This window comes from Eumetopias jubatus, unplaced genomic scaffold (assembly GCF_037043125.1).
Source record: "Eumetopias jubatus isolate StellerSeaLion01/CBP00866 unplaced genomic scaffold, mEumJub1_p1.0 scaffold_3, whole genome shotgun sequence".
NCBI lineage: Eukaryota > Metazoa > Chordata > Mammalia > Carnivora > Otariidae > Eumetopias > Eumetopias jubatus.
This window is the reverse complement of record NW_028274809.1, coordinates 47,370,956-47,431,903: the sequence shown is the minus strand read 5'-3', so window position 1 is coordinate 47,431,903 and position 60,948 is coordinate 47,370,956. Positions and strand designations below refer to the sequence as shown.

At 35.5% G+C, this 60,948-nt stretch overlaps 1 protein-coding gene across 1 annotated transcript; it reads right to left on the bottom strand.

Annotated features, from left to right (window-relative positions):
- Positions 1–992: 992 nt before the first annotated feature.
- Positions 993–34,144, bottom strand: ZSWIM2 (zinc finger SWIM-type containing 2). The gene is made up of 9 exons (XM_028121400.2): positions 33,980–34,144; positions 32,711–32,787; positions 30,719–30,759; positions 24,987–25,197; positions 17,483–17,734; positions 14,806–14,890; positions 14,002–14,114; positions 2,718–2,871; positions 993–1,805 (listed from the first exon to the last, which is right to left on the bottom strand). The coding sequence occupies exons 1-9, from the start codon at positions 34,142–34,144 to the stop codon at positions 993–995; spliced, it is 1,911 nt and encodes a 636-aa protein (XP_027977201.1).
- Positions 34,145–60,948: the final 26,804 nt, after the last annotated feature.

Below are 60,948 nucleotides of genomic sequence, written 5' to 3'. Positions count from 1 at the left end.
TGTTTCCTTGTCCTCACCTGTCATTTTCTCTTCAACCCAATCCAACCTAGACTTGGCTCCCACCACTCCACTAAACTCTCCTAGCTAAGGTCACTAATGTTCTCCTTGTTGCTAAAGCAAAATTGCGTTCTTCAGTCTTGATCTTACCTGACCAACTGCTACTAATTTACTACATTTTCTTTCTTTGGTTTTCTAATACCACATATTTTTTTTGTTTTGCCTCCCTCCCATGTGGCCACTTGTCTTCATAATTCAGTAGTTCAACCAATATTACAGAACACTTTGTCAAGCACTGTATGTTAAGTGTACAACAGTGAATAAGACAACAAGGTCCTTGCCCCCAAATATATTATATTTTAATGGGGTGGATTAAGTAATTTTATATAGTCTTCAAAAATAGTAGAAATAGTAGAAATTTGGTAGTACTTATAAGTTTCTTAAAACCAGTGAAATCATTCTAAATGTGGCATAACTTACAGCATTATAAGTATATTTAATTTTCATTTCATGTATAAGAAATACCTTTAAGGAAATAAAGTGAAAAAGACAACTACCATCTGGATTTTCCTATAGGTTTGTGGTGAATATTAATGCAAGAAAATACAAAAAATATTCAATGTCCTGGAAAGAATCCTTCCATGTTACATGTTATCAAGTGGAATGTTTAAAAACAGTAGCTCAAGACAAGGAAAATCTATTTCCTTAATTTAAGTAAAAATAAATATTTTAGTCAGTATGAAATAAAATTTCTAAATATTATTCATAATTAACAAAATCCTGAACATACTCATCAAAACACCTAATGCTTTAAGTCTTACAGAGAATGGGGTCATTTCTTTTAAGAGTAGTTAGTCATTCACAGACAAGTAGGCAAAATGATGACAAAGAATTCTGTGTACATTTGTCAAGAGTATACAGTGTTATGTTCTACAAATAAAACATTTTTATGTTCAATATTCAAATATTTTCTGATGTTAATAAAAAATACATCTTCATAACTGAACTCCTTCCAATATTAAAGATAGCTCAGGATTTTTTGTATTTGAAGGATGAGATTCAGGCTTTCTTGACAGATTACTACATTTTTGTCTAATTTTTCCCATACAATTATTATATCTTTTAGACAAACTAATTTTAGTTGTACCCCAATTGACAATAAGATTTAAATCTTCTGGAAGTAAAGTATTTGATCTCTTCTTGTCTTCTCTTATTCTAGTACCAAAAGTCTTCTTTGGATTGTGGTTAATATGTTTACAGTCTTTGGCCATCTTCTGACTTTGACCAGTGTGGTATTTTTCACTGATACATGGGCTTTCCATTCCAGTGAGACATATAATATTCTTGTGAGCAATAGAAGGAAGAAATGTTTGAGATGACATTTTTCCAAAGGATCCAGTTGGTAAATCTTGAAGATACCTGGGGAAATGTTGGCTAATTTTATACTCATAGGTTAATTTTCTTGTGTTTGAATCATCTAACTTGATAGAGAATAGATCATCTATTGTTATATTCTGATAGGTATCTGTTGGACTTTCAAGTGTATTCAACTTTTCAGAATTATGTTGAGGTATGCTAGGTAAAATTCCAAGTCTATTTTGTTTTAAGACTAATCCAGTACCAGGAATAAAAAGTTCTGGTTTATCCTGTTTTGACAGATGAGTGATGTTTGTGTTTGAAATGGATTGATGTGTGTGTCCATTTCCTGCCGTATCTTTCCAGATTAAAGGGTTATATATAACTTGTCCATCAATAGGGCATGAATTGCACTTGTGGAATAACCAACTGTCAATACATTTCCTATGAAACTTAAAAAAAAAGGTTATAAATTAATCAGATATAATTATCTTGTTTATAATGTATACATCTATGTAAGTTTTTCCCAGTTTCATTATTGTGTTATTATTAAAACTATTTAGCAAGAATGGAAGATAATTATAATTTATCAAGTTTTATGGAAATATTTTGAAGAGGAAAATGGAATGGGTTATGACTGATCTCCATTTTCAACATTAAAATGGAAAGACTTCTATGGATATCATTTTTGTAATCTTGTTAAATCCCACTACTAATTCAAGCCATGAATTTTACTGTTGCTTTCTAATGAATGAAATTTGTTAAATAATAAAAACAGTCATAACCAACTAGAGTTAGAAACAGATCTGATGATGGTAAGGTATCAAATAACAAATCACATTCTTGAGAAGAAAACAAACTAAGACTTTTTAAGTAAAGGTGACTCTAAAGCTAAATATTTATTTAAAGTAACTTTATTTCAGGAAAAAACTGGTTACTAACTATATGGTGATTGAACATTAGACTTTAATTCCAGTGAATTCATTTGAAATAATAATTAACTACGTCAAATTAAACATTTCTGTTTCATCCAAAGAATCACAAAAACACATTATTCTATAAGCTATTTCTTTATATGGGTAATGAAAGTAGATAAGATAGATAAAATAATCTAACTTGAAGAGCCATTTTATCTTTCCTGGATAGCATATACAGAAATGAGTCCTAATCAATAGAAATCCATCCATAGGGGACAAAGCTGCCTTCTCAATAGTCTCTGCTGCAGCTCTTCTACACATACTGTTCAATATGAACATCTCTGCACATAATACAACTAAAAAGTGAAAGTAGAGACTTAAATTGTCAATTCATTTGTAAACACTGGCCCTATAAAGAAAGTCAAACTAACATGATGTGACTTCTACCTTGTGAGTACATGGTAGCAATCTTGTATGTTGACCCAGACGAAATGCCTTCAAACAAAGTCGACACTGATAGCCTGGAGCAAGCAGCTTACTATTCTTTGTAATCAGTGAAAGAGGCAATGACTTCACCACTTGTTTTGGTGTGTAAACTTGGCTGAATGAGAATGAGCAGAAAGACATTAATGTTTATATGTGATTATAGATCAGGTAGTAATCAGTAGCACAGGTAAATAACCTCCATATAAATAATGTAAATGAATCCAATATTTTTTGAACTGAAGGTAAGAAATCTCATACATTATAAAGTCAAATAAATCAATTATATTGATGCTGAACAAGATGAACCCAATTTCAACATCAACTTCATAAATAACAAAATTTAGTGATTTCAAATAAAAACACTAAACTAAAATTTTTTGATTTGCACTTTTTAATGTCTATGAAATAAGAACAAAATTTTAGTGAGAACCATATACTCAAATTATTTCAGTCTAAGCCAACACTTATTCCTTGTGTTTAGAAAAATACAACCTGAATCATGATGCCATCTGGTAGGGAGTAAGGTGCGTGGTAAGCCACATTAAATATTCTAGGCTACTGTGATAAATTGGTAGATGAGAATCTAAGAGGAAACTCATTTTCCCTTGGGGTATATGCTTACTACTTTAGTATTGTTAGACTATGTTAATGTAATTGTAAAAGTACCAACCCCATTTTTGTACCAGAAGTACCAACCAACAGAACTAAGATTAATGTAAATTAACTGCTATGTGATGCCATTAATAACTGAAGAAACAGATAAAACAAATATTAAAAACAAAACCTGGTAAAAGGTTAGACACATTCCTATTATTCAAAAGTCATTCAGAACAAAGTTCAAATACAGGACTACCTCAGAGATATTGTGGGCTTGGTTCCAGACCACCACAATAAAGTATCACAATAAAGCAAGTCAAGTGAATTTTTGGTTTACTAGTGCAAATAAAAGTTATGTTTACATTATACTGTAGTCTATCAAGTGTGCAAATAACATTATGTCTGAAAAAGCAATGTACATACTTTATTTTTTTTTAAAGATTTTATTTATTTGACAGAGAGAGAATACAAGCAGGGTTAGCAACAGGCAGAGGGAGAGGGAGAAGCAGGCTCCCCATGGAGCAGGGAGCCCAATGTGGGGCTCGATCCCAGGACTCTGGGATCATGACCTGAGCCCAAGGCAGTCACTTAACTGACTGAGCCACCAAGGTGCCCCGCAATGTACATACTTTAACTAAAGATGCCTTACTGTTAAAAAATGCTAACATTATTTGAGCTTTCAGTGAGTTGTAATATTTTGCTGGTCTTGCCTCAATGTTAATGACTGCTGACTGATCAGGGTGCTCGTTGTTGAAGGCTGGGATGGCTGTAGCAATTTCTTAAAATAAGATAACAATGAAGTTTACCTCATCAAGTAACACTTCCTTTCTGTAGCATGTGATGCTGTTTGATTACATTTTACCCACAGAAGAACTTCCTTCAAAATTTGTCAATAGTCTTTTATTTTAAAGATTTATTTACTTATTCCAGAGAGAGAGAGAGAAAGAGAGAGAGTTAGTAAGGTGAGGAGCAGAGGGAGAGAGAGAGAGAGGGAGAGAGAGAATCTCAAGCAGACTCCCTACTGAGCACAGAGTCCCACAACAGGGCTCCATCTCGGGACCCTGAGATCATGATCTGAGCCCAAATCAAGAGTTGAACGCTCCAGCAACTGAGCCACCTGCGCATCCCAAAATTTGTCAATACTCTTAAACCCTACAGCTACTTTATCAACTAAGTTTCTGTAATATTCTAAATCTTTTGTTGTCATTCCAACAATCTTCACAGCATCTTCACCAGGAGTAGATTCTATCTCAAGATTCTATCACCACTTTCTTTGCTCATTCATAAGAAGCAACTCCTCATCCATTAAAGTTTTATCATGAGATTATAGCAATTCAGTCACATCTTCAGGCTCCACTTCTAATTTTATTTCTCTTGTTATTTCCACCACACCTGCCGTTACTTCCTTCATTAAAGTCTTGAACCCCTTAAAGTCATCTGTGAGGATTGGAATCAACTTCCTTACAACTCTAGTTAATGTTAATATTATGACCTCTTCCCATGAGTAATGTTCTTAATGGCATCTAGAATGGTGAATTTTTCCCAGAAGGTTTTCAATTTACTTTGCCCAGATCCATCAGAGGAATCACTGTGACAGCTATAGCCTTACAAAATGTATTTCTTCACTTCTGGGGAAGATGGCAGAGTAGGAGTATCCTAGGCTGATCTTATCCCATGTGTACATTTAGATAACACTCACGTCAGGTTAAATAACCCAAAAAATGACCTAAAGACTGGCAGAACAGACTTCCAACATCTAAATGAGAGAACAGTCTACATCAAAGAGGGTAGGGAGGGAAGAGATACAAGTTGGGAGGCAAATTGACCTGTGAGACTATCTGTAGGAGGAGGGATGCCAACAGTGTGGAGATGGGCGAGGACCAGACCCCAAACCAGGCTCTGCAGGCATGGGGAGTCTGCACTAGGAAGACAAATCCCCATAACATTTGGCTTTGAAAACCAGAGGGACCTAACTATGTGAGTCCTTACAATCAGTAGGGCTTAACAACTGGAACTTTAAAAATCAGTAGGCTTAGTTCTGGAAGAGGCAGAGGGGATAAGAAACTGAGTCTCCACCCTAAGAGGGAGAGCAAAACAAACAGTCGCACTGAGATCAGCATAGAAACAGCAGTTTAAAAAACTGGGATATACAAGAAGAAGATGTATTTACTAATCTCTGAGCATGTGCTAAAGAGGCAGGGATCTTTGGGAGACTACTCCAAGAACCAAATAGCTGGTGGACATCATTTCCCTCCCCTACCTCCCAGCTAAATACATAGACATGTGTTGAAACTGGTACAGCATCAACACTCTTCACCTACCATGCTAACAGCAGCACCCTGCCCCTGTGTTCTCTGGGGATTCACCTCCTCCAACAAGCCCTTGGCAAGAGTTCATCCAAAGAGAGGCCACAAGCCTGGCAGGGTACAAGCAGCCCTGATAGGGGATGGTACCACTCCAAAGTGACTCCTGCCCCAGGGAGAGGAGAAGGTAACCATACACACCAGTTTTACTGGGCCCCAGCAATGGGCTGGGGCAGACCTGTGGTCTGACTGCAGGCCATGCCCAACAACAAAAGCTTCCCAGGAGATAAAATGGGGAAAACACCTTGCAGTTCAGTGCTATGCAATTCTGGCAAAAGCCTGGTCTCAGTCAACTCAAGCCCAAGGCAGCTCCAGACTAGCCCACTAATAACATAGGAACAAACCCTACCCACAACAGACAGACCACTGCAGATGACTGTACTGAAAACAAATGCAACGCAGCCACAACATAGGGTACATGCAATCACATAGGAGATACCCCTGAAGTGCCAGGTTGTGGTGAACATGGGGCATTGCACTACAGGGAACCACAGGACTTCTTTTTCATAAGGCCACTACTTTCAATATAAAAGATGTGCTGACTTTCCTAACACTTAGAAACAGACACATAGAGTTAGACAAAATGAGGAGATAAAGGAATATGCCCCAAATGAAAGAACAGAAAATCATAGCAAGAGAGTTAAATGAAATGGAGATTAGTAATATGCCTGATAGATAATTTAAAGTAATGGTAATAGAGATACCACTGGACTTGAGAAAAGAGTGAGGGACTTCAGTGAGAACTGTCAACAAAGAGATAGAAAGCATAAAAAAGAACCAATAGAGATGAAGAGTTCAAGAACTAAAATTAAAAATACACTAGAGAGGATAAATTGACTAGAGAAAGTAGAAGAATAGGTCAGTGATCCAGAGGACAGAGTAATAGAAAGCAATCAAGCTGAACAGGAGAAAGAAAAAATAATAATAAAAATGAAAATAGACAAAGGGAACTCAGTGACACCATCACTTGTAAGAACATTCACATTATAGGGATCCCAAAAGGAGAAGAGAGAGAAAAAAAGGCAGAAAATTTATTTGAAGAAATAATAGCTGAAAACTTCCTGAATCTGGGGGAGGAAACAGAAAACTAGATCCAGGAGGCACAGAGAATCCCCAACAAAATCAACCAAAGGAGCTCGACATCAAGCACATAGTAAATAAAGTAGCAAAAAGTAGTGATAAAGAGAAATAATTTTAAAAGCAAGAGAAAAGAAAGAATATAAAGGAATCCCCATAAGGCTATGAGCTGATTTTTCAGCAGAAATTCTGCAGGCCAGAAGTAAGTGGCATAATACATTCAAAGTGGTAAAAGAAAAAAACCTGTAGCCAAGAATACTCTATCCAGCAAGGTATCATCCAGAATAGGAGAGATAAAGAGTTTCCCAGATAAACAGAAGTTAAAAGAATTCATCACCACTAAACTAGACCTACATGAAATGTTAAAGGGGACTCCTTGAGTAGAAAGGAAAGGCCATAAGCAGGAGTAAGAAAAGTAGGAAGCACAAAAGCAGTAAATTTAAGTATATCTATAAATATCAGCCAAGGAATTCACAAAATAAAAGGATGCAAATTATGACACCATACCCCTAAAATGTGGAAGGGAGAAGAGTAAAAATTTAGTGCATTGAGAATGGGTTGAAACTTAAGTGACCATCAACTTAATAGAGACTGCTATATGCATGTTATATATAAACCTAATGGTAACCACAAATCAAAAATTGGTAATAGATATGCAAACAATAAAAAGAATCAAATCCAAGTACATCACTAAAGAAAGTCAGCAAACCGTGAGAGGAGAGAGCAAGATTACAAACGAACAGAGAAGAACTACAAAAACAAACATAAAACAAGTTAAAAAATGGCAATACATACCTTCAATAATTACTTTGGACACAATGCTCCAATCAAAAGACATAGGGTGATGGAATGGATAATAAAGCAAGAACTATATGCTGCCTACAAGAGATTCATTTCAGACCTAAAGACACATGCAGATTGAAAGTGAAGGGATGGAAAAGTATTTATCATGCAAATGTAAGTGAAAATAAAGCCAGAATAGCAACACTTATATCAGACAAAATAGACTTTAAAACAAAGACTGTGATAAGGGACAAAGGACACTCTATAATCATAAAGGGAACAATCCAACAAGAATATATAACAATTATAAATATTTATGCACCCAATATGGGGGCAACCAAATACATAGAGCAGCTAATAACAAACATAAAGGAAATAATTGGTAGTAATACAATAATATTAGGGGACTTTAATGCCCCATTTACATCAATGGATAGATTATCCAAACAGAAAATCAACAAGGAAACAGTAGCTTTGAATAACACATTGGGTCAGATGGATCTAACAGATATATTCAGAACATTTCATTCTAAAACAGCAGAACACACATTCTTTCCAAGTGCATATGGAACATTCTTCAGAACAGATCACATATTAGGCCATAAAACAGATCTCAACAAATTCAAAAAGATTGAAGTCTACCATGCATCTTTTCTGACCACAACATTATGAAACTAAAAATCAACCACAGAAAAAATCTGGAAAAAACACAAATACAGGAGGTTAAATAATATGCTATTAAACAAGGAATCAGTTACCCAAGAAGTCAAAGAGGAAATTAAAAAAATACATGGAGAAAAATGAAAACACAATGGTCCAAAATCTTTGGGATGCAGCAAAAGCTGTTCCAAGAGGGAAGGTTGTAGCAATACAGGCCTACCTCAAGAAACAAGAAACATCTCAAATAAACAACCTAACATTATATCTAAAGAAGCTAGAAAAAGAAGAACAGATAAAATCCCAAACCTGGAGAAGGAAGTAAATAATAAAGATCAGAACAGACATGAGCAAAATAGAAGCTAAAGAAACAACAGAACAGATTGATAAACTAGGAGCTCATTCTTTGAAAAGATCAACAAAATCAATAAGCCTAGCCAGACTCATAAAAAAAAAGACTCTAAATCAGAAATGATAGAGGAGAAATAACAACCAACACCACAGAAATACAAAAAATTATATGAAAAAATTATGAAAAATTGTATGCCAACAAATTGGACAACCTAAGAAGTGGATAAATTTGTAGAAACATATAACATCCCATAACTAAATCAGGAAGAAATAGAAAATTTGAACAGACCAATTGCTAGCAATGAAATTGAATTAGTAATAAAAAAAAACTCCCCCAAAACAAAAGTCCAGGACAGCATGGCTTCACAGGTGAATTTTACCAAACATTTAAAGAAGAGTTAATATCTTTTCTTCTCAAACTATTCCAAAAAATAGAAGAGGGAGGAAAGCTCCCAAATTCATTCTACAAGGCCAGCATTACCATGATACCAAAACCGGACAGTGTCACTACAAAAAAACACTACAGGCCAATATCCCTGATGAATATAGATGCAAAAGTTCTCAACAAAATATTAGCAAACCACATGCAACAATACATTGCAAAGATTATTCACCATGCTCAGGTAGGATTTATTCCTGGGATGCAAGAATGGTTTAATATTTGCAAATCAGTCAACATCATATACCACATCAACAAAATGAAGGATAAAAATCATATGATCATTTCAATATATACAGAAAAAGCATTTGACAAAGTATAACATCCATTTATAACAAAAGCTCTCAACAAAGTAGGTTTAGAGGAAACATATCTCAACATAATAAAGGTCATATATGAAAAACTCACACCCAACATCAAACTCACTGGTGAAAAACTGTGAGCTTTTCCCCAGGAACAAGACAAGAATGTTCCCTCTTGGGGCGCCTGGTTGCTCAGATGGTTACGCATCTGCCTTCGGCTCAGGTCATGATCTCTGGGTCCTGGGATAGAGCCATGTCAGGCTCCCTGTTCAGCAGGGGAGTCTGCTTCTCCCTCTCCCTCTGCCTCTCTCCCCACTCATGCTCTCTCTCTCTCAAATGAATAATAATAAAAAAGTATGTTCACTCTCATCACTTTTATTCAACAAAGTACTGACAGTCCTAGCTATAGCAATTAGATAAGAAAAACAAATAAAAGGCATCCAAACAGGTAGGGAAGAAATAAAACTTTTGCTATTTGCAGATGACAAGATACTATAGATAGAAAACCCTAAAGTCTCTACCAAAAAACTATTAGAACCAATAAATGAATTCAGTAAGGTCACAGGATACAAAATCATGTAGAAATCTGTTGCATTTTTATACACTAATAATGAAGCAGTGGAAAGAAAATTTAAGAAAAATCCCATTTAAAATTGCACCAAAAAGAACAAAATACCTAGGAATAAACTTAATCAGGAGGTGAAAACTATAAAACATTGACAAAAGAAATTGAAGATGACACAACAAATGGAAAGACATTCCATGCTCATGGAAGAACAAATATTGTTAAAATGTCCATACTACCCAAAGCAATCTGTAGACTTAATGCATTTTTCTAGATTTTTATAGATACATAAAAATACCAACGTCATTTTTCACAGAATTAGAACAAACAATCCTAAAATTTGAATGGAACCAGAAAAGGCCCTGAATAGCCAAAGCAATCTTGAAAAAGAAGCTAGAGGTATCACAATTCCAGATTTCAAGTTGTATTACAAAGCTGTAGTAATCAACACAGTATGGTACTGGCAGAAAATTAGACAATGGAACAGAATAGAAAGTCTGGAAATAAACCCACAATTATATGGCCAATTAATCTTCAACAAAGAAGGCAAGAATATGCACTGGAAAAAAGTCTCTTTGATAAATGGTGTCTGGATAACTGGACAGCTATATGCAAAAGAATGAAACTGGACCAAACTCTTACACCATACACAAAAGTCAACTCAAAGTGGATTAAAGGCCTAAATGTGAGACCTGAAACCATAAAAATCGCAGAAAAGAGCACAGACAGTAATTTCTCAGACACTGGCTGTAACAACATCTTTCTAGATATGTCTCCTCTCTTTTTTTAAAAAAAATATTTTAGAGAGAGAAAGAGAGAGCGCACAAGTGGGGGGAGGGGGTAGAGGGAGAAAGAGAATCTACAGTGGACTTAGTGCTGAGCATGGAGCCTGATGTGGGGCTCAATTCCATGACTCTGAGATCATGACCTGAGCCAAAATCAAGAGTCCGATGCTTGACCGACTGAGCCACCCAGGTGCCCCTCTAGATATGTCTGTTTGAGGCAAGAGACAAAAAAGCAAAAATAAACTATTAGGATTACATCGAAATAAAAAGCTTCTGCACAGCAAAGTAAACAACCAACAAAACTAAAGAGAACCTACTGAATGGAAGAAGAAATTTGCAAATGACATATCTGATAGTATCCAAAATATGCACAGAACTTTTACAATTCAACATGAATAAAATAATCTAACTAAAAAATGGGCAGGGGGCACCTGGGTGGCTTAGTCGGTTAAGCTTCCAGCTCTTGGTTTTCTGCTCCGGTCATGATCTCAGGGTCGTGAGATCCAACTCCGCATCAGGCTCCATGCTCAGTGTGGAGTCTGCATGGGATTCTCTCCCTCTCCTTTTGCTCCTCCCCCCACTCTCTAAGTAAATAAAATCTTTAAAAAAATAAAATAAAATAAATTAAAAATGGGCAGAAGAAGACATGAACAGACATTTCTCCAAAGAAGACTTACAGATGGCCAACAGCACATGAAAAGATGCTCAACATCACTCATCATCAGAGTAATGCAAATCAAAATCACAATGGGATATCACCTCACACCTGTCAGAATGGCTAAAATGAAAAACACAAGAAACAAGTGTTGGAAAAGATATGGAGTAAAAGGAACTATCTTGTACTGTTTGTGGGACTGCAAACTGGTACAGCTCCATTATGGAAGACAGTATGGAGGTTCGTCAAAAAATTAAAAATAGAAATACCCTATGATCCAGTAATCACACTATTAGATATAGACCCAAAGAATATGAAAGCACTAATTTGAGAGAATATATGCACCCCCATGTCTACTGCAGCATTATTTACAACAGCCAAATTCTGGAAACAACTCAAATGTCCATTGATAGATGAATGGACAAAGAAAAAGTATACAGGCGCCTGGGTGGCTCAGTTGGTTAAGTGACTGCCTTCGGCTCAGGTCATGATCCTGGAGTCCCGGGATCGAGTCCCACATTGGGCTCCCTGCTCAGCAGGGAGTCTGCTTCTCCCTCTGACCCTCTTCCTTCTCGTGCTCTCTGTCTCTCATTCTCTCTCTCTCAAATAAATAAAATCTTAAAAAAAAAGTATACACACACACACACACATGCGCACACACACACACACACACACACACACACACACACACACTGGAATATTACTCAGCCATAAGGAAGAATGAAATCTTTGTCATTTGCAACAACATGGGATGTAGAGGTTATAATGTTAGGTGAAATAAGCCAGGGAAAAACAAATACCATATGATTTCACTGCTATGTGGAATTTAAGAAACAAAACAAAGAAAAGCAAAGAACAAAGAAAAAAAGAGACAAACCAAAAACCTCTTAACTCTAAAGAACAAAATGGTGGTTACCAGAGGGGAGGTAGGTGGTGGGATGGGTGAAATAGGTGAAGGGGATTAAGAGTACACTTATCATAATGAGCACTGAGTAATGTATAGAATTGTTGAATCACTATATTGTATATCTGACACTAACACAACACTGTATTTAACAGTTAAACTGCATTTAACTCTTGGAATTAAAATTTTAAAAATTTATTTCTTAAATAATAAGACTTGAGAGTCAAAATTACTCATTAATTCATGGGTTGCAGAATGGATGTTGTGGTAGCAGGCATGAAGACAACACTACAATAGCAATGTCAAAGATCACAGATCACCATAACAAATATAATAACAATCTGAAAAAGTTTGAAATATTGCAAGAATTACCAAAATATACAGAGACATGAAGTGAGCAAATGCTGTTGGAAAAATGGCACCGAGATACTTGCTTGATACGGGTTATTGCAAACCTCCAGTTTGTAAAAAAATGCAATATCTGCAAAGTATAATAAAGTCAAGTGCAATAAAACAAGGCATGCCTATATTTTGCAGAAAAGTTTATATTTCTTATCACTCTACAGATATACTTCCATACTACAACAATTGCTTTTACCTAGGTCATCTAATCGTCGACTAAAAAAACAACTGTGTATTTTTATTATTTAAGGTGGTAACCATACTTTATCTTGAAATTATCTTTTTATTTATTCCACTTTCTCTACCTAGAATGCCTTTCTACCCTAATGTTCTTTTGCTTCTACCTATAATATCTTCAAAACCTTTAGTTACACAATTTGTCACTCTAATGGGTTGGTGTGATACCTAGCCAGAGCCAGAGGAAATGGAGATGGAGAGCCTTTGCATAGGCTTATTACACACCCGCAAGGTATTTTATGCTCTGCAACAGCTGTGGTCTACAAAGTGTGTGAAGTGTCCATAGGACATGGGTAAACATCCATTGGGTTGGCCAGAAACATGTGTGTGTTTGTGTTAATGAGAACAAGCACAGTTTTTATTTGGATAATTCACTGAAATTATTTTTTTTAAAATGAATTTTATCTCATCCTTTCAAAATGACCTCTTTTGTATATGTTTTATAGTGTGCCTAATATGTTAATAATACACAGCTTATTTAATTTTCTTTAATGAAGAATATGACAAAAAATCTGGAGGTTTACCCACTAATAAACAGCCAATCAGTGTTACGAAATACAACCAATCCGCTCAGCATTCTTCCTCCATGAGGGTGAAATAGTGGGGGAATGAGGAAGAAAAGACTTCCTTCCCCTAGAGGTCAATCACTTCAAAACAAATATCAAATCCCCCTGCATTTTTTTAATAACATATCAGTTTTAATTTTACATTTATTTAGACAATCATTTATTTACTGAGGGAACTACTATATCCCTAATAGCTAGTAGAATCTCTGGTGGGATTAATAATAATAGACAACATTACTTGAATATTTGCTGTGTGTATTAACTCATTTTATATTCACAAAATTCCTATGAGGTTGGCTTTTATAATTATTCTCATTTTAAAGATGAAAAAAACGTGGCAGAGAGAAGTGAAGTAATTAGCCCAAAAGTCACATGGTCAGCCTGTAGTTGTAAAAGGATTGGATTCAGGCAGTCTGACGCTAGGGCCTTCCTCTTTGCTTGCATAATAATGTTAACATATGGTTCATATTTACTGAATAAAGGAACGAATAAAACTTAAACTGAAAAATTATTTAAATGTTCCAAGTCATAAAAGAAATGTAAGCTTCACTGAGAATCTCACCCTTGCTTTCCTTGAAAATGTGGCATCTTCTCTTCTATCTCATTTTTAATGTCTACATATTTTGCAATTTCATCTGATCCTTTTTCTAGTGATCTCCATCTTTGATTTCTCTTCTGTAATAGGTAAAAATAGGTGTTACTTTGCAAATCATGGAAATTTTAATTTTGTGGATTAAAATCAGTTGTGTATCAACATGATGTGAATAACAAAGACATTTAAAAATACACTTTTTTTAACATTAAAAAATTTATAAATTATTAGTGAGTCTAACATACTGTTGCACAGCTACTATAACATTACTTTTTAAGGTAAAAACATTAATCAATAATGGTAATTGTGGATGTTTTATCTTGTGTAATAAGTAGAAGGTAGCATTATTATTCAGCAACAGGAGACACTTCTAAGTGTACAGTTCAAATGATTGCGACATTTTATTATTGTTGATGTAAGAAATTTTAAAACCATAAGTGGTTGTCAATAAGTTAGATCAAATTTGAAACACTGAGTTTTTTTAAGAAATGAATATTCAAGTTTAGTGGCTGTAATTCCTGTACTTAAGATTTATGTATGATATCACCAGATGTTTGTTATTGTGTTAGTTTTGTAAACTACCAATGTGATAACTGGTTGCCTTGTACATTCCTATGAGAGTTCTCATAAAAATTTGGTCTTAGGTTTTTATTAAAAAAACAATCAGCTCTATTACCAAGTGTTATCTATTCTTATTATTCTTAGATTTACTTTACTTAGATTTATAATAGGACAAATACAAACACCATATAAAATTTAAGATGGATATGGTACCTCACGAAATGTAAATGGGTGAGAAAGATGGCAGCAGCTATCAAAACATTCCTGGCATAAGTGGTATTCTATACATTTGGTACACCTAAGAATACAAAAGGCCAAGACATACAAGAAAAAAATTCAATTATTTTGATGGTTTTGGTGAACAATTCCTGCCAAAATTTCCTGGGAACTAGGCAAATAGGACAAAGACCCATATTATCTGATCTGTATTAGCTTCCTACTGCAACTGTAACAAATTATAAATTTAGCAGCTTAAACAACACAACTTTATTATTTTATAGTTTTGTAGGATAGAAGTCTGACATGGGTCTCAAGGGACTAAAATCCAGGGGTCGGCAGGATTGCATTTGTTTCTGGAAGTTCTAGAGGGGATCTGTTTCCATAGTCACATTTCCCCCTGACTCCGTTTTTGTCTCCCCCGTCCACTTTTAAGAACCTTTGTGATTACAATGGGTCCAGACAATCAAGAATAATCTCCTTATTTCAAGGTCAAGCATTTAACAATCTTAATTACATCTGCAACCTTAATTTCTCTATGACATGTAACCTAATATATAGGTTCTGAGCATAAGAATGCAGACATATTTGGGAGGACATTATTTTGTCTACCACATATCCCTTTCATGATTTGTTCCCACAGTATCTTAGCTTTCATTTCTTTCTTTCTCTAAACTCCTATAAGCTTTATAGCCCATTAGATATCTATCATTTGATTATCCAGTGTTTTCCAATTGCTTCATAAAGAATCGTACTTAGGAGAATACTTCTTGAAAACAGGAATTATATACCCTCTCTTTCCTCACAACATAAATTATTCTCAGAGGACAGTGTAGAGCAGTGGGCAGGGAACAAAACAGTGGAGAATGGCTGTATTTGGAACAATTCTCCCCAGTGCCAATTTGGCATGCAGATTATTTTGAGCTGAAGTCAGTCAAGCCTAAAGGACTCAGGAAGAGCTTTTTATCTCCCCCTCAACTGCCTAAAGGAATTTAGATAGAGGCCTGGCCCAGAGAGAGAGCTATCACCAGAGATAACTACAAAGAGTATGGGCTAGGTCTGGTAAGCTGGAGGGAGCTCAGCAGGGCCTGTTCAAATTCTTCTTTGTGTTCCATTGTTTCTGCATGGCAGGACAAACATTTGCTCTTCCCATCTTCCCATAGATTGTCTTCTTTCCCTTTGAAGCTCCAGGCCCCTACCCTCTTCTTCTTAGCTGAGGATGGCTTATAAACCTCAACTGCTAGTCTTTGAACCTCTCATGTCAATGTGAGGCTCCCACATGAACAAATTAAAATTTTTTTTCCTGCTATTAATCTGTCTTATGTCAGTTAACTTAATAGACCAAATAAAAGAACCTAGAAAGGTATAGAAAAAACTTTCCTCCTGTGCAGGAGGTAGTAAGAAGAATCATCCTCAAAGACAGAAAGAGCAGTCAGAAAGCTCAGAGTAATAGAGTGCACTATCATTAACAAAATGCTTAAAAGAAAGATTTGAAATCGTCTACTAAAGCCACACACTAATCATTTGAGGAATAGGCAAGAATGAGGACAGAATTTTACACCATGGCCAATTCAAGTCCTCATCCCCCATAGCTGTTCCTCCCAATCCTCTCTTTTACACACTATCTTCACTCCTTACTGTTTGGATCCATACCTCTTGAAAACAATGGCTGCTAAAACCAAAGATCAAGTTCTTCCTTTTTCTAGAACTCTATTTAACCAACATTCCTGACACTAGCTGAACACCTGCTAAAACTCTACAAAAATTCTCCCCTCTTCAATTTATTGGAGACTTCTCAGGCCAGTTATTTTCCAATAAAGACTTTTACTTATAGTGATCCAGTTGATTTTATTCTATGTGACACATAGAGAAAACAAAGAACTAAAACACTTCAAAGCAGAAAAGTTACCATTTGTTGATGGGAATGATAAAAAAAGTTTTATGGTTTTATAAGAGGGTTCTAAAAATATATTAATTGGGCTCATCATAATATATTTCTAGGAAGACTGAAAAAAAGAATCTATTTTCTTAACATACAGTTAAGCTAAAATTTTAGTTAAAACACAAATTTCTCAAGCACAGCAATTAATTGATGTTTTAGTGTGGCAATTCTGGGAAAGTTGGGGATTATTTACAAAAGTAACAAAAATTGTTTTCTCTAACATTTATTGTTGAGGTATAGGATTAAAGAAAAAAAATATGTACTCATTGCAATTTCGAGTTTGGGAAACTTGATTACATATTCAGTCAATCTAGTCAATATCCCTCTAGCTCAATCCTAGGAGTGTTTGGCAATGATTTCACTGATGGTCCAAAGAAAGTTATAGAAGTTGAGAGGTCTAGAAGTTGAGGGTTCTGAGTTTGGAAACTCATTTAGGCCTGTGTCCTGAGCTTCCAGGACAGGATGCTCCTTCAGACTCTCAATCTAGACTGAGTACAAAGCCAATATCCTTGTGTAAGTGAAGAAAATAAAACAATCAGAATTTTTGAGGTACTGGGCTGACATAAATCACCAGTCTGGAAATCCTAAATAAGCAACTATCACCTAAGGCAAACACACTATATATAGAAGGAAGAAGGCAGTCTAACTGACCAGTACCCCAATGCTCCAGATTTCCTAAAGTTAAAAAAAAAAGTTAGAATACATGTTTATAATTTTACTGATGACACTTACTTATAACATTTCCCCTCAATTGGAAATTGTTTACAGTTATTACAGGGAATTCCAAGGTGTTTGTCCAGTCGCTCTTTTTCAGCTGCAGTCACAAGTTTGTTAGAGTTTTTGAATTCTTCTAAAATAAGTTTTAATGGTGCAAACTCTTTCCTACACAGAGGACATTTCAACATGGAAGTGTTTGAAATCATATCTTGATAATTAGCTAGGATCTTCATGCATTTTATATGAATGCTATTGCCACAACCAAACCTGTTAGAAATAAAATATGAGTTTACCACTTGTATATATCAAAGTTACATATATTTATATAAATAAAACTTCCCGTGCTACCATCTTTATTTCCCATAAAAATAGATTCTGAACTGACTTTCCAGATATAGCTTGATTATACACATAAACAGTATCTTATCTACCTGTCTAATCTATCATCTTTAATTTAATACATTAGAATTCTTAACAAATTCTCCCTCATTCCAATGAAATGGTGGTTTAAACAATTTTGCATCATTAGAATATTTTTCTTTTTTTTAAGATTTTATTTTTAAGTAATCTCTACCCAGTGTGGGACTTGAAACCACAACCCTGAGATCAAGGGTCACATGCTCCATTGACTGAGCCAGCCAGGTGCCCCAATATTTTTCATTTTAAAAGTGAGAATAAATATAATCTTAATAAAAGGAAAATTATAATAATAATTATTGTTTTTTAAATAAAAAGCATCATTGAGAGCAGGGGTATCACCTCATTTTTCTAGAAATCACACAATATGTGGTTGTACCTGACAAATATCTACTGAGAGAAATAATATTTTGGGAGATAGTAAATAATTTAAAAATATGCAATAGAAGCAGCCATATGAAAAACTACATGGATGAAAATTCTGGCCAATAATCAGGAGTAAGAAAATGAAAAATTCAATAACAAATGGTTGCCCAAATATTCAAGTCCAACTTTACAGGGCCTCAAAGAATAGTATGAATATGACACTCTTAACAAATGTTTGTATATAGGTAAACATTTCAATTATTTAGGTTTAAAGATAGAATTTTGAGACACTGAAAAGAATTTTTATAATATTAAAGTACTACTTTTACTCTCAGAAAATTCTTTGTAACTGGTCTAAGCCATGGCATTTATTCATGTGTATAAAAGAGAAATGTGAAAATTATCCTACTTTAATAACTCAAAGTGGAGGGGGGAAATAAAATGGAGTTAAGTTTTAATTTTCACCCTTTAGAATGTAGTCTAGAAATATTTAGAGTAAGAACAGGACCTCTTACAGCAGATATGTTAGGAAAAAAAGATCAATTAAATATAAATTAAGCAATAGGTAAAGCTTTTTGTTGTTTCTCTATCAACATGTCTCATAACAATCAATTACAAACATATTAAATTACAATTTTTTCATAAGCTTTAAATATCCAAAGAAAAAAACATGTAGAAGGCTGGGAAGATGGCAAAACAGGAGAATCCTGAACTCACCTTGTCCTGACACAATACTGACATACACACTGACATAATAGCCACATCAGTGCAATTAACTCAGAAACAACCAGAAGACTGACTGGAAGAACAGACTTTTCACAGTTAATCACAGAGCGAGTGCAACATCGAAAAGGGTGAGAGGAGTAGAGATATGGTCAGGAACTAAACCCATGGGGAGACTAACCGCGAATGGGAGGGACACCACAAGCATGGAGAAGTGGAAGGATCAGACCCCACACCAGGCACCCAAGGCCCAGGGAACTTGCATTGGGAAGACGAGTCTCCATAACATTTGGCTTTGAAAACCAGTAGGGCTTAACATCACCAGTTTTTACAGTCAGTGGGGGTTAGCTCCAGGAGACCCAGAGGGTGAAAGGAAACTGAGTCCCCTCCCCACCCTTAAAGAGCCAGCATAACATATAACTGAGATGAGATACAGCAAAAAAGCAGTAGTTTGAAAAACACCTGGGGTATCATGAAGGAGATTTATTTACTAATTTCAGAACATGCCCCAGAGGGGCAAGGATCATTAGGAAACTTCTCCAAGAACTAAAGAGCTAATGGGCACCATTTCTATCCTTCCCCATCCCATAGGCTAGATAGCTGGATGCTATTATTTGGGCAATATTAATAGTCACACTGGATGCTTGCCCTCATCCTGTCACTCTCCACCTATTTTGCTATCACAGTGCTTCCTGCCTCCACATTTTGCTGTGGGAAGCATGCCAACCAACTTGTCCCACTTAGCAGGTGTCCCTAGAAAGTAGCTGCTGGCCTAACACACTCTGCAAGCAGTCCTGGCAGGGACCAGTACCACTCCAAAGTGACTCCTACCCTGAGGAGAGGGGAAAATAACTACACACATCAGTGCACCCACAGTCCCTACAGCCAAACCTTATAGCTGGCAGCTCAGAGATTGCCCTGCCAATCAGTGCAACTGCAGCATTGGCACACAGACTGGGGGCAGGCATGAGGTCTGACTTCTGGCCCCATCCACCCATGAAAGCCTCTCAGCGGACAAGGCAGGGAGAGTAGGCTACAGATCAGTGTGATGACAAGCCCCAACAGGGATGGGCGGTAGGCATGTGGTCTGGCTTCTGGCTCCATCTACCAATGAAAGCCTTTCAGGTGACAGTACAAGACAGTGCCCTGCAGTTCAGTGTGACTGCAGCTCCAACAGACAGGATGAGGGCAAGCATCCAGTGTGACTATTAATACTGCCCAACTAAAAGCCTAGTGCTTTTAGATGGGTTCAAATGTAAGTGATCAACTTATATGTACTTTTAATAGACTTTTATATGCATAAGATATTATATATGAACCTAGTGGCAACCATACATTAAAAAAAACTATAAATGATATAGAAAAAAATAAAGAGAAAGGAATCTAAGCATGACATAAAAGGAAGGCATCAAACCACAACAGAAGAGAGCGAGAGAAGAAAGGAATAGAGAAGAACTACAAAAACAACCATAAAACAAGTAACAAAATGCCAATAAGTACATACATATCAATAATTACTTTAAATGCAAATGAAATAAATGTTCCAATCAAAAGATGGTGAATAAATGGATTAAAAAAAAGACTCATCTATATGACACCTTCAAGAGACTCACTTCCAGACTTAAAAACATATGCAGACTGAAAATGAAGAGACGGAAAACCACTTACCATGCAAATGAAAGTGAAAAAAAGCCAGGGTATGAATACTTACATTGGACAAAATAGACTTTAAAATAAAGACTGTAGCAAGAGAAAAAGAAGGACATTACATAATGATAAAGGGAACGATCCAACAAGAGGATTTAACAACTGTAAATATTTATGCATTCAACATGGGAACACTAAATACATAAAGGAACTATTAACAGACTTAAAGTAAGAAATTGACAGTGATACAATAATAGTAAGGGACATTAACACCTCACTTACATCAATGGATAAATCAGCCAGATGGAAAAATCAACAAGGAAATAGTGACTTTCAGTGACACAATGGGCCAGATGGACCTAACAGATACTCAGAACATTCCATCCAAAAACAATAGAATATACAGTTTTTTCAAGTGCACATGGAACAATCTCTAGAATAGGTTGCATATTAGGTCACAAACAAGTCTGAATAAATTAAAAAAGATTGAGATTATATCATGCATGTTTTCTGACCATAACAGTATGAAATTAGAAATGAAACAGAAGAAAAAATCTGGAAAGAACAAAAATAAATGGAGGCTAAATAACATGCTACTAAACAATGAGTGGGTTAATCAAAATATAAAAGAGGAAATAAAAAATGCATGGAGACAAACGAAAATGAAAACACAATGGTCCAAAATCTTTGAGATGCAGCAAAAGCTTATCAAAGAGGGAAATTTATAACAATACAGACATACCTCAAGAAGCAAGAAAGATCTCTAACAAACAACCTAACCTTATATCTAAAGGAGCTAGAAAAAGAACAAATTCCAAAGCCAGTAGGAGGAAGGAAATAAGAAAGTTTAAAGCAGAAATAAATGAAATAGAGACCAAAAAACCCCCCACAAAAAACAAAAACAACAACAACAAAAAACCTCCTCAAACAATAGATCAATGAAACAAGGAGCTGGTTCTTTGAAAAGATCAATAAAATTGATAAACTTTTCATCAAACTCATCAAGAAAAAGTGAGAGAGGACTCAAATAAATAACATCAGAAATAAAGGGGGGGTGCCTGGGTGGCTCAGTTGGTTAAGCGACTGCCTTCGGCTCAGGTCATGATCCTGGAGTCCCGGGATTGAGTCCCACATCGGACTCCCTGCTCAGCGGGGAGTCTGCTTCTCCCTCTGACCCTGCTCTCTCTCTCTCTCTCTCTCTCAAGTAAATAAATAAAATCTTTAAAAAAAAAAAAAAAAGAAATAAAGGGGAAAAAGAACACAACCAATGCCACAGAAATATAAGAGAATATTACGAAAAATTGTATGCCAAAAGATTGGGCAATGTAGAAGAAATGGATAAATTCCTAGAAACATAACACCTTCCAAAACTGAATCTAATTCCAATAAGAAATAGAAAATTTAGACCAATTACTAGCAAGGAAATTGAATCAGTAATCAAAAAACTCCCAGTAAACATTTAAAGAAGAGTTAATACCTATTGTTCTCAAACTTTTCCAAAAAATAGAAGAGGAAAGAAAGATTCCAAATTAATTCTACAAGGCCAGCATTACCCTGACACCAAAACCAGATAAAGATACTATAAAAAAAGAGAAGTACAGGCTAATCTCTCTGATAAACATAGATGCAAAAATCCCCATCAAAATATTAGCAAACCAAATCAAACAATACAGTAAAAAATGATTCATCAGGATCAAGTGGGGTTAATTCCAGGGATACAAGTGTGGTTCAATATTCATAAATCAATTAACATCATATATCATATTAACAAGAGTTAGGACAAAAAAAATCATCTCAATAGATGCAGAAAAAGATTTGACAAAGTACAACATCCATTCATGATAAACCTCTCAACAAAATAGGTTTAGAGGGAACATTTTTCAACATAATAAAGTCATATATGAAAAACCCACACTAAAATCATACTCAATAGTGAGAAACTAAGAGCATTCCCTCTAAGAGCAAGAACAAGACAAGGATATCCACTCTCACCATTTTTATTCAGCATGGTACTGAGCGTCCTAGCCATAGCAATCAGGCTAAAAATAAATAAATGACATCTAAATTGGTAAGGAAGAAGTAAAACATTCAGTATTTGCAGATGACATAATACTATATATAGAGAACCTTACAGACTGTACCAAAAAATACTAGAACTAATAAATAAATTCAGTAAGGTCACAGGATACAAAATCAATATATAGAAATCTGTTGCATTTCTCTATACTAATAATGAAGTAGCAGAAAGAGAAATTAAGAAAACAATCCCATTTATAATTGCATCAAAAAGAACAAAATACTTAGGAATAAATTTAACCAAGGAGGTGAAAGACCTGTACTCTGAAAACTATAAAACTTTGATGAAAGATATTGAAGATGACACAACAAATGGAAAGAGTCCACATTCTAGGATTGAAAGAATTAATACTATTAAAATGTCCATACTACACAAAGCAATCTACAGAATCAATGTAATTTCTATCAGAATACAAACATTTTTCACAGAACTGGAACAAATAATCCTAAAATTTGTATGGAACCACAAAAGACCCCAAATTGCCAAAGCAAACTTGAGTGAGTAAAACAAAGCTGGAGGTATTACAATTCCAAATTTGAAGATATAAACAAAGCTGTAGTAATCAAAACAGTATAATACTGGCACATAAAATAGACACACAGATCAACAGAACAGAATAGAGAGCCCCAAAATAAACCCACACATATATGGTTAATTAACCTACAACAAAGGAAGCAAGAATATATAATGAGGAAAAGACAGTTTTTTCAACAAATGGTGCTGGGAAAACGAGACAGCTATAGGCAAAAGAATGAAACTGGACCCCTTTCTACACCATATGCAAAAATCAACTCAAAATGGATTAAAGACCTAGATGTGAAATCTGAAACCATAAAAATCCCCAAAGAAAACATAGACAGTAATTTCTTTGACATCAGCCATAGAATCATTTTTTTAGATATGTCTCCTCAGGCAAGGGAAGCAAAAGCAAAATTAAACTATTGGGACTACATAAAAATTAAATCCTTTTTGCACAGCAAAGGAAACCATCGAAAAACCAAAAGACAACCTATTCAATGGGGGAAGTATTTGCAAGTGGTATATCTGATAAGGGTTAATATCCAAAATATATAAAAAAACTTATACAACTCAACACCAAAAACCCCCAAATAATCTGATTAAAAATGGGTAGAGGATCTGAATAGACATTTTTCCAAAGCAGTAATAGAGATAGTTGACAGACACAGGAAAAGATGCTCAAGATCACAACTCATTAGGGAAGTGCATATCAAAGCCACAATGAGATAGCACCTGATACCTGTCAGAATGGCTGAAACAAAAAACACAAGAGATAACAAGTATTGGTGAGGACATGGAGAAAAAGGAACCTTCATTCACCATTGGAAATGCAAATTTGTGTAGCCACTGTGGAAAGTGGTATGGAGGTTCTTCAAAAAATTAAAAATAGAATTACCATGATTTAGTAATTTCACTAAAGGTAATTTACTGAAGGAAAACAAAAACATGAATTCAAAAAGATAATGTACCTCTATGCTTATTGCAGCATATTTCCAATAGCCAAATTATGAAAGCAACCGAAGTGTCTGTTGATAGATGAGTGGATAAAGAAGGTATGGTACACACACACACACACACACTCACACACACACACACACACAATGGAATATTACTCAACCATAGAAAAGAATGAGACCTTGCCATTTGCAATAACATAGATTAACCTAGAAGGTATATTCTTAAGTGAAATCAATCAGTCAGAGAAAGACAAATACCATATGATTTCATTCATATATGGAATTTAAGAAACAAAACAAATGAACAAAGAAAAAAGACAAGCAAAATACTAGACTCTTTTTTCTTTTTTTTTAAAGAATTTTATTTATTTATTTATTTATTTATTTATTTATTTATTTATTTATTTATTTATTTATATTTGAGGGAGAGAGAGAGGAGAACAAGTGGGTAGGAGGGGCAGAAGGAGAGGGAGAAACAGATTCTCTGCTGAGCAGGGGACCCCCGAGCCCAACATGGGACTCCATCCCAGGACCCTGGGATCATGACCTGAGCCGAAGGCAGATGCTCAACTGACTGAGCCACCCAGGTGCCCAAAATACCAGACTCAAATACAGAGAAGAAACTCGATGTTGTCAGAGGGGAGGTGGGTAGTTGGATGGGTGAAATAGGTGAAGAAGATTAAGAGTGCACTTACCGTGATGAGCACTGAGTAATGTATAGAACTGTTGAATCATTATATTGTACACCTGAAACTAATATAATGCTATATTTTAATTATACTTCAATAAAAAAGAGAAAGAAAAAACATGTCACCTGCAAAACGTGACAGGAAGCTTTTTCTCTAAAAGTACTTCTTGACAAATCGAGCAGATATCATCTGAACCAATTTCCTTCTGTTTAATGTACCCATCTTCTTCTATATGGACAGTTTCATTATTTGTTCCTTGTTGGGGAGTTTGAACTCGATGTATCCCTCGAAGCAAGTCACTGATTTCTCCTTCCACAAGACCTAACTGCAAAGCAGCTAGTGAAAAATCCCAAAGTATTAAAATTCAGTGGCTAAATTGGAGATACAGAAATGTAATAACTTATGCTGAAAGTTATCAGATAAAATACCAGAAAGACAGTTTTGATTGAATTGCTACACCTACATTTACCACTTTTTGTACTTTTTCAGAACCAAAGGTCAGGAAAGAGTCATTTATAAAAAGAATGGAAGTTAACTTTTTTTCTTGTAACTGAAAAGAGTCACTGCAAATATTGCATTTTATAAAGATTTTGTCTTAATTATATGATAGTGCTCATCCTTGGATTGGTGTTATAATCATGTCTTACATATTGATCTGTTCAACTTGTCCACAAATATTTTATCAACATAGAATCAGAAGAAATAGGCAAAACATTAAGGGGAAACAGGGATATTTGAGTAGTTAGTAAAATTAATATTTGTTAAATGAATAATGAATGAATGGACAAGAGGAGAGCAAGACTCATTTAATTGTGCCTATTCTCCTGTCTTGGTTTTATGTTTGTATAAGAGTGTCTTGGTAGCCACATCTTTCACAGATTTGGTTAGTATTCCTCAGGACAATCTATTACAAACTATGTTGTTTATAACCTTGGGATGTGCATTCTTTGAATTATGAATTTTCTACATCCTGCTGTCTTTATAAGAAATTATTTTCTAATACATATAGTTTTGATCAGGACATCCTAGATTCTTTTTTCCCTGGCCCATCCCAAGCTCTTTTCCTTTTCTCTCTCCTTAACATGCCATAATTTAAATGTCATCAGTTATTGGTACCCCTGAATTCTATTCATTTTATACATCCTTTAATACATTTAGTACATCCTTTAATAAATTTTAAAAATATTTGCAAGATAATGAAAAGCTTCATTTATCTGGAAAGTCTCCCAAATAAACACTAAAAATACTGAAAACATCATAGATACATTTCAATACAGAAATCTCTGTCTCTTGTATGAGGTGGGGTGACAGGTGGAATGTAAAAGGGTAACATACTTTAATTAACCATTACTTTGGAGGATGAGGGGTATTTGTCACAGAGACAGAGAAACATCTGCTCTCTAAAAAAATGGGGAGGAAAACGAAGAACAAAAATTGTGCTTTTGGGAATAAAGATTTTCTAGGGCAGCGGAATTACTGAAACATAAAAGTTCGTAAGAGGAACTGGCCATAAACTGTCCTATGTCGTAAAATATGAATTGGAAAATGCAAGGGAGAAACAAACTCTTCTGAGATAATTTGGAAAAATTAATGTATGAGACTATGAAAGAATATTCTTTTATGAAGAAGGCAAGACAGTTAACCTTATCAGAGGCAATGGAAGATGTTCAATTTCATTAACATCAAAGAAAAGTGAGTTGAAATACGATTGAGGCACAGACACACAATAAATACTGCTATTGAATAAGCAGTGATAAATAAATGAAATGTTGTTTCCCTTATGCTATTTCTTTTTGTATTTAGTTAAGTTATATTAAGGCATTTTAGATCTTCTAAAGTTATGTTAGATGTATGGGAGAATGGAAACTATTTTCTTATTTAAGTTTACTAGGAATCAATAGATTATAATGAACCTTGTATCTGGTATTGTTTCATGTTTTGTATGATAGCCTTTTTTTCTAAAACTATAGAAATATTTTTAACATTTCAAAGTATTCCTATGTATTTTTAAATTATTTTCTTTGGGGACTTAAGTATTTTGTTCATGTCTTTCATTATATGGTTAAGTAATAACATGACCTAATATGAATCCCAAAGCAAAACTAGCAGAAAATTGATACAGTGCTGAAATTGCAAATCAGCAAAAGTATTTTAAAGACCAATTTGGTAATACATATGGGTGGTAGACATAAAAATATTAATACTTTTACTCTAAAATCCAATTACTGAGACTTTAGGCTAAAGAAATAATTGAAAGAAGAGAAAGGTTCATGTACAAAGGATGTAACAAGTAGTTTGAGATAAATTAAATGACTAACAATAGAAGAATGTTAACTAAATTATAATATACCATATCAAGTGGAATAATGTTAGCCATCGATGACTTTGATTACAGAGATTACACAGCATTGAAAATGCTTATAAAGTAACAGTGTGTGATAAAAGCAGAAGACAGAATTCCCATGGGCTATTAGGCGTACATAAATATAAACTCAAAAAGGAAGTAAGAATGCATAAAAGTTTATTTTATCTTTGTAGTGGGAATTATAAAAAATTTCCTTAAATGTGGTTCTTACTTTATCTGTAAATATTTAACTAAAAAAGGAACAGACGGCATTAACCAGACAAAAAGAAAAAGAGAAAAGGGAGGAGAAGAGAAGAGCTCAAAAAGTCTAGTTTGTACTTTGCATTCTGTCTGCTGTTAATATTGGACCTTTTAGAATCTCCCTTATAAAAGGAGAGAGGAGAGTTGGATAAACTAAAAGTTTCTCTAATGTCAACATTTATAAAATGAAGAGAGGGATAAGTTTCAACTCTTAGTTATTTGTCCCTCAGCTCTCTATTAAAAAGTAAACTATCAAAAAAAAATAGACATTGTATTTAGAAGGAACTATTAGGTGATAAATGCAGGTTTTGCCGAAAAACATTTGGTGGGTGATAAGAAAAAGGCTGTTCGGTGTTCAAAACTGATATCTTTATTATAAAATTCCTGCATAATCATCTTTGTAAGTCCTCAAAAATAAGTCTCATGTTTTTGATATGCAGCATTAGAGTATAAATATTTGTTTTCTGATGTGTTTTGCAAGAATCTAGGAATGATATTCAAAATACTCTTCCCTCATTACTAGTAACCATCTCCTCCATTACGTACATACTTTACATAATCTTAATGAATAACTGTTTATAGCTTTCTTTAAATTACTTTAATTTTCATTTAAATGATAAATTTTAAGATGTGCAAATAGGATTTTCTCAATGTTGACTAAAACTTCTTTTAAATATAGGAGAGATGCAAGATCTTTTATTTTAGTAGGAAGTATACATTTTTCGAAATTAATGTATAGGATTAAACATTTAGAAATTTCCCTATTGTAGACTGATATTTATAAAAAGAACAAAACATGGTTTCTGTCTTCAAGAGGTACAAATTATAACACAATATTAAGTATTACGTTGGTCCATATGAAATTGCTATTTTTGTAAATGAAGAAGTCCACAAATGTTAGTATTCATATGTTTTGATTTATAAAAAATACCTAGCAGAGGCTCCTGGCTAATGTGCAGTACAATAAATACTTGTTGAGTTCAGTTGTGTAGAGCAGCACTGTCTAATAGAGTAGCCAGCCATTAGCCACATGTGGCTACTGATCACTTGAAATGTAGCTCATGTGACTGAAAACCTAAATTTTTAATTTTTTTCATTTAAATTTAAGTTGAAAACTGATAATCAATAGTTACCGAAAAATTCATGAGTATGTTTGTAACAATTCAGGTATTACATGAATCTTTTTTCCAACTGATTACTTTTTGAAATCTAAATGCAGAAGAAATATTTCCAATGAAAATATAGTATCTGAGATGAGATGCTCTGTAAGTAGAAAATACACACTAGACTTTGAGGACAGTATAAAAAAATTGCATTATTTTTATACTGATAACATATTGATGTGATAATATTTTGATGCACTGGATTAAATTAACATATTAAAATTAATTTTCCCTGTTTGTTTTTACTTTTTGTAATACAGCTACTAGAAAATTACATATGTGGCTTACATTATATTTCTATTGGACAGCACTAGTATAGAAGCTTGCGAAAATGATATGTAGTGGGGAGATCAAATAAGACTTGGAGAGGATGTGAACATTTAACTTCAGGTGGATAAAATGAAGAAATAGAGAAGACAACAATACATATACTATCGTAGAACCTAATCATTGTGTATGAAGGGATTGGGAGAGAAGATGAAGTAGAGAATTAAGTAACATTTCAGAAAGAACCTTTTGTCTACAATGTGAAGGAGGGAGCAACAAAGTGCAGGCACTGAAAAGAAGGAGGCTACAAAGAATACTATTACGGGCTTGTGAAGGCGGACAAAGGTGAGAATGAGGATGGAGAGAGGAGAACACTACTGAGAAGAAGGCAGGATGTAACGTAAACAGGATTTATAGAGTGACTAGAGATATGAGGGAAGAAATTGGAAGAAGACAAATCAGGGTTTCTAGTTTTGGAGACTAAAGAAGAAGGAAAGCCAATATATGAGGTAAGGAATACAAGATGGGAGCACGAATGGGGAGAAATTTGTTATTTTTCTAAAATGCCGTGGGTCCTCCAAAACTGAGCTGCCCTGAAGGCAGCGGGAATACTGCTCTGTTGATAAGATGTTGAAATCACTGGTATAGAGGTAACAGCAGACATAGAAAATGCGAGACACTTCTAAGAGAATGTGTAAAGTGGGAGAAGAGTACAAAAGAAAAATGCCTGTGAAACAGTAATATTAATTTATTACCTAGTACAACTTTTAAATGCTTATTATAATTGTACTTATATGATAGCTGGGGGGACTTGAACTTGGCTGAGTAAAACATACTCTTAGAACTAAAAAAAATGGAAAACTGATTATTACTTTCTTTATGAACATTATAAACATTTACTAATAAATTTTAAAATGCCATTGCAATTCTTAGATGGGTCTATTGCAGGCCAAATAACCACATGACTACAGGAATAATTCCATAATGACAATATCTTTTTTATAAGATCTACAAACCTAAATGACGTATAACAAAATTATTTTTCTTTCTGTTTTAATTTTGAGTACTCCAGAGCTTAAAGTTACACAACTATATGCTTGACTGCAAACACAATTTAAGTACTGAGATAAAAACTATTTTATTCTTTTTTTTTTTAAAGATTTTTATTTATTTATTTGAAAGAGGGAGAGAACGAGAGAGAGCACATGAGAGGGGGAAGGGTCAGAGGGAGAAGCAGACTCCCCGCCGAGCAGGGAGCCCGATGTGGGACTCGATCCCGGGACTCCAGGATCATGACCTGAGCCGAAGGCAGTCGCTTAACGACTGAGCCACCCAGGCGCCCAAAAACTATTTTATTCTTAAAAAAATATATTTATAGATTTTAAAATATATTTATATATATATTTTCATACGAATTTCAGTCAGTAGACGTTTTTGAATGAAATTATGTGCTATGTCAACTGCCTATTGATGGGATCTAAACAATTACATTTCTTATTTTTCCTGTAATTAAAATAATTTTAAATATAGAAATCACTGTGAATCTTTGCTTAGAGCACATGAGGAAAATTTTGCCTTCAGAATAACTGGCCATTGTCTCATCCCTTTTTAAATTAAATGCCATTGAGTTTGAAATGACATATAAAGTTACTTTTTTTTTATTAAGGAAGAAAAATGTTCCAACTGTCTTAAATGAACAAACTGAGCTATAGCTAGTTGTCAGATTGTCTATGAAAATAATTTTTTAAATTTGGAATATGTCCAAACAAAAAATTACTAAAATCGTTAACTTTAAAATAATAAAAGAAAAAATACAACTTACATTCATGATTCCTTGGAAGCTTGAATTTTTTCAACAAGACCCTAATATTCACAGGCAGAAAACCAAAATAAAACATTTATTTTTGACATAACCTAAAAAGATATATTTTGTTTTAATTTTAAGATAGGAAGATCATTATAGAATTTATATTGCTGACAGTGTTATAAATAAGCAACACTCTTACCAGTTTTCTGTTACAATAGTAGTTGTTAACTATACTGAAATTATAATAAAAAACTCATACAAAAAATAGTAGTTAAATATATGTTTTTAAAGTAAACACATGTGAAAAAAGTGTGATAAATGAAAATAAAAGACATTTATAATAAAGAGATTTGCTAGAGAGAGTCCATGAATTTCTTCAGGATATACATTTGTTCACAGACACAGGTTAGTGAGGGAACTGAGGTATTCATAGTACTTCCTTTAAACTTCCCTAGAAGTTTCCTACTCCTGAAAATGGAGTAATTTTCTGGAGAGTACTAAATGATTTTCCTCCATATACCACATTAATGTATGGCAATAAAAATACTTCAAATATAACCAATTAAACTGTAATATGGCTTTTTTAAAAAGTGAGAAATATATACAAAATTCTTACATAAATATATTAAATATACTTTAGTATATTAAATACTTGAATCATATTTCCATTTAGTTTGGTATATATATATTTTAAAATGAGTTATATTATATAAAAATGAGAAGAGAAGGCCCTTGCCCTGAGGAAGCTAGCACTAAAAAAATGAAAAAACCTATTTTAATAAATGTAATTTATTATTTTTAATAATAAAACCAAATGGCAAGTTTTGAAAGGACCATATTTTATATCTTCTATGCTAACTACAGCAAATTTTATTAGCAATGCTGAATAAAAACCGATCAAAACAAAACAACAAAAACTTAGTAAATAAAAGCTTTGGAAATGACAGATATACATTGTTTTTGTTTTTTTAACCTATAAAGAACAGCATTCAAAATGTAAGATACAAACTCTTCTCTCAATTTTTTGTTTGATTTGTTTTACTCTCAAATATCAATCAAACTTTCTATAATAGTATAATTCATGATTTGTTTCTATAAATATAGATGAGTAAAACAAAATGAGTTGAAAGAAGGAAAAAAATAGAAAGAATTGCAGACAATTTCCAAACACTAAATGGAAAGAGTTTTTTTAATTTCAATTTCTGGGATTCCCCTACAAATAGGTTCTGACATTAGAGGTAAAATTTCAGATTTGTCAGAAGTAATCTTCAGTGGAGTCCTACTACTATCTTGAAAAATTCACAGTAAAATGCTTATTGAAAACAAAAATAACACATAGAAGGGAGGGGTGTGGGGGGATGGGTTAGCCTGGTGATGAGTATTAAAGAGAGCACGTATTGAATGGAGCACTGGGTGTTATATGCAAACAATGAATCATGGAACACTACATCAAAAACTAATGATGTAATATATGATGATTAACATAACATAATAAAATTAAAAAGAATATATATCATAATAAAAAATTATAATGATTTATTTTGTTATTAAATAATTTGTTGTACTGCATTTACAAAGAAAACAATGCATCCCTTAGAAAGCATAAAAATAAAAATGTATTTGGAGATTTATTTTTAACTGACAGCAAATAGAAATCCTGTAGTGAGAACATAATTATCATCAGTGATGTGAATCAGGGAGGTTTTTCTTTTTCTTTAGAGTGAGATTTCACATTTGTATATAATGAGACCCTAGGAAGTCATTTTTTTCTTATTAAAAACATTAACATTCAAAACTTGTAGAGGTGGTAGTATGTTTCTCAAGTTAAACCTTACTTAATTTTCAGAATGAAATAAAATATCCTAAAATATACTGAAAAACTACTACAATTTTACTTTTATATTCTCCCAACACCAAATTTCTTTAATCTTGTAGTACTCAAATCATGAAAAAGGCAATATACCAAGATGCTCCTTTGTGGCAGATCTTTATTACAGAGTTACTTACCAGCATATATGCTTACAAAGTTCTCCTCCTTTCAGAAATGTGGAGCAGTTACAAACATGAGGATTTCCTAAAAAAACCTTTAAAAGAAAAATGCATACTTAAAAAACCCTCCAGCTAATTTTTAGAGTTAGAATAAAATTAATTTAATAGATAATAGGATTAAGAGAGATTTCAAGAAGTAATTTAGTTTAGGTGACTCCAAAGGTTGAAGATAGTCTATTGAGACATCTTAACTCTTGACACCAGTCTCCTCATATTCTTTGTGTTGGTCAACAATTTGCATTATGAGTTAAGACTCTTTTTAGATAACCTACACTCAGGCAGCTGAAAAGAAATCTAATTTTAAAAGCTAAAAAGAAATTCTATACATTTCTTACCAAAAATTCATTCTGCCTTACAGTGGAGCTAAAGATCTTTTGTAAACTAGCTTACCTTGGATTTTCGTTTGTTTTGTACACTTAAATTGGCATATAATTTTACTTGAGAAGACTAATTTTATTCACCAAATCTATATTGGATAAAACAATTTATTAACTACAGTAAGTGTTATAAGGGAGAAAGTAAAAAAAAAGAAGAAGAAGAATGTCTTAAATAAGCACAGGCTAGTAGTTTGTATTCAGTACTTAAAATGCAGGACACTAAATTAAAATTTTCCAAATCAACACCTGGGAGGGGGGATGGATGGTGGCTGACTTTTGAGTGGCTAGAGTGGTATATCAAATATAAAGTATCTGTTGTCTTTCAGCAAAATTAGAAAGAATTTTTATTAAGACCTTTCCAAGGCATCATCATCTAAACAGTACTTTAAAAGGATCTTCTTGGAGTTTTAGAGTAACTGAAGAGTAAAGAAAAACCGATTTTATTTATTTAGTAAATATTTACGGTATGTAAGTAGGTCATAGGATTTTCATTTCGTTTGAGTTACAGGGCTACTGACTGCTAACACCGGATCTAAGGATGCACGCAATGTAAACCCTAGGTTTAAATAAAACGTCTCACATTTTCAAGCCTAAAGATCAAACAAGGGCCATTATATTACAAGAGTTGGATGCAATTTGGAGTCCTGACTTTCAAAAATGAAACTTTTCTAACAAATACTATTTCCCTCTGCAATCTGCCCATCTTTAGCGTCTGGAACTCGTGCGGGTGGGGTGGGTGTGGCAGCGAGAATCCGCAGGGATGGCGAGGGTGGCTAGATACCAGGCAGGCCCAGGAGGACCAGGCGGGTGGGCCAGGCAAGAGCAGAGGGGAGCCGGGGGCGGTAATTACTCGGAAATCCCTGTTTTCCGGCTCCTCCTCCCTCAGCAGGAAGCCAGTGGGGCCCATCTCTCGTAGGAGGTAGATGCTGCTGCTCATCGCCTGGTCTTGTTGCCAGCTGAGGTGGTCGCTCAAGTGTCTTCGCCTTTCAGAGGCCTTATAGCCTCGGCGAAGCATCCTGCCTGGGTGCGGGCGAAGGCAGCCCCTCTGCGAGACTCTCCGCGGTGCCCGCCGGTCTCCATGACAACCGCGTGCCGGCGGGTTGCCTTGGTGATGGTGGTTGAGCTCCCTGGTGTCCCAGCGTGCCTTGCGCCAAGCTAGAGCTAGCGATGAAAGTGCGAAGGGAGAAGGGTGTGGATTCCACAGCTCTCAGCCGCCTCCACTCCTTACTGAAGCGACGTTCCTGGCTGAGAAGAGCTAATTTAAAAGCTGGCCGCCAAAGGCATAGCTGTCAAATCTCTCGCGTTCCTTTTGCTGGTTCCTCGCAGGCAGGGCTGGTGAATGAATTCATGTATTAGGACAGTTGCACAACCTGGTTACTGTTTGGGCTCTGCATGCTAAAATTATCCTGTGATGATTCATCATCTTTATCAGAAAGTCCAGAGTGATTGTTTTTGTTCAACAATATTCCACCAACATTTCCCAAGTGCTCACTATGTGCATAATCTGAGCGAGTCGCTGGGGGAAGATCAAAAATGCGGAAGACAGGAATCTAATCCCCAGGAAGTGAGATCCTTAAATCGGGATGTGTGTGTGTGGAGGGGTGTGGTTTTAAAGCAAGAGGAGCATCACTAAATTGCATATTTGGGGCAAAGGGCAGAATCCATTGACTCTGTCCTCTAAATTTACAACCTCTGTTCTAAGGAATAAGATTTTTGAGGTATGCAACATTGATTATAATTCAAATTGTCTTTGAGCTTTGTTACCACATGTTGGTGGGAGAGCTGTAATAAAGTTGAGTCAAGTAAAGAAGCATGTTACTAGAATGTTTCTAAGAAATTGAAATCAGGAAATGGATACTTGGTGGCCCAGTAACATAAGCAAAGATGGAGGATACTTGTCCCATTTTATCATTGGTGGAAGCCACAACTAGATTATGTCAAGAGCAGAAAGGAGAAAATGGCAAAGGCCATGCTATGAGAGAAAATGATGGAAATGGCAGCTTGCACATGTGAGACAGGCAGATAAACATCATTCAATCCTAGGTGTAAGTTTTTTTTTTTTTAAAGATTTTATTTATTTATTTGACAGAGAGAGACACAGAGAGAGAGAGGGAACACAAGCAGGGGGAGTGGGAGAGGGAGAAGCAGGCTTCCCGCAGAGCCTGATGCGGGGCTCGATCCCAGGACGCCGGGATCATGACCTGAGCTGAAGGCAGACGCTTAACGACTGAGCCACCCAGGTGCCCCTAGGTGTAAGGTTTTTAACTTACTAAATTTTATTACTACCTTCCTATTCTGACAAATAACAACTAACATACGTACAACCATAATCCCAACTTTGCTGTCAATTTAATGGTACTAGATGTTAAAGTAAAACATTATACATTAGGGAAAAACTTCATACTGAAACCAAAAGAAATTATAAATTGAATTCACAGTTTATTTGTTAATACTTATAATTAAAAAAATTCAAAATAAATTACTGACAATCTACACTTTCTATATAACAAGATGAGTTGCGTTCAGAGTGAAGGCATTTTATTCAACTGTCATTCACTCTCTCTCTCTCCCTATATATGTATATGTATAATATACACAAAATATATGTGTCTCCATATAATATATAACTCTATATTATGTGAATATGAAGTAATAGTTAAGAATTGTCTTGAAGAGAACTTTAAGAAATGAACAATAGCAAGTAATTATTAAAAATTATGTTTTACTTATTATAATTAGATGATGCTTGCTCCATGTGTAAGTGATAAACATCATTTTCAGAAAGGTTACATGTTTAAGACACAATAGTCTTTATGTAAACTAAATGTAGGTTCATAAATTCCATTTTGGGGAGTGATAAAAGTAGGAATATTCATGCTTTCATGGAAGTTAAAAAGAGAAAGCACAGATTGTTAGAACTTCAGTCTAGGTGTAAGACATTTGTTTTTATATCTGTCAGTTAAGACTTTAAAATGTTTTTATAGGCAGGTGACTATCCCATATGTTTGCTTCATCTCTTAAGAGTGTATGACATGAGTAATATTTGCAAATATTAAATAAAAGAATTAAATTTCTCCCTTAAGTTTGTTGTGTTCCCTTCCAAGTTACATTTTGAAGCATATTGACCCAGAGATGAGGGAAGTGGTTAGTACTAGAAATGAGTCATTGATAAGCTTTGCGTTTCATGAATTAAGTTTTAGTCCCTTTAGCAATTCGATTTAGCCATAAAAGACAGGAATTAATAAATTTTTATCAATCAATCTTAACTATATAGGTTAAGATAGAAAAAGTTGGGCCTGTAGTATTAGACCTTGAGATTGTGGAAGACAATGCCCCTGGGGGGGTAGGAAGAAGACTAACAGAAGTCAGTGGAGGAAGTCCGCTGCTAATCTCAACATGGGTATATTCGTGTTGGGGTGAGAGTGGGAGTATGTGGAGGGATGGATTGAAACATTGAGATGGGTTTGGGAAGACTGAGAACACATCTAGGGTTGGTGTGTGGTACCAGGCTGTTTAGTCCTGGAATAGTGTCAGAAAGGTGCAGGTTGCTGGGAAACTTTAGCTTTTGGCCTAGTGCCCCCTAACACGGAGTGAGCAATACGTGGAGGTGCCAGTTGAAGACAGATCGGTAAATCAACTGCTTGTGATGTCCTGGTTCTGAAGAATTAAAGACATACAATGAATATAGGAGTTTGTGTTTACATCTAAAAGTGGGCACAAAAGGCAGAATACTAGTGTCTAATGTGATGCAGAACTCAACAATTTCAAGACGATAGAAGCAAATAGAACCAAGGACTCCAGTGGGGAGCTTCAAGATGAGACCTCCTTTAAAAAAAAAAAATTAAAGTCAAATAGAGTAAGTCACAACTCAGTGATCACCAACAGGAAATAGTGCAGACTGACCACTGCAGAAGTGACCAGGAAGAATCCAGTGGACATTGTGCAGATTCAAGATCATCTTTTGTCATCAGACATATGGTTATATAAGCTTCGCTTTCCTCATATGCTCATATACCTTTTTGGAGAGAAATAGGGGATGGGTGGAAATCTGAAGTGCTAGGCATTTTATCTTTACTAGTGACTAAGGCAGACTTAACATTCCCCTCAACCTGACTAAACTTTAGATAGGTTTCTTCCTGACTATAGGTCCCTGACCTCCATTTTCTTAGAGCATTCATTCTAGAAAACTTTAAATTGTATTTTTTTCTCTGTCCCTTTGAGATGTAAATCATCTTTCTCCCAGTCTCTTGCTAGTTTTACAAACACAGTAGTGTATTTCTGAAGGACCTGGAAACCAGCTCTTTGAAGTGGAATCATCAAGAAAGACAGTGCCCCTATCTCCCAGTCTTTGTGGCAGTGTGGAACCTAACTTTGGTGAGCACCACCAATAAGCAGTCCCTTTAACAAACCTCCTTCCTAATGTCCTCCAGGACTTTTCCACTAGCTTGCTGCAGGCTTCAAAATGCTCCTTTTGTTTCAATATAGTTGAAGTCAATCCCTCTCTTCCCTACTGCAATCATCCTGAGTAAAGTCTTCCTTGATGGTTTAACCTTGTCCAGGGCAATTTTTCTTTGGCAATAGATAGCATTCATCTAAAAAAATATGATCAAATCAGACTAAACTTACAGTTTACTAAAGTTTTTTTCTTCTTCTTGTTATCAAGGGGAGTAGTAAGTAGCAAAGGTGATTGGACCATTTATAGAGAAAACATACTTCAGGATTTTGTACATCCGAGCGTAATATAAATAAATTTGCAACCTACTGTGAGTGTGATCGGACTTTTAGTTTAAGATGTCAGCCTGAGTAGATAATATCAGTTCTCTTCCATCTGAAGAGTCTATGAAAATAATAAAAAAAAAAGTAAAAAGTTGCAACCTCTGATACTGAAAAGAACTAGAGAGGACAGAGGTAGGTAGACTTCTAAGAATGACCCCAATGACTTTAATTGTATAATTAATTTGTATAATTGTATGCAATTATACAATTCCCTTGTATAATTCCCTCCCTGTGATTATGTCATGTCACATGACAAAGGAGATTCTGCTGATACAATTAAGGTTGCGGTCAGTTGACTCTGAGTTAATTAAATGGGAGATAATTTGGGTCATCCTGATCTAAACATACAACTCCTTTAAAAGCACAGAGTTTTCTCTGGCTGGTGGCAGAAGGAGAGGTCTGAAACGAAGCATAGTTTTCTTGCTGGCATTGAAGATGGAGGAGGCCAGGAATGCTGGGGACCCCTGGAAGAAAAAAGTAGACTCTGGTGGAGAGCCAGAAAGGGAATGGGGGACTTAGATCTATAGCAGTAAGGAGCTGGATGTTGCCAGCGACCTGAATAAAGCTGAAATCAGTTCTTCCTTGGAGCTTTCAGATAAGAGTACATCCTGGCTGACACCAGGACTTCAGTCTTGTAATACTCTGACCAGAAAACGCAGCTGGGTCTGCCTCAATCTGACCTACTGAACTGTGACCTAATAATGGGTGTTGTTTTAAGTCACTGTTTGTGGTAATATTTAAAATATCAATAGAAAATGAGTATATGGGGCCATTGGCAAATGGATATGGGGCCATTGGCAAATTTCAACAAACTGCTAGAGGAACAAATATGAATGGAAAGTGCTGACTGACTGTCTCAGGGGGAATAAGTGAAGGTATGAACATGAAACAGTTTACTCCTCGTTATCTGCCAGCATTGGGTTGGACAAGAGAGTCATCTGGCTTGTTCTAAGTATCGAGTAATTTATTATAGGATATAAGTTAGCTTGCAGAATGTTTACTGAGGCCACAGAAATCAAACTTTGATCAGATACTAAAGTGAGGCACTTAGGAAAATTGTTCATTCATACCCTGAGATTTTTTTGCAACGGAAATACCTCTAAGTCACTCAAGAAGCTAGGGACCAGACATTAGCACCTCTACTACTGTTGCAGAAAACTTCGTAACTATAATTGCTAGTTGGGCTGCATGGTCTCGAAAGAGCTTCACTTCTGCCTTTCAGGTCTTCACTTCTGCCTTTTATGTCTGTTAACACATAACAGTAATGTGTTATAATCTAGAGGCAAAAAGAAAAAAAATCTGGGAAATATGGAAAGGTGGTTTTTAAAAAAAACTGGACAGGTAACAAAACGGCCAAGAGAGGAAAGTAAAAGTGGTTTGGCCAGCCAGAAGGAGCAATCAGGGAATCAGAAAGAGCTTTTTGGTTTTAAAAATGATTGTCCAAAAAAAAAAAAAAAATTCCCACCACTGAGGGAATTTACCTTCAAGTGGAAAAAGCTTATCAAGTGGTAAGTAGGATGAATGAATTATAATTATTACCATACTTAGTTATGTGGTTAATAAATTTCAGAACATTAAAGAATGAGAAAACCCATTTACAGAATAAAAAAAATAGGTACAAAGAGGCAAAAATTAGATAAGCATCAACTTTTTTGTTTGTGTTTATATTTAGCTAAGTAGGACTCAGAAGCTTATCTCCCATGCACGGTTAGTAAGTACAGAACTAGAGGATGTATACTAGAAAAATCAGGGTCATTTTAATTTTATGTTTATTATTATTTTTTGTTTAATTTTATGTTTAAATGGTTCCTATTTATCAACACCTGTCCTTTTATGACATAGCTTCTCTGTTTTCTTTATTTAGTTGATTCATTCCTTGATTGGTTTGAATAATTTCTCGAATACTTTTTGCAGGAAGAGAATATGAGTTATATACTTGATGTAATCTTGAATAACCTAAACTGTCTTAAAACTGCTTTCACAGGTGAATGACAATTTGGCTGGCTATAAAATACTTGGATAAAAATCGTTCTCGTTTAACCCTAAAAATATTGGTATATATTTTGCAGGTGATCCATGATATAGAGGGTATAACTCTGAGACCAGTCTAATTTTTTATTCTTTATGTATTTAAACAAATCTTTATAATTAAGACTTCAACCAGGATTTCATGAGTTTTCCATTTCCATCTGTCCATGAATTTTCCAGTTATCCTCTTCTTATTGATTTCTAGTTTCATGCCATTGTGTTCAGAGAAGGTACTTGTATGATTTCAATCTTCTTGAATTTTCTGAGACTTGTTTTGTGGCCAAACATATCCTAGAAACATGGCTTAATATCATAGAAAACAGGCCTAACATCCTAGAAAATCTTTCATGTGTGCTTGAGAAGAATATGTATTATGCTGTTATTGAATAGAATGGTCTGTATATGTCAGTTAGGTCCACTTGGTCTATGGTGTTGTTCAAATCCACTATTTCCTTATTGAGTCTCTGAATGAGCTATCCATTGTTGAGAGTGGGGTATTAAAGTCCCCAACTATTATTGTATTATTATTTATTTCTCCTTTTAGCTCTGTTAATTTTTGATTTATATATTCAGGTGTTCTGATGTTGGGTGCATATTTACAATTGTTACACCTTTTTGATGTATTCACCCATTTATCATATGATGACTTTTTTTTTACCACTTTTAGATTGAAGTCTATTTTATCTGATATAAACATAGCTACCCCTGCTTTTTTTTTTTTTAATTACCATTTGCCTGAAGTATCTTTTTCCATCCTTCACTCTCAGTCTATATGTCTTTAAGGCTAAAGTGAGTTTATTTTTATTTTTATTTTTAATTAGTAAACATGGGGCTTGATCTCATGACCCTGAGATCAAGACCTGAGCTGAGATCAAGAGTCAGATGCGTAACCCAATGAGCCACCCACCCCTAAAATGAGTTTCGTAAAGGCAGCATATTGTTTGATTTTCTTTTTATCCATTCAGCCATTCTATATCTTCTAATTGGAGAATTTAATTTGCTTTAAAAGTATTTATTGATAGGTAAGAACTTACTATTGCCATTTTGTTAATTGTTTTCTGGTTGTTTTGTAGATCCGTTTTTCCCTGTTTCTTATCCTGCTATCTTTTTGTGTGTGTTTTGATTTCTTTTGTTATTAGTATGTTTGACTTCTTTATCGTGTTCTTTTATGTAATTACTACAGGATTTTTTTTTCTTGTGGTTGATAAGGTTTACAGAACATATCTTAAACTTATAACATCCTATTTTAAAACTGATAACTTCAATAGAATTTGTAAACTTTATACTTTTACTTCTCCTCCCCCTCACATTTTAGGTTATTGCTGTTACAATTTACATGTTTTTATTGTGTAACTAATAACAGATTATTGTAGTTATGGTTTGTTTTCTTTTTAAACTAGAGTTGTAAATGAATAATGCATCACTATTACCATATTGTAGAATCTAACTATGATTATATATTTACTATTAGATTATAGATTAATGCTACCTTTTTGAGCTTTTATGATGTTAATTAGAATTCTTTTACTTACCACTTTATGATGTTAATTAGAGTTCTTTTACTTACCACTCAAAGAACTGTCTTCAGCATTTCTTGTAAGGGAGAACCCTCTTTAGTATTTCTGATAAGGCAGTCTGGTGGTAATGACCTCCCTCAGTATTTGTTTGTTTAGGCAAGTATTTATCTCTCAGTTTCTGAAGGACAGCTTTACTAGGTTTAGAATTCTTGGTTAACTGTTATTGTCTTCCAGTATTTTGAATATCTCATCCCCTTCTCTCCTGCCCTGAAAATTTCCTGTTGAGAAATCCACTAGTCTTATGAGGGTTTTTCTTGTATATAGCTTTTCTCTTTTCTCTTGCTGCTCTTAAAATTCTTTCTTTGACTTTTGACAATTTAATTATAATGTGTCTCAGGTTAGCCCTATCTGATTCAACCTATTTGAGGTTTTTTGGGCCTCGGGGATGTGGACGTCCATTTCTCTCTCTAGGTTCAAAAAGTTTTCAGCCATTATTGCTTTAAATATAGTTGCTTTCCCTTTCCCACTTCTTCTGGAATTCCAATAATGCAAATATTGTTTCTTTTCATGGTGTCCCATAACTTCCACAGAATTTCTTCACTCTTTTTATTCCTTTTTTGCTTCTCTGACTATGTAATTTCCAATGTCCTGTCCTCCAGATAGTTCATTCTTTCTTCTTTCTACTTTTTAAACTCTCTATTGAATTTTTCAGTTCAATTCTTTTTTCAACTATAGGATTTGTTTGATTTTTTTTTTTATGGTTTCTATTTCCTTGTATTTCTCTTTTTGTTCATGCATTGTTTTCCTAAATTCATTTAGTTGTCTGTCTATATTTTTTTGTACACTAAACTTCTTTAGGAGCATTATTCTGAATTTTTCATCTGACAGTTCATAGATCTCCATTTCTTTAGGGTCAGTTGTTGGAGTTTTATTAGTTTCCTTTGGTGGTGCCACATTTACCTGATTTATGTGTGATCCTTGATTCCTTATGTTAGTATCTGCCTTTGAGTAATCAGGCTCTTCTTCCAAACTTTACAGGTTTTGACAGAGATAGTTCTTCACCAGTCAGCTCAGTTTGGGTTTCTGGGTGTGTTTATTGATAACATCCTTGAGCAGGTGGGGCCTGCTCTTATGGTCTGTTTTTGGGTGAGGCAACCGTTTGAGTTCTGAGAAGATGGATGGGATAGGTGTGCCACTGGTTCAAAACAGTTGGAAAGGACTGCTGGCTTGGTTCCCTTCCTAAGTGAGGCTGAGGGATGGGCTCTGTGGTTGCCTGGATTCTCTGGTCAGGATCACTAGGTGATCAGGACTGGGTACTATATTCTAGTGGTAGACTGGGCTATGAATTATCTTCCCTGCCTGGCAGGGCAGCAGGACAGGGCCCAAGGCCTATTTAGATCATTGTCTGTGGGTTTGAATTAGGCCAGAGTATGCACTGAATTCCCCGGTTAGGTGACGCCACTAGTTCTGTTCCGCAGACAGGGGAAACCAGGGCCTGTACATCCTGTTCAAGTGCCACTGTATCCAGTGCTGTTGGATGGACGTCGCAGCTTCCTGTGTGCTAGGTGCTCAGGTCAAACAGGCTGAAGGCTGTGTTCAGTATGAGTGGGGCTAGAAATTAGATTCCCTGCCCAGGTGCTGTGGGAGAAGAGCTGCTTCTCAGAGCCAATGACATGTTTTGTAAACTATTGGCTCTGCCTACATGCCTCTCAGCTCCAGGAGTTGTCTCCAGCCTTTCTAGTCAGATGGGGCCAGAAGACACTTTCCACAGCAGGTAGGGCTATGTCTCAGTTCCCTTGTTTGGGAGGAAGGGGGAGGGCTGCTCCAGGCTACTTAATTTCTCAAACAGGCTCTCCAGGTCGGGGGGCCAAGAACTACCCTCAGCCTAGGCCATGAGTTAATCCCCCCACCCCGCCTATGCATAGGATGGAAATGCTCCACACTCAGTACTGGCTTTACTTGTAGGGGTGATGAGCTCTGCTTGCCTGCCTGCCTCTTGGCTCAAGAATTGCTGGGCTGCACTGCTTCCAGGAATTGTCACCAGCCTTTCTGGGCAGGTGGGGCTGGAAGACACTCTCCACTGAGGGTGGGGCTGTGATTCTGCTTCTTGAGTGGGTATGGGCAAACTGGGTTCTAGGGCTAGCAAAACTGCCTCTGACTCAGGCAGATCAGTGTGCCCCTAGCTTGGTTCTGCAGATGAGCAATACCTCTGGTTGGGATCAGTACTTGGGCAATGCGGATATGAACTCTGTCTGCCAAGATTACAGACTGGTTGTTGCAAGCCTCGCCTCCTTTCTCTGTCACAGTCATATTCCCATTGGTTGAACAGATTCCCCTGCAATCCCCATGGTGTGAAATCAGAGTAGAAGCTCCCACAGTGCAACCCACAATGCTGGGGGTTGCTGGGTTCTCTTTTCCCACCAGGAGAATGGAGGCTTAGTGGAGACCTCTCTGTGTGGTGCTATGCTGGCCTAAGGGAGGAGCAGTGTGATCAATGGGTAGCTGCTTTTCTAATCTCTCTAATGCAATCTGTCTTTGTCTCTGTGGTGCAGGGGCTGCTTCAGCTTCATCCCCATGTTCCAGGATTCTCTCAGTGGTGTCTTGTTCTTGAAGAGTTATGAGCTTTATTTCTTGTGAGAGGAAATGAAGTCAAGAACAACCTGTCTTGTCATCTTGGTCTGTGAGAGCTTTTCATATTTTCCCTCTTCATCCTAATGCATTTAAAAATTACGTCATTGAATGTTTATTTCACAATGCTTTAGAAAATTCTAGTTCATTTGTTATTTCTGCCAATTTTTCATACAGTTTTTCTTTTGTCTCAGCCACTTCTCCTTTGATTGCAGACATCTTATTACCTTTTTTTAAAATTTCTTTTTTTTTATAAAACATGAGAACATGTTTTAGTGAATTTTACCAAGCATTAAAACAGACACTGCTATTTACACTTTCCTTTTTAAAAGCATGTCTTTTGAAAGGTGTGCCTTTTTTTGTTCTTACAGAATCTTTTCTAAGTTGCCCTCTTCTTTTTATTCATCCTTGATAGAGGTAATTTCTTATAGTCTTAGTATTTGCCTCTAGCAGGGGACAAATGGAGTCTTCTTGTTTTGCCTCAATATCCACTCGGATTTGTTAAAATCCTTCTGTTAACATTTTAGGCCAGTGGGGTGGTTCATGGTTCATTGATCCAGGAATAGCTAAGGAAGAAGCTAAGACTGTGGTCAATATCACTTGGGCACTTCTCTCTGTGAGGTTTTTTTTCCCTCATGTTTTGTGAAACAATTTGTAGGGGCTTTACCCATTATGGTCCAAGCTCCTTTCTAAGTTTGTTCCCCATGGCATCAAAGAACCTTGGTATTAAAGAAAGAAACTCCATGTTAATGCAACTAATAATTTATTTTGTGTGCTTTCTTTATTTCTGGTCTCCTGAAACAGCTGTTCTTGAAATCATTTTGTTCTCCTTACTGTCGCTACAGCTCATGTAGTCAGGGTGAGTGCCATTGATTTTTATAGACTAGTTCTTTGGTTAGCAGTGTAGTCTACATGGTGTATCTCCCTGGTTTCTCTGGTATAGTTCTCTGCAAATAGTGCAGATCAGTGTTCCAGATTTTCTTTTATTGTTTTGCATTTATTTAATCTTTATGCTATAAAGGAGTCAAAAGGTGTCAGATGCCTTTGTTTTAGTTACTAACTGCATCTGGAAGTGTTAAGGCACTACATCTAATGAGAGGTTCTTAGAACACTAAGAAGAAATACTTTTTAAAGGCACACATGTGAAAAGGTAGCACTTTGATCTATGTCATTCTAGAGGGCTTGATGTTTTAGAGATGCAGACTGGCTCCTTATAAGAAGGAACATTTGGATAATTTTAGCTGTCCAAAAATGAAATGGATCTTTTATGTTTGAAGATTCCCATCACAGAAAACAATTAAAGGCATACTGAATTGGCATACTCTAGGAATACCGCAGAAGGTTTTCTTGCAGAAGTGAAAGATTATTCTAAGAATCCTCTAGGGGACATTTTTGCTTTCTTAGAGTCTGTAATTATTAGATTAATGTTGTTTTAAAGCTTATTTGAGCTAGTTGCCTCTCACTGCTCACTTGCTTATAGAAACCATATCTAATTTAAGATTTATTATACAGTTTTCAGTAGCATTCATGAATCTTTCCTATAAATATGAGAATGGAAATATTACCTTAGTTATCATACAAAAGAAAATCAACATGAAAATATTTTGAGAATTCTCTAAACATATACACAACTTTGAATATTTGATGTGTAAATATAAATATCTTATTCATTGGCGAATATTTCTTGTGGACCTCATGGGCTGTTTATTACCGGGTTAAATATTTGACATTAAGGTCTACATAAATAAAAAAATTAAATTAACATTTTAAAAGTGTCTTTTTTTGGTCTTAATTGTTTCATTGTTGACTTGGAAAATACATTCAGTCTGTCTCTTCTCTTTACCCTCCAGATGGTAATTTTTCTGATGTCATTTTGGCACTATTCTTAACTGCATAACAGGAACTGAATTCAGCTGATCTATAATTTGAATATATTATTGGAAATTGCCTTTGTAACAAATGACAACACCTGACATTCTCAGAGTAAAGCCATAAGAATATTATAAATGGAAAAATATTACATTTCTTTTTTTTTTAAGATTTTATTTATTTCTTTGACAGAGAGAGACAGGGAGAGCAGGAACACAAGCAGGGGGAGTGGGAGAGGGAGAAGCAGGCTTCCCGCTGAGCGGGGAGCCCGATGTGGGACTCGATCCCAGGACCCTGGGATCATGACCTGAGCCGAAGGCAGACGCTTAACGACTGAGCCACCCAGGAGCCCAAAAATATTACATTTCTAAGCAAAATGAATGAAATGTGGTGTGTGTGTGTGTGTGTGTGTGTGTGTGTGTTTTCATAGTCAGAAAAAAAATGATACTTTGATCTAACCCATGGAAAAATCTTAATGTGAGATGATGCCCTGGAGCAAATAGTCATGTGACTACTATCCCATCTTTCGATTCCCAAAAGTTGTTTCCTGAACTACACTGTGTAGTTCTAGATAACTCTAGGCAATATTAGCATAAATATGGCAAAAAGAAAAAAAAAGGGAAGGCTTTACTGTACATCCATGTCTACCCCCCAGTGATTCTCCTGTCTACAGTATCCAATGAATGGGGGGTAGCATGCATTACTCTACCCCTATTTATAGCTATTTGGACAGGAGTGGACACTGCATTCAACAAGCGTTCATAGACAAGTCTGAATTAGTGGCCTGGTTCATGAAGATGATCTAGGCTTCCCTCTTCGGAAACTGAGCTACTACTCAAAGGGAAGTTTCTGGAGAAGATCATAATAAGCAGATCTGTAAGGTGCTGCATAGTTACACTAATGGCAGAGTACTAGAGTAAAGCTTTGTGGACTCCTGTTGCCAAAGTCTTCAGAGCTATTATGAATTTAAATTACTCTCTAGCCCTAATCTCACCAAGGACCATCCCTGTTATAGTCCCTCCTTCCAGATTATTGTCATTCCCCACTCACTCATGTCAAAGTAGTTAAACAAGGAGGCCATTATACAAACCAAAACCTAAGGCAGAGTCAATCCATTCAAATCTGAGAAAATGAAATTTAAGAACAACCTTTCCCAAATAAAGTAACTACTTAAGCTATAGCCAATCAAATAATTTCCTTGCTTTGCTTTTGTGTCTTCTCTATAAAATCTTTTCTCCTAGCTCCCATAGGCAGAGCACTCCTAAGCACCTTTGGTTTGGTGCTGCCTGATTCAAATCAATGTATGCTCAAATAAACTCTTGAAAATTTTGGTGTGCCTCAGTTTATCTTTTAACACTCACTACAATAAATCCTCTTATTTGAATTAGCTTCAGTGAGTCTCTGCTTTTTTTGTGACCAGATGAGTAACTAAAATCAGGTTCTGCATTAACCTAATGGTTGAGGAGATATAAAAGAAATGATGGGTCTCAGGTATAGAATCAAAAGTCTTAGAAACCAATGGGATTTGGATAATAGAGGGAAGACTTAAAGACGAATCTCAACCCACTGGGATAGGTAACACAGTTGGACTTTTAATAGAGATACATACTAAACAGTTGGATATATCAGTTTGGACATGTTTTAATGCAATGCCCCCCCCCATAGCCTTAATTGCTATTAAATTTCTTTTATATTGAATTATTTATAATTAAGAATTTTGACAATGGTTTAACTGGCAAATTGACATAGTAAGAGTACATCAAACTAATATAGCATCATACCATTAATAATTGTTTAATTCTTTTTTTTAAAAGATTTTTATTTATTTATTTGACAGAGAGAGACACAGCGAGAGAGCAAACACACGCAGAGGAAGTGGGAGAGGGAGAAGCAGGCTTCCCGCAGAGCAGGGAGCCCAATGCAGGGCTCGATCCCAGGACCCTGGGATCATGACCTGAGCTGAAGGCAGATGCTTAATGACTGAGCCACCCAGGCACCCCTAAATGTTTAATTCTTTTAAAATAACCTCATTATTGTTATTTTGGCCTTCTGCCCTTTGATCATAGAATTGCAATTCATAAAATTTGATTTCATTCAATTGATTATATGTTTCTTATTTTAAGTTAATAAATTATGATACTTTTTTATGCAGTAGTCCTTTGTGCATTTTTTTAATTAGTATGAGCTAGTTGCTTGCTATAGGACTGAGAAATTATGAGCTAGCAATAAAATTGTGTTTCTGGAGGCACAAACTTGAGGAATCAATCATGAACTTATAATGTCTCTCAGATAATTTGGTTGTGGAGGTGGACAGTTGGATTCTAGATATCATTTTTTGGTTCTGTGCATTAAAACACTTATAAACCCATATCTGTATTATATTTGGGCTTTTCTTCTTAGTGACCTAAGTGGTAAAAAAAATCTATTAACTGTATAGAGATATAAATTTACTGCTTGGTGAATTAAAGATACAAATCTAATTACCTTCCAAAACTCCACTGGGCTATAGGAAGGGAATATTTTAAAAGACATGAACTCACAACTACAAAGGAGGAAAGTGGAGACAAGAGCAACATAATTTTGGAAAATGAAATGACCAATGAGTGGCAGACATTGTAGCAAACTGGTAAAAGCTGTATACTGAGCTTGTGTTGTAAAAGGTGAGAATTAGTCCAGTTTACTTTGAAGAATTGCAAAAAAGACTAAAGATTTAGGCTCAGCTACCTCTGGCAGTTGGAAGGTGCAGTGGGATGATACTCTAAAATTATTTAAAAAAATTTGATTGAAACCTGCTTAGGAGGGAGTTACAGCCCCAGTTCTACTTCCTCTTTCTGAACACTTAGATAACTGCCTCCATCCAGGTAAATCAGCAGAGATTTAGTCTCTGGAGGAGGTTACATGAAGGGCTCTACATTGGGGAACCCTGAGCATAATCAAGGATGTTTGCATCATACTGAAAACAGGTATTAAGTAAACATATGCATATTAGAGGCTGAATCCCAGTGCCTTACTCTATCCACCACTAGATCACTGGTTGTCAGGCATTTACTTTTGAAGAAGAAAAAAGGATGAATCTTTTCTAGGGAATCTGCCCAGCCCTAGATAAAAGACCTAAATACAATACAATACAATACAATACAAATACAATACAATACGGGCTTCCGAATGACAATGACATGGCCTGGTTAGATCACCTGTAGTGATAGAGTCAACACGCCCCACCTACATACTCAGAGTTTTGAACTAGGGTTTTCTGTCACCCATTCAACAATGAACTGGTAAATATGAACACAAAATAGGAAACCTAAGGGAGGTCTTTAATGTAAAAATAGAAATCAAATAGCCAAAAGCAAAAAAACTGAGGAAGAAACAGAGACTCTGCAGGAGGAAGAAAACATAAAACATTTTGCATAAACTTTTTAGAGAGTTAAGTCTATTGAAATAATAAAAAAGAACAAAAAGCTACAATACAGAAATAGTAAGAGGACAAAAAAGAGCTTTTAGTTATTCAAAATAAGAAGAAAACTCAAGAGGATTGTAAGAGCAGAAGAAATCTCTCCCCCAATAAAACAAACACAGTAAAAAAACAACAAAACCCAAGTCACAACCACTACCACCACCAAGAAACAAAGAGATTGTGTTTAAGTGAGATGATAATACCTTAAGACATAGCACAAGAGGTCTAATATCTAATTAATAGAAGTTCCAGAAATAGATCAAAGAGAGGAGAAGAAAACATTAAAGAAATAATTCCAAAAAATTTTTCTGGAACTGAAAGGCATGAGTTAACCAACTAGAAAGGGCTCATCAAATGGAACCAATCTGCTAAGGTAGGTGTAATGGTTGGGCATTGAACCACTCCAAGGGGGCACCCTGTATACATAGGTGGAGTTGTGTGAAGCACATCTGTATGCTTTTATGTGGTGTCCCTGAGTGCCTAGCACCAAGGCTCAGAAATGTGAAATTTCATCATCATTGGGACAGAAGTTTCTATATTGTATGTTTGGATGGGGGTGGAGAGAGAATAGAGACACTAAAGGATCTAGAATCAGAATTGCTTTTTACTTCTCATCAACACTGAAGCTCTAAGGCATGGAGCAACGTGTTAAAAATTCTAGGAAAAGTGATATCAAACCTAGAGTTCCATCGCTAGCCAAAGTTAGTATGCAGATAGGATAAAAACATTTTCAGACATACAAGCTTTTAAAATACTTTCCATCAAATCTGTCCCTCCTCAGGAAGCTATTAGAGTATGTGCTCTACCAAAATACAGAAGTAAACAAAGGAACACGGGCTCCACTACACAGGAAATCTAACAGAAGATACAGGTGAAAGGAATCTTCAGGATAAAAAGAAGAAAAATAGTCCAGACTGGAGCAGTTAAGACAACTCCAGCAGATCTGTTTCTTCAAGAAAATGAAATTGATAGAATGAATATGTGATGTGCCTTAAAGTTTTAAGATATTTTTGGCATGATATGCAGTTTCTAGGTGAATGAATCCTAAGGGACAGAAAATTAAGAAATAATCTGTCACAGACCTTTAATATAACAATCTCAGGTTATCTTGGTCACAGCTCTTTTTGGTGGCCATTGGGTACTTTTTTCCTAATGTGGGTCCAACCTGCCAGCCCCTCAGCCAAAGCCTTCCATTCCTCAGGCTGATCTGTTGCTGTTAGGTGTGAGTCCTTTGGGTGACAAACCATCCTGGCTCGCCCAGAACTGTGGCAGGATTTCTGGCAGGTGGGATTTTCAATATTAAACCCGGTAAAACCACAGGCAAACCATTACAACTAGGGCTTGGAAATGCTGGGACTTTAACATCCCTGGGAAGACTAATGGGAGGCCAGAACTGGTGGATAAGTTACCTCCCTGCCCCCACTCTAGTCCTTCTGAAATAGACTCTGAAGATGGTCCTGCAAGATGGAGCAATCAGCTGCACCTGATATCAAATGGAGACTGATTCAGTTATTCACTCCCTCATATAGCTTGCACTATTTTCCTGCTCCTATTTTCCTGCCCCTCGCTCCTTTCCTTTATTCCTATGTCTCTAAGGTTTTCACTCCCCAGTAAAAGGCTGGCATACAAGTTTTACCTTAGGTACTGTTTTCTAGGGAACCCAGGCTTAGGGGCAAACAAATACTTCCTCAACAATTATCAGTTCTAGGAATAAAAATATTGTACAGAAATTTGAAATTTAATCATAGCTTTACTCTGATTGGTGTTTACCTACTGATGATATTTTAACACACCGAATAGTGACCTAACTGAAAGCATGATGGAACTGGTTTGGGAAAATGAGAGAATGGGAAGGGTGAACGTGTGTGGTGAGGTAGAGGTGAGAAAAAGTTAAATCCTTAACTTCCATTGTGGGAAGTAAATGAAAAATTAAGAAGTTGTTTGAAGATAAAAAAAAATAGACACAAAAAATCAACCAAAATACTTTAAATTATTTGCTGCTGGGGAAGGAGAATGGGTGTAGAGGGTCCACGGGCCACTTTCGTCTTAACAAGCATCGATTCTTTAAACTATGTTTGTTTATAGCTCTGATAAAGACTTGCAGCCGCTACCATGCAGACCAGACTTCGCTTCCTCTGCAACCATGTCTGATGAACACGATATGGCTGAGACTGAGAAATTCAATAAATCGAAATTGAGGAAGACAGAAACGCCTTCAAAAGAAATGGCTGAACCAGAGAAGCAAGCAGGCGAATCGTAATGAGGCTGCCAATATGTGCTGTACCTTCCACAAACATCGCCTTACTTTACTTCTGTGAGCTGTTTAACTGTGTGAGATAAAGAGTGTAGATCAAGTTAAATGGCTACTGCCCCTTTTCTCATCACAGAATCTGAACTACTGACCATAACCTCGGAGCCTCCTCTCCCGTCTGCCTGTCTGGCTGGCGGGGAAGGAAAAGAATCTGGTGAAGGAAAAAGCTGGGTGGGGATGACCAGTAAAAACTAAATTGGTCCAAGGTGTCAGGCAGGCTCTACAATGTGGTTTAATCAGAGTGCCATTTTTTTTCTTCAAATGATTTTAATTGTTGGAATGCACAGTTTTTAAAATATGCAAATAAAAGTTTAAAATGTGGTTGGTGTGTAAAAAAAGGAGGTCAAAATAAAATAAACTCCATGGCTACTTTTAAATAATTTAATTCTCATAGAATTTAGTGAAGTTTTATTACTTGGGATCTAATAGCATCCGATTGCTTTTAAGTAACTTCTTACCAAATTGGCCCCAAGGCTATATTGTCTTTTGTCATATATTTAGAATATGTGTATCGTGTGTATTTGTATTATTTATTCTATAGGTTAATTTAAGTGTAAAAAGCAGAGTGAAGAGCTCAGCAGCACTTGGATCTTGTTTTCATTCCACTAGATGTCAGCATAACACTGTGAATTTGAAAGTTGTTGGGTGACCAAGGATTGAATCCTTGCTTGTTCAAACCTATTTTTATTTATCTTTCCAAGGATGATGATGTGACATTTAGATTTAATAATGTAATCTCTTGTGTATTATAAGAATTACTGTCTACCCAAATGTTCATTTTTATTATACCTATTCAAATTAATGTCAGCTGATTAAATTAGTTAAGCTTTGGTGCTAATCTATATCAAGAGAATAGAAAAAGGAAACAATCACACACAGGAATGATAGCAATGAGTATGTTTCCTGCATTGTATTTTGGGTTTTCAGTCAGTAAGTTATGAAAGACATTTGGCCAATAGAAAGATCAAAACTATAACATTTCCTCCTTGTGTTATCTAGTTTATAAATATGCTTTAAAGGATATGAGCAATAATTGACTAGCTTAGTACCATGTTGACTGATAAGCTTTCTTATTAAGAGAACGTGTTGGGTAATTCATAAGTTAGATATTTTTAACTTATTTTTCCCTCTCTGACTGCCCAATGTAGCATCAGAGGCTTTGGCTTTGGGTTGGCATGACCTTGATTCGTTAGAACATAAGCTTCATCTTATATTAAATAGTAAAAACATTAATATTCATGAAAGGTATTTCATATGAGTTCTATTTTTCTTAGTATGGAAAAAGTTTTTGCTTAAAAGAATTGTTAACATTTTACATTTTTTTTTTTTTAAGTATGCTCCACGCTGAGATCAAGAGTCTCATGCTCTACTGACTGAGCCAGCCAGGTGTCCCACAACTGTTAACATTTTTTAAAAAAAGATTTATTTATTTTAGAGAGAGAGAGTGAGCACATGTGAGAGAGCACGAGAGAGACTGAGAGAGAGAGAGAGAGAGTGCATGGGGGGCAGGGGCAGCAGGAGAGAGAATCCCAAGCCAATTCCTCACTGAGTGCAGAGCCCAACCCCAATGGGGGGCTCCATCTCATGACCCTGAGATCACTACCTGAGCTGAAACCAAGAGTCCCACACTTAACTGACTGCACCACCCAGGCACCCCACAAAGTTAACATTTTAAAGGAAAAAATGACATGTTGAAGTATTTTTCAAATTACAGTACATAAAAATGTTTTAAGTGTGCCATTTTGGGTAGTTTGTAATGTGGTCAATATTTTAATAAGTTTTTAGCCACAAGCAATAGGGAGATACTCATTGGCAATGTATTCTGACTTTAATGAAGTATTATAAGTCTCTCACTAAGTAATTTTCAGTTATAATCTGAAATTTTTCTTTGAAAATTTTCCTCAAAACTCATAGGAAATTCCACTCGTTCATGCTATTTCTTCATAATGAAAGACTTATTTTCAGTGTCAATTTACTCATGATATTAATTAATCACATAATAAAAAGTCAATACCCAACAATACAAACTATAGAAATTTAGGGATATTAAATTATTCCATACTGTACAGAAAGAGACCAGAGGCATTTTAGGTGAATTGATATCATTAAAGCCCTTCTATTTTTGGCAAAATAATCTCTTTTTTCCAAGCTTTTATTTAAATTCCAGTTAGTGGGTGCCTGGGTGGCTCAGTTGGTTAAGCGACTGCCTTCGGCTCAGGTCATGATCCTGGAGTCCCGGGATCGAGTCCCGCATCGGGCTCCCTGCTCGGCGGGGAGTCTGCTTCTCCCTCTGACCCTCCCCCGTCTCAGGTGCTCCCTCTCTCTCTCTCTCATTCTCTCTCTCAAATAAATAAATAAAATCTTTAAAAAAAATAAATTCCAGTTAGTTACCATACAATGTAACATTGCTTTCAGGTATAGAATTTAGTGATTCATTACTTACATAAAAAACCCAGGCCTCATCACAAGTGCCCTCCTTAATACCTATCACCTGTTTAACCCATCCTCCCACCCACCTCCTCTCCAGCAACCCTCAGTTTTGTTCTCTATAGTTAAGAGTCTGTTTTATGGTTTGCCTCTCTCTTTTTCCCCCCACTATGTTCATCTGTTTCAGTTTTTAAATTCCACATATTAATGAAATCTTATGATATTTATCTTTCTCTGACTTATTTTACTTAGCATAATACTCTCTGGCTCCATCCACATTGTTGCAAATGGCAAGATTTCATTCTTTTGATGGCTGAGTAACATTTCATTATATACCACTTCTTCTTTATCCTTTCCTTAGTTGATGGACATTTGGGCTCTTTCCATAATTTGGCTATTGTTAATAATGCTGCTATAAACATTGGGGTGCCTGTATCCCTTCAAATCAGTAAATACTTAGTAGTACAATTGCTGGATTGCAGAGTAGTTCTATTTTTAACTTTTTGAGGAAACTCCATACTGTTTTCCAGAGTGGCTGCATCATTTTGCATTCAAAAAACAGTGTAAGACAGTTCCCTTTTCTCTGCATCCATGACAACACCTGTTGCTTCCTGTGTTGTTAATTTTAGCCACTCTGACAGGTGTGAGGTGATATCTCGTAGTTTCATTTGCATTTCCCTAATGATGAGTGATGTTGAGCACCTTTTCATATGTTTGTTAGCTATTTGGATGTCTTCTTTGGGAACATGTCAATTCACATCTTCTGCCCATTTTTTAACTGGGTTGCTTTTTTGGTGTTGAGTTGTATAAGTTCTTTATATATTTTGGATACTAATCCTTTATCAGATGTGTCATTTGCAAATATCTTCTCCCATTCCATAGGTTGCCTTTTAGTTTTGTTGATTGTTTCCATCACTGTGCAGAAGCTTTTTATCTTGATGAAATCCCGAGAATTTATTTTTGCTTTTGTTTCCCTGCCTCAGGAGACATATCTAGTAAGAAGTTGCTACAGCTGATGTCAAAGAGGTTACTGCCTGGGTTTTCTTATAGGATTTGGATGTTTTCCTGTCTCACATTTAGGTCTTTCATCCATTTTGTATTTATATTTGTGCATTGTGCAAGAAAGTGGTCTAGTTTCATTCTTTTGCATGTTGCTCTCCAGTTTTCCCAATATCATTTGTTGAAGACACTATCTTTTTCCATTGGTTATTCTTTCCTGCTTTGTCTAAGATTAATTGCTCATATAGTTGTAGGTTCATTTCTGGGCTTTCTATTCTGTTCCATTGATCTATGTGTCTGTTTTTGTGTCAGTACCATACTGTTTTGATCACTATACCTTTGTAATATGGTTTGAAGTCTGGAATCGTGATGCCTCCAGCTTTGCTTTTCTTTTTCAAGATTGTTTTGGCTATTCGGGGTCTTTTGTGGTTCTATACAAATTTTAAGATTGTTCTAGTTCTGTGAAAAATGCTGGTGGTATTTTGATAGGATTACATTCAATGTGTAGATTGTTTTGGGTAATATAGACATTTTAACAATATTTGTTCTTCTAATCTATGAGCATGGAATATCTTTCCATTTCCTTGTGTCCATGTTTTATAGTTTTAAGAGTACAGAACTTTTACCTCTTTGGTTAGTTTTATTCATAGGTACCTTCTGGTTTTGGTGCAATTATAAATGGGATTGATTCCTTGAATTCTCTTTTTACTGCTTCATTATCGGTGCATAGAAATGCAACAGATTTCTGTACATTGATTTTATATCCTGTGATTTTACTAAATTTGTGTATCAGTTCTTTTTTTTTTAAAGATTTTATTTATTTATTTGAGAGAGAGAGAATGAGAGAGAGCACGAGAGGGAAGAGGGTCAGAGGGAGAAGCAGACTCCCTGCTGAGCAGGGAGCCCGATGTGGGACTTGATCCCGGGACACCAGGATCATGACCTGAGGTGAAGGCAGTCGCTTAACCAACTGAGCCACCCAGGCACCCTCGTGTATCAGTTCTAACAACTTTTTGGTGGAGTCTTCCAGGTTTTCAGTATAGAGTATCATGTCATCTGTAAATAGTAAAAGTTTGACTTCTTCCTTGCCAATTTTGATGCCTTTTATTTATTTTTGCTGTCTGATTGTTGTGTACTATGTTGAGTAAAAGTGGTGAGAGTGGACATTCTGTCTTGTTCCTGACTTTGGGGAAAAGATTCTTTTTTCCCAATTGAGGATGATGTTTTCTGTGGGTTTTTCATATATGACCTTTATTTGTTGAGGTATGTTCCCTCTAAACCTACTTTGTTGAGGGTTTTTATCATGAATGGATGTTGTACTTTGTCAAATGCTTTTTCTGCATTTATTGAAAGGATGATATGGTTCTTCTCCTTTCTTTTATTAGTGTGGTGTACACGTTGATTGATTTGCCAATATTGAGCCACCCTTGCCATTTAGGAATAAATCCCACTTGATTGTGTTGAATGATTCTTTTAATGTACTGTTGGATTTGATTTGCTAGTATTTGAGAATTTTTGTATTCATGTTTATCAGGGATATTGGCCTGTAGTTCTCTTTTTAGTGGAGTCTTTGTCTGGTTTTGGTATCACAGTGATGCTGGCTTCATCAAATGAATTTGGAAGTTTTCCTTCCATTTCTATTTTTTTGGAATAGTTTGAGAAGAATAGGTATTAACTCTTCTTTAAATGTTTAGTAGAGGGGCATGTGGGTGGCTCAGTTGTTAAGCGTCTGCCTTTCACTCAGGTCGTGACCCCGGGGTCCTGGGATCAAGCCCCACGTCGGGCTCCCTGTTCGACAGGAAGCCTGCTTCTCCCTCTCCCACTCCCCTTGCTTGTGTTCCTGCTTTTGCTATCTCTCTGTCAAATAAATAAATAAAATCTTTAAAAAAAATACACCATGAATGTTTAGTAGAATTCTCCTATGAAGTCATATGGTCCTGGACTTTTTTTTGTTGGGAGATTTTTGATTACTGATTCAATTTCTTTGCTGGTTGTTAATCTACTTAAGTTTTCTATTTCTTCCTGTTTCAGTTTTGGTAGTTTGTATGGTTCTAGGAATTTATCCATTTCTTCCAAGTTGTACAGTTTGTTGGCATATAATTTTTTGTAATACTCTCTTATAATTTTTTGTATTTCTGTGATGTTGATTGTGATTTCTCCTCTCTCATTTGTGATTTAATTTATTTGGGCTCTTTTTCTTTTCTTTTTGATAAGTCTGGCTAGGGGTTTATCAATTTTATTAATTTTTTTCAAAGAATCAGCTCCTGGTTTCATTGATCTGTTTTATTTTTTAGGCAAAATAATCTTAAAAATTTAGATTAAAGAAATTTTATATGTTACAAATCTAAAGTGGAGGATATGTACCCATATATACACACACACATCTAAAAATACAAGGAACATTCTGTACATTACAGAATGAATGTACATTACATTCTGTTCATTATGTTTAGAATAGTACCTGGAATATAATAGGTGTGTAATAAATGTTTGTTAAAAGGACAAATTAATAGATGTGAATAGAGAAGATACATGTGTAAGAGATTTGATCAATAAGACTTGATCACTCATGGAAATAAAGTGTGAAAAATTGAGAAGAACTCTTGGGGTTTTCTAAGACTTTAGAAGGCTTGGTGGTGGCATTTATTACAATTTGAGACTCCAGGAAGAGGCACAAACTTGGCAGGAAAGATAATGAATTCAGATTTTACCCTTTTGAGGCAGTGTAGCAGACAGCAAAGTGAAGCTGTCTGACAAGAACTGGCTGTAAAACAGATGCATTTGGTGGAAAAGTTTGAGCTGGAGATACAGAAGTTATGATGTAGGAGGGGCCAGAGAGGTAAACTAGATCATCCAGGTGGAGCTGTTCAATGAAAGAAAAAGCAGAAACCTTGCAGAACAATATTTTAGGACCAACAGTATAACAGGGTCTTGGAAAGCAGGCTGGAAAAGCAGGAATAAAACAGCAGGCTCAGAGAGTAGTGAATTTCAAGAAAAACGGAGTGGCCACTAAGGTCAAATACTGCAAATAAGTCCAACCATTTGAGTAATAAAAGAAGTAGATGGATTTGTAAATTAGGAAATTGTCTGTGACTCTTACATGAGCTAGTTCAGTGGAGCTATGTGAATGAATTACTGTCTATACTTACTGTAGGCTGAGAAATAAGTAGGAGGTAAGAAAGTGAAGATAGTGAATACAGACTGTGGACTACATTCTGATGCATTATGGATATTAAAAGAAGGGGAACAAGAGAACATGTTACTCAGTGTTTGCTAAAGCTAGCTGACTTAAACGTGGGACTTATGGGGGCAGTGGACCAGCAATCTTCAAACTGATATATGCACTCTTGAAGTCCACAAAAACTTCACAAAGTTCATGGGCATAGAATTTTAAGAGATTCAATGTCCACATACTCAACTCCCATACTTACTGTTTCCTAATATTAATCGGCCTGAGAACTTCAGTTAAAACATCATGCTTGTCTTTTTTTCCCACTTTCCTTTTGTAACCAAACTTCTCTCATTTTAGAAAACAAAATCATACCTTATATCCAATCTGGTATTCATCATCCCAGGGTATAAAAGTTCCTGGAACACCAAACAGAAAGAAAATTTGTATTGATGATAAGAGAATGTCTCTAATGGCTCAAAAACAAATCCTTTTGAAAGTCAAGGCATTTCTAATTGTTTGCTTTCAAAACAGTTGAAGAAGTTAATAGATCATTAAAATACACTTTTTGATAATAGATCACCATGTGATTTTTGGCATAAACTTGAAAGGAGTGCAAATAGTTGAGTGATATTGCTAATATCAAAACTTCCATTCCCATCTGTCCTATACCACATTGTTATGCGACCAATTTTGCTCAGTAAAACAACAAAGACTTAAATCCATGCTTAACACTGCCTTCTACCATAAATAATATTCATTGTTACATAAACTAAAAAACAAATCAAAACAATAAAAAAGAATTCCAGAGTGTATAAAGGAAAGCGTTGGGAAAGACAAAAGCATTGGCAGTTAAATTGAAGAAGTGTTGAGGTAGGTATCAGATGAAAGGAAAGGTCAGTAAAGGGTGTGAAAGTTATGCTAGACTGGATAAACAGTGACAATGGGATTAAGGTCCCCAGGTTTGAAGGTTCTAAGTAGAGACTGGCAGAGGCCTCAGGTAATATGAGTGGTCCAACGAGGCCAACTATCTGTAACTCTAGTTCTTCCTCAGTATCATTCCAATTTTAGTATATGTGTCCAAGCAAGCACTAGTTCTTCTTCAGTATTCATGATTTAGAAAGGCATTCAAGTCAATGTTGACTGTGATTGGATGAATCCTGAAGAGAACCCTCTCATCAGATGGTATAAGGAGATTCAATACATGTAAGAAAACTCAATTCACCACTTAAGAAATAAGAACTTGACTGTTTTCTTCAATGCAGTATTCTGAATGCTTGGAACACTGCCTGGAGTAGTGCTCAAATACTTTCTGTTGAATGAATTGTCAGTGATTAGAGGTAGCCAAGACTTCCAAATTTTAACTTAGTGGAACGAATTTGTGTTGCCAATTTGTAATAAAGCCTATTTGAATTTATATATTATTTGTTCACTCCATATAGATTGGGACAAAAATAGGTTCCAATTATGTATTTATGTTTATATAATTTAGTTTGAAAATTTTCTTCCAAATATATCTCATATCTCTTTCATTACCTAACATGAGGGATAGAGGTGCTACATATTACCAAAAGAAGTATAATTCAAATGATAATATTATTAAATTACATTCTATATACTATAATTATTTGTTTATGGCATTATGTGTTAGAGAGTATTTGTATGTCTGGATGACAGCAGAGAACAGGCTGAAACTGCAAATTAGAATTGGTGTCATTAGGTTGAAAATGTCACAGATTTAGCTTTTAATATGCCAGAATGATTGTGTAAAATAAGACGACTAGCAACAATCTCCTACTGATATTCTTGGGAACATGGGGATGACTTTGAGGTTAAGAACTATTTTTAGATTAAAAGACTTGATATTTTCTGTCAATTAAAATGACTATAATTAACAGCTATTACTAGAGTTATTTAATTGCAAATTATAAAAATCCAACTTTAATTAGTTTTAATGATAAGTGGGAATTTATTGGCCCAGAAAAGTGGAAAGCCCAGAATGCATGTAGCTTTAGCACAGCTGGATGCAGGAGCTTAAATAATATCATCAAGATCCCCCTGTTTCTTCCTCTCTTGGCTTTTTTAGTGTTGCGTTTATTTCTAAGCAGATTTTCCCCACTTGGGTGGCCAAGAGAGCATCAATAATCCACACTTGCTTAGTACTTAGTGCTTTTAAACTCTGAAGGAGAAGATGGATCTTTTTGCTGATAGTTTTAACAAAAAAAGCTGGGAGAGATTTTATGAGCTTGATGCAGGCCATGTATCCAGCCATGAAACATTCATGATGGTCAGCATAATGCAATACTCTGAGTGATCAGATCTGGATTTTTGGTATCCCTGTAGAAAAGGTTGGTGATGAGGTATTCCCTACCTGAACGACATGGATTGAAAATAACAAACAGACTGTTACCAGACAAAATAATATGACATCTAAAATATTTTTTGCATATTACACTGTATTAATTAACCACATCTTAAAAACTGATGCATCAAATAGCCTAAACAGCTATCACAAAGAGTTATACAGTGGCCTTCAAGATCAATCAGAATTTGAGGTTCCTTATATTTTGTTTCTTGTTTCCTACGGCCAAAGTTAGCTCATTGGCAGCAGTCCCCAGGAAAGAGGAAAGGGGATATA

What these genes read in the sequence shown, in the direction of transcription:
- ZSWIM2 (XM_028121400.2), bottom strand. Translation starts at nt 34,144, where the DNA reads ATGCTTCGCCGAGGCTATAAGGCCTCTGAAAGGCGAAGACACTTGAGC. An exon ending in CTTTGTAAGCATATATGCTG is followed by an intron (nt 30,760 to 32,710) that starts GTAAGTAACTCT and finishes TGTGAATATTAG; the next exon opens with GGTCTTGTTGAAAAAATTCA. An exon ending in ATTGAGGGGAAATGTTATAA is followed by an intron (nt 14,891 to 17,482) that starts GTAAGTGTCATC and finishes TTGTATTCTTAG; the next exon opens with GTGTACCAAATGTATAGAAT.